Here is a 72089-nt window from a genome sequence, read left to right on the forward strand (position 1 = left end):
GTCTTTGTGTCTGTCTCTCTTTCTCTCTTTACCTGTCCGTCTGTCTTTCTACCTCTTTCTCCTCTCTTTGTCTCTCTGTCTCTATGTCTTACCTCTGTCTCTGTCTTTCTCTCTGTCTCTCTGTCTCCTATGACCATGTCTCTGTCTTCTCTCTCTCTCCTGTTGGTTCGTACTTCTTCCTATTGCATCCAGTGAGAGAAGATTCCAGGTTCCCCACAGCATGGATGCCATGAACTGAACCAGTGAGAGAGGAAGGCTTTTTTTGCCTATTCTGAGAAATGGGATGTTTATTTCCACTTCAGGTACCAGTGGGGATCCCTGCTGAGGAAGTTTTTCTGATTCCACCCAGTTTCAAGCACTCCGCTCTCCCAAAATGGACACTTGCCACTTTTATCGCCCTGTTTTTCAGATCACTTATTTGTGTCTCTATTTGATTTATTCTTGTCTGCCATTTGTGTCCTCAGTGGGCTGGAAGCCGCTTGTGGGCAGGAACCATTCCTTCCTTGCCTTTCCATTCCCAGTACCTGGTGCATAATTGCCACTTGATCAATGCTAGAATTGTCTTGCTTCCCGCCACAGAACTCTGTCCACCTTCTGAAGCTCGTGACTTACAGAGCCTTCTGTCCACCTTTGGTACCGTGTGCACCGTGAAAACGGAGCCTCTCGGCCCCAGAGCACCTCGGGACTCTCCCTACTAGAACTTCTAATGTGTTCGCTGCTTCAGCTTGTTCTCTGTGCAGTCGTTTTCAGTGCAACAGTAAGATCTGTATGCAGAGAACACTTTCCCCCTTTCTCTGAAATGCAATTAGAAATGATTATGTTTGTAAGGCTACTGGGATTCCAAGTTCTTCCAATTACCGAGGCTTTTCCCTAATTTGAGATTTGTCCCCCCTTGTGGACCCCAGAGAATCTTTACCAACCATCCCAGTGTTTAACTGAGAATTAGAACCCCAGAAATGTCCCAGAGCAGGGAGATACCAAGCAGGGATTTGAGGTGTAATATTAAGGCAATAAAAACATTTCAGGCCATATCAAAATAAATAAAAGGGAAAAAAGAGCCAGGAATGAGCAGCGTGCTAAACAGGCTGCTATTGTAGCTATCCAGGGAGAAGAGAGTATTTCTGAGGATTCTGCGAAGGGATTAGGAGGAAGTGGATAAAAGGTGTAGAAGGGGCTGTAGCGCCCCAAGTTATGGCCCAAGTCAAGGCCCAAGTCGGGCGTTTCTCCTGCTTCATTTGTTATCGCTCTCAGGAATGTTCCCACCAACTCTTCAATGGAAAGCCTTCTATTATTGTCCATATTCCATGGCTCATTGACCTTATCTGAAAAACTATCACAGGCCCAGAAGATGGGAAAGAAGTAGCTGGAAATGCCCTGCTTTGTCAGGCTTCTGGGTGGGACTGGACCAGACCACATAGTTCTTTGCCTTTGCTTATTCCTGGGCCATCCCAGTATGTAACCTTAAAAAAGTTTAACTGCTGCTTTTAGTTTGTCAACTAAATCGTTTCCTGATCGTCACTTAACTCTGTTGCAATAAATTAAAGACAACAAGCAAAGTGCCCGCAGGTGACAGCACAGGGAATATGTTATATCCTGTGGTCCCTGACTTCTGCCAAGAAAAGAGAGGTTTGTTTCAATTAACCAGAGCCTGGCTCCCCTTTTTGTATCGTTTTCATTGATACCGTTGAAGTCATTTTGTAAATTGTTTTCTTGGTTCTGCTTGTCTCATTCCTCCTCTATTCATTCAAATCTTCCCATTTTCTCTGGAATAATCATAGTTACCATTTCTTATGTTATAATAATTTCCCATTACATCTATATCCATAAATGACATTTTTGGTCCTTTATTTAACAACCATCTCTCTAGGGAGATGGACAAGGGAGACATCCATAACAAGTGCTGTTCTGAATTATATATATGAAGTTTTTCTTTTCGTCTCTGGCTTCTTTGGTGTATGATTATTCTTTTTTTTATGATATAAGTAGAAATAAAAAATTTAAAAACACTGAACAATAAAAACAATGTTCTACAAGAAATCTCAAGCAGGCTGAAATGTATTTGAAGAGAATATGATTATCAAAGCAGGTGCTTTGATTATCAAAAAGCTCAACATGCTCAAAAACAAAAACAGAAAAGCAAACACAAGCAGGCTCAACCTAATACATCAGCACTGAGGGAGTCTGCAATGTTGACTGCCTCTTTGGCATTTCCAGCAGTCTAGACTGGTTGCCAATTTGGGATTCCGGGAATGCAGGGCTCAAGAGTCTGGAAAAAACCTAAAAATCCCACCCTGGAGCCTTTCTTGGTTCAAACACAGGGAGAGACTTAGACTGAGGATGAGGTATTTTTGCCAGTTCTAGTCTGAGCCTGAGCAGCTTCTTGGATGCGACACATTATACCAAGAAGGAGGGCATTTTTAGCAGATTCTTACAGGGCATTTTGAATTGGACAGGAGGAGAAAACATCGTTTTAGCTGAAGGAATGCAGGACATTTTCAGCTCCACCCCTGCCTCTCCGTTCTTGCTGAGTGAACTTCCAAGGTAAAAATCTCTGTGGTTCCAAGGTAGTCTCTGGAACTAAATGTCACTGTCACAGGTCATGATGGGAATCGAAGGAATTCATACACCCAATCCCAAATAGAAGGTGGGCATAGGAAATTTGTGGCTAAAGTGAAAGGCGGGCAATTTAAAAGACAGATTGGACTTAAGGGCTTCTTGCCATGCTGGCTGGGTACTACTATAGGTCTGATTCATAAAAAAGCTAGAATATCTTTCAGGCCACAGGGCTATCTCACGAAAGAGTTCTGACGATTATCCAGCCAAGAATAATCTATACTGCAATTGTAATTGAAAAGAGAGACATCCCATGATAGTAATGGCTCATTAGAGAACCAACCAGTAGCAATGCATTTGGAGAAAATAGCCCACTAGTTGAATAGTAAGTAGCTTGTAGTCCAATAAAGAAAGCAGCCCTATAAATGGACTTAGCAACACTGAGGGAGAACAACAAACAGCAGCTTTGGAAGCAGGGAAGGGTTCAAGCTGGGATGCAGCCTGAGGTGGGTGAATTCTGCAGGCTTTGGTCTGCCCTATACATGTTCCCTCGCTCAGCTGATGGCAAGAGTAAATATGTCCCTTATGTATATGGTTTGGGGTGTGGTGTAGATCTTCATTACCATTCTATTCAATTAAATAATACTTCGTTTTAAAATTATGTGAATACTAGTTTCTTCTCATTAAAAAAAAATATTTCAGCGAGGACTTTGGAAAGATGTTAATCCAAGAAATGTCATTTACGTCAGTGCTATTTCCATACCTTTTATGAAAAAATAACTGACAGCTAATGTGTCTGATTTGAAAACTTTATTCTCATCTATTGCTTGTCTATTGTCCTCCTTCTTTTCTACTTTTTCCAGATCTTTTCTATTTTTTTTTCTATTGTACTACTTCCAGTTTCATTTTTAAATGGCCTCAGAACAAATAATGGAGCATGTTATCCACATCCTGATACAGAGATGGGGATTCAAGGTGCAGAATGAGAAATATATTTTCAGACAGAAAAGACACCAGATACCAGAAGAATTTATCTTTCTTATTTATGAGTACTTGCTTCAAAGGCTTTCTTTTTCTTCTTTTCCTTTTAGTTTGGAAGGAGAGGAAGATTAGAAATAAGATTATCCAAAAAAGAAAAAAGAAAAAGAAAGAGAAAGCTAGAAAAAGAAAAAAACTCATCAAAGTATTTTCAAGTGAACATAAAAAAGGTCAAAAGGAAATAGAGACAAGCAAGACTGCTCTTTAAAGCAGTCACCTTTAAGTGACATGTTAAATTTATGATGTCCTTAAAAGGAAAAGCGAATGGTACATAATAAAGATTTATTGTTTCTTGTACAAGTCTCTTACTCTCTTTTACTTTGTTTATGGAAATTCTCATTGTCTTTGGTGTTAAGTTCAGAAAAAAAATAAAATAACATTGAAACAATAAAGTGCCATTAGAATATCTTTGTTTATTTGGGTCTTTTGCCAAACAGAAATTTTTCTTTTCGCTGCTTCTTATCAGGCAATGTTGATAATATAATTGTCCACCCTCCTTCTCTGCTGTGTATTACCAGTGAGTATATTCTGAGCTGTTGTTGCCCTTCACTGTCGTATTTTGCTACTTGGATGGAAAGCCAAGTATTTGTTGATTAGGTTGTTGGCTAACTCTTCATCCTGATGATTGATTTATATCATTCAACTGCTGCATGTGATTTCAGTTTTTGTGTCAAAATATTCATTTCAATTTTTTTGCATTAATATCTTGGTTAAATAGGTTGAGTTAGAATGATTTTAATGACCCAGATGCCTTTTTCTTTCCTCATTTTAAAATTGTTTCTCTTAGATTTATATTCATTTAGATTTTTTGCTTTACAAATTTCTGGTTTGACTGTGGACAAAAAACTGGTCCAGTAATGACCTCTACATTGTTAATGAATTGTTTTCTGTCTGCTAATATATTACCAATTTTACATGTAATATGGTTCTTGCCATGTCTAGTGATTTCTAATTTTTTTCCACAGAAAGTATCTAATCTCTAAGTTATAGGTGAGAGGCTTCTTATAGTCCACAAGGTTTTAGTCATTCTGGTCCCTTACTCCTAAAGCATATTGTCCAATAGTCCAGTCTTCAAAGTGTTAAAGAGTCTACCCAACTGCATTTGTGATCTCACGGAGGTCGGGTCATCATTTGGGACCCTGTATTCATCACAATTCACCCAGGTAAACATGGATCTGCCTATCCTGCCCACCCGTGCAGGAGTCATGTCATGTCTTCCCAGAAGTTAAATATGGAAGCTCCAACTAAAACACCTTAGGTAGACCTTCCTCACTTTCCCTGACATGGTGAGGTTACCAAAGCACCTCAAAACAAATGAACCTGCATTGATTTATGGGATCTGAGACTCATAAATCTCTAGGACCAAGAGGTGCTCACATCCATCCTGTTTCAGCATCTCTTGGAGCCCAACGGCCTGTCCTCTCCAATCACAGAGCTTCTTCTTGCCCAGATTAGAATCGTGTCATCCTTCTTGTGGACTATTACATCAGCCTCCTGATCGGCTCCCCACCCCTTTTTTCCAGTCCCTCTTTCCCATGGCTCACAAACTGTTATTCCTAAAATGCAGACTTGACCTTGTTACTACAGTGATGTCAAAGGCAAATAGAAAGAGGCCATTAAACCCTAAATAAAGTTCCCTGTGGCAGCAGACTGTCTTAGAAAAGTACGTGGTTTTTAAAGGTCAGTCATGAATTTTATAAAATTAAGATTGATTAGATCTCTAGAAATTACTGAATGAGAAGAAAAAGGAATATATACATTTATTACTTGTACATTGTACCTTTGTGAAAATTGGCCATGTATTAAAGCATAAAAACATGAAAGAAAGAAAGAAAAAAACACATGGTAGTCTATCTGTGTTCTATTGTGTTTTTTATTTGTTTTATTAAATATTTCATAATTACCCTATGAACTGGTTCAGAGGTAGCCCTTAGTGGTCCAACATCTGCTCCAGCAGTCCCCCATTGCTTCTAGAATAAAACATAAACACCTATCACTGAACACCTTCTACAGTCTGACTCCAACTCCTTTCCCAATCTTATTTCATATTACTACTATTCATATTTTTTTTTTGTTTGGTCAGCAAGACTTGCTAGTTATTCCCTGTTTTCAGTCTCCCGTCTGCCACCTTTATGTATTTATACAAGTGGTCTTCCATTTCTGGAAGGTTCTTCTCTATTACCTTGAAGAATTTCTGGCATCTTTCCAAGCACAGTTTCTATGCCCTCTCCTCCAGGAAGCCCGTTTGGGTTGCCTCCTTGTCTCTTCTCTATTATTTTTGTCTTTACTCTGTACTTATTTTTGTGCATATTGAATTTCTCCAATAGAATGCAAGCTGCAAGATGGCAGGGTTTGATGCTTTCATCTTGATATTCCCAGTGCCTAGGGATTGGGACATTGTAGTTACTTCACAAATCCTTATTGAAACGAATCAGTTTTATAGGAATGGAAGTGAATTGAGGGAGAAGTTAATAAAGGAAGAATTAAGAAAGTTTTCCTGGAGGTGATGGCAATTCACTTTAACTTTAAAGTAGATATTTAACAAATTAAAAAGGGAGGGGAATACCTTGAGGCTACCTGGAAGATAAAATACTGTGAAGTCCAGAAGGTCCGATTTCTTAATTGCTAAATCAAATGATTTTTCTGTCCTCAATCTTCTTGACCTTCCCAACCCTTTTGGATCCTCTCTGCTCCATAAGATTTGGGACACTAGTCTCTCCTTGTTCTCTTATCTCTTTGACCAACTCATTCCTAGTTTCCTTTATTCAATCATCTGTCATCTTAAACTTCCCCTTGCTTAGTCTTTGCGTTATGTCCAGCTGTTAGTGCCCCTGTGGTCATTGGGAACAGCAGCACTGTTCCAGGTCCTAGTCCAGGTCAGGAGGAGCATGAGAAAAAGTGATGACCCTAGTCATAGTTCCAGGACAGAAAAAATTGCTTGTGATTACTCACAGACCAAGAAAGAATAACTACCTTTCTCTTGATCCTGGCCCCTTGGAAAAACTGAAATTAATCTCAGGCCCAAAAAGAATTCCTAGAAGAGCTCAAAAGGTATTTTAAAAATCAATTTGAAAGATAGAGGAAAAAGTGGGAAAAGAAATCAGTGTGGCAAGAAAATCCTTGAGGGGAAAAAGAGTCAACACAATTCCAATAGACTTGGGATGGAAAATACCAACTGCATCCACAGAAAGAAACTGAAAGTGAATTGAAACATTACATTTTTACCTTTTTGCTTATTTACTTGGTTTTTCTTTCTCACGTTTTTGACCTGATTTTTCTTGCACAACATGACAATTGTAGAAATATGTTTTATATGTATTTAGAAAAATAAAATTCTATTATTTTTTTTAAAAAGAATCAATAGCTCTGGAAAAGAGAGCTAAAGTAGAGTGAACTACCTTAAAAATAGAATAGGCCAAATGATAAAAAATGAGGCACAAAATTCTGCTGAAGAGAATTACTCCTTAACAAACAGAATTGGTCAAATGACTAGACAAACAAAATTTCTTTAAAAGAACTTCTTAAAAAGTAGAATTGGCCAAATAGAGAAAAGAGGTACAAAAAACTCACTGAAGAAAACAATTCTTTAAAAACCAGAATTGGACAAGTTGAAGATAATGATTCCATGAGATGTCAAAAAAAATCAAAAGAATGAAAAAATAGAAGAAAACATGAAGCATCTCATTGGAAAAACAACTGATCTGTTGATCCAGGAGAGATAATTTAAGAATTATTGAACTACCTGAAAGCCATGATCACAAACAAAAGAAGTCTAGAAATCATCTTCCAAGAAATTATCATGAAAAACTGGTCTGATAGTCTAGAACCAGGGGATGAAATAGAAATTGAAAGGATTCACAGATCACCTCCTGAATGAGACCCAAAAATGAAAACTCCCTGGAATATTATAGCCAAATTCCAGATCTCTAAGGTCAATGAGAAAAATATTGCAAGTTGCCATAAAGAACCAATTTAAATATCACGGTGTTACAGTTAGAATAACACAAGATTTAGCCATTTCTACATTAAAGGATAGAAGGGCTTGGAATATAATATTCTGGGAGGACAAAGAAGTTTAGGAATATAATGAAGAATCATTTACCCAGCTAAAATGGGAAAATGGATATTTAATTAGAGGATTTGCAAGTATTCCTGATAAAAATATTTTGAAGGTATTTCTTTGAAGCAGTTTTACTTGTCCATTTTGTGAGACACAGTTTCATTACTTTAGTTTATTTACCTGGGCATGCGGTTACTGTGGTTTGTTGAAATATACTGAAAAGGAACCTGTGAAAATGAGAAACCAATGATAATCACGCAGTATTCACAATTTTGTCTCAAGACACACTTCATGATTGTCTGGCACGTGGACCATGTGAAGGTGACAATGTTGGTCAGAACGTTAAATATTAATAATGCTTAATTATTTCCTTATCATCTTTAGATAAAAGTAAACAGAGCAATTTTTGTATTTTCTTTCTATCGATTACAGGACCATTTTGAGAATTCTCTGGGGTATGCACACTCCACTTTGGGGGCCACTGCTCTAGTCCAATTCCCTTCTTTTGCAACTGAAGAAACTCACCATAGCTGACCCTCTGGTTCTGTTCCGGACCCTTTTCTCTTTGCCCTCCAGACTACTTCACCTGTTGATTTCATCAGCTGCTATGGATTTAATTGCCATCTCTATGTTTCTGATTCTTAGGTCTACCTATCCTGCCTCCATTTTATTTTTTCCTGTTGACCTCTACTCTTGACTCTCCAGTGCCTTTCAGAGATATTGAATGGGATGTTCAACAGACAGATTCTAGATCTGGTTTAAAAAAGGCAAAACAAGTTTCTGTGCAAAACTCAAAACTAGGGCCCTTGAGATCTTTGAGCAAAGGGATACGCAGTGATCTGGGAATCATCCAGATGGTAGGCACCATGTGCTCCATGAGACAGGAAAAAACTACTTTTCCATGGATTTTATAGCTGTTCTCTCGATGTCTTTCTTTGCAAGCTGCTTGTATCATGTGACAGTCGTTCTCAAACTCTTGCTTCCAAAGGAGCCTTTTACATTTTGAAAGATGATTGAGGACCCCAAACACTTTGAATTATAAGAGCTATATCTATCAATATTACTATATTAGAAATTAAAATAATGATTATTGATACTGATAATGAAATTAAAATATAGTAAATGTTTATTAATTTGCTTTAAAATAACTATAAACACATTACATGCTAACTGAAATTATATATTTTGAAATGAAAATAAAGTGAAAAATAACTATTTTACAAAATTTTTAAACTGTTTAGTGATGAGGGGCGTTGCTTTACATTTTTGTAAATTGATTTAATTATTTAAAGGTGTAATAAAAGACAGCCAGAGTCCCCAATCTGCATTTTTTCTGCTGTGATGTGTCAGTCAGGACTGCTCATGGACATGAAAGCCTTCAGCTGTCTGTTACTGTTTCTTTCTAAATGGGTGCAGGTCATGGGTCCAGTAACGAGCACTCTGGGAATACAAATACCGGCAGAAAGCCAGTCCCTGTCCTTGAGGGGGTTCCAGGTCCAGGGAAGAAGGCACTATCTGCAGCTAGGGGAAAACTGATAGATGTGTAGGATAATTTAATGTACGTGTGTGTGCAAATAGGCATATACAGATGTGTACAACTATTCATCTAGACGTATTAGTATTTAATAGCGTCCATCTTACTGGGCGGGGTGGAAGAAAAAAGGGAAAGAAATGGACATGATGGTTGTGTGGTATATTTGAAAAGAACAGCCGGTTGTTCCTGGTGGATTTGCAGTTTCACGTACAATCATCTTTTTTCCTGTACTGTGTTATGGAGATGCTTGCTCTGTTCCATAAATATGCATTCGTGTAAGAAAAAGAGGGGAAATGGAATTTTAAAAGACGCCCTAGAACGGGGAGCTGAGGCACGAGTCTGGGTACAGATCCTAGGCAGAGAAGGTCTGGTGGGGATGAGTCAGCCATGGGAGGGGAGGGTGACCGGAGATCCACCAGTGTAGGAGCTCCTCATTCAGCCTCGGTCTGAGCCCCCACACCCAGAAGCCCCCTTGGGTGCTGTGGACTTTGCCCGCACTGGCACAGAGACTTAAACATGCCCACACAGACACACACACACATACACACACACACACACACACACACACACACACATACACACACACACACACACACACACACACACACACACACACACACGCTGACCACTCTCTCCTGGTTAAATGCCCGTGTTTTGTGGAGGGCCTCTCATACCAGGTCTTCCCAGCCTACAGCAGGGTGTGAGACCAAAGATGGTGGCCAGACCCCCCGGGCATCTAACCCTACCTCCCTGCCCTTTATAACCCGCCAAGCTTCCCTTCCCGGGAAGGAAGCCCCTGTCATCAGTTGGGGAATGGCTGAATAAGTTAGGATATAGGAAAGTAATGGAATATTATTGTTCTATAAAAATGATGAACAGGCTGATTTCAGAAAGGCCTGGAAAGATTTACACAAAGCAATGCTGAGTAAAATAAGCAGAATCAGGAATACATTGTATACAGTAACAGCAAGAATGTGACATGATCAATTATGAAAGACTTGGTTTGTCCAGCGGCTCAGTGATTCAAGAAAGTCTCGATAAACTTTGGATAGAAAACACCATCTGCATGCAGAAAGAGAATTAGGAAGATCAATCAGTGCACGCTATGCTATATTCTCTTTTTTTCCTGTTTTTTTCCCCTTCTCTTGTGGTTTTTCCCTTTTGTTCTGATTTTTCTCTCCCAACATGATTCACAAAGAAATGTGTAATGAAAAAATCAATATGCACACACACAAAATAAAATACATATGTAGCAAAACTAAAAAAAAAATGGATGCTATTATTAACCCCATTTCACAGATCAGAAAACAGGCTCAGACCCAGTTTAATTGAGTTGCTCAGGATCACACAGGGCCTGTGGAGTCTCCTTGCACTGTTGAAATCACAGGTTTGGACCACACACAAAGTGTCCAGCAGACTCCTGTTTCTTCCCTACTTTTGTTAACCCTAGGAACAAATCCTGGAGAATTTTCTTATTTCTGCATCCTCTTAGAAGAAACTGCTCCCCTTAAATGAAAGTCTCTTTCACCAGGTGAGGGATACTTGCTGAATGTTGTGCCCTGATGATGACTGCGCAGACGATCTGGAAGAAGTGGAATCTGAATCTCTTTGAAAACCTGGCCTTCGATTTTTTTCCATTGGATTCCTAATTTTTTTGTGATCTTGCCTTATGTGATTATCAAGACTAAAAAATCCCCTGTTGTTGAAGAAGAACTGCACAGCTCTAGGAAATGCAGATGATCGCATAATGACTCACAAGTACAGGACACAGGAAATATTTCAGGGATGAGATGAGAATGGCCAAGATGGGATTTACACTTAAAAAAAAATATATTCACTTGCTTTACACTGGCTTCCTCCCCCATAATGAGCTGGTAGTTGCTTACTGCCTCGAAGCTTTTATAGACTAATAAATAATGGAATGAGAAATTAGTCACAAGAATAAAAATATGAAGATGCTGATAGATTGATTTGGTCATATTTTGTCCACTGTGTAAATGGAAGGAGTGCTTGCCTGTAAATGAAAGCACCTCTGGTTTCCCCCTTTGCCTCGAGATCGTGTCCTCTCTGTTCTCCCATGACCCTTTGGTTCCCCAAGCCACAGAGGGAGGCAAAATTTGCAACGTGTGGATACCACTTAAAGACTCAATCGTATACATGCATTGTGTTATTGGAATAATATTAGATCAACACCCGGCCAAGTGCGGTGTCACAACAAGCAGATGTGCAATTATGAGGGCAAAAATACCCCAAGGAAATCACCGCAAGTCTTATTAATATCCAGCCCTGCTGAAGACAACTGTCAGACAATTGGTCAACAAGCTACCTTGTACCGGCTCGATACGGACTAACCCATTATGATCTTTATGAAGTGTCCTTGTGGGGGGTCTAGATCCTCAAATACGAGTTGGAAGACCCTTTCCTTTTATTAGTTGCTAAGCTCTTTATACTTTTACCATATTGCGGCAGGTTAGAAGTCTAAGCTTTATTGTCTTATGTTATTGAAAATCCAGATTCCTGCAGCCTTCTCCCTCAGGTCAAGATTTGTCTGCGAATACATTCTCATTTTTCCTTGTACAAAGGCTGTCTGGAGAGAGGCAGAAAAAGATTATGACTGTAATATACTTAAATCCAATTTATTTGCCTGACCAGAAACTTCCACACTTCACAATTGCTTCCTACCAAAGATTTTGCATTTAATTCTTTTATAACAATAAGAAGTAAGAATTAGCCTCGTTAACCAACAGGTGACATAGACACATACATGTACATACACACACATGTATATAGAAAATTATATGTGTTTATATATAGAAAATTATCTGAAAGCAAAAGAGACCTTGGTAGAAACATCCCTATTGGAGCTATTTCTTAACCATTAACTTTTTCCCTCATTTCTAAGTGACTAATTTGTTGTTTAGAAATAAGTGCTCAAGTCCCAGGCTAAATGTGAGTATTTGTATATCACTGGAGAATATAAGCTTGTTCAGCAGTCATTTTGAGCCGGCTCTCTTCACTTTGGTGTGATTCTGTTTCCAAGTGTCTTTGTCATGGCCCCCATCAGCGATGACAAGCTTTGGGGGTTGGTTCCCTCCTAGCTTCAGCTAAGGACTTTATTAGTCTGAGTTAATATTTCCCTTCTGGCTTTAACTCAGTATACAAGATTTCAGCTGGGAGAGAAATGATTTGGGAGGGGGAAGAATTATTTTCTTAATTAGTGTTACTCATTTTAAGTGACTAGAATGCAGATAGAAATCCAATAGTCCAGACTGGATCCTTCTGAAGGGACTGTCCTTTACAAATGAAGTAGGCAATCTGTCAACCCAGAGGGGGTCCGTGTTGAGCTTTGGCCTTCCCGATCTTGAAAGTGGCCACGATGGCTTCAGATGGGTTCGTGGCTTGACCAACGTCTGTCACTAGAACTGTCAAAACTCTCAGCTCCCATTTTTCTTATTCCCAATACCAGTGTTGCCTTTTTAATGCAAGATACTGGTACGGATTGTGCTGAAGCAATTCAGCCTTAGTATTAGAAAGCAGGTGATAAAAAATACTTCCTTCTTCTTGGCAAAGAATTGGGGGAGGGGAGATTTCCACTACATCAATCAGCTTCAAGGATTTTTTTTTTTCTTTTTTAAAGAATTAGATTCTTTGGAGGAAGGTGGACCAGAGTCAATATCAGGAATAATCATAATGCCTCTTCCCCCCCCCCAAAAAAAAACCCAATATTTTTTAGGAAGTTAGGTTGATTTTTTTTTTTAACTGCTTTTTAATATCCTTTAATCACAGAGAAATGGGCCATTGGTCTTATAAATTTGGGGCAATTTCATATGTATCCTGGATATCAATGTTTGATGAAAAAAATCTCATGAGGATTTTAGTCTATCTGCCTTAATTTTGTCCATGCAAAACTTTTAAAAATTAATTTAATAAAAAAAAATGTCTGTTTGTATCATGATCAATTGTAACATTTATTTGGTCAGGAATTCTATTCTTAGGGGCAGCTAGGTGGCGCAGTAGATAGAGCACTAGCCCTGAAGTCAGGAGAACCTGAGTTCAAATTTTATCTCAGTCACTTAATACTTCCTAGCTATGTGACCCTGGGCAAGTCACTTAACCCCAAGTGCTTCGGGGGAAAAAAAAAGGAAACTATGCCCCAAAGACCCCCAAACTGTAACTTTGGATCCAGCAATACCACTAGTAGGTCTGTATATCAAGAGATTTTTCTTTTAAAGGAAAAGGATCCATATTTACAAAAATAAAAACAAACTTTTTTGGTCCAGCAAAACATTGGAAATTGGGGGACACACCTATCAATTAGGGAATGGCTGAGCTAATTGAGGCATGTGATTGTGACGGAATACCATGTACTTTAAGAAATGACAAGCAGGATGCTTTCAGAAAAGCCTAGAAAGACTTAAATGAACTGATACAAAGTGAAGTAAACAGAATGAGGAAAACATTATACACAATAACAGCAATATTGTATAATGATCATCTATGAATGACTTAACTATCCTCAACAATTCGATAATACATATTCTGACAATTCTGAAGTGTAGCGAGCTGTCGTCTCCAGAAGCTGCTGGATCGCTCTCTGGGAAGAGATCTGCTGTGTCTACTCAAATCCTTTCCTACAGATTCTTCTTCCTGTAACGAACCGTTGTCTCCAGGCAGTTGCTGTTAACTCTTGTCCAAAGAAGTGACTTCCCTTCCTGCAGAGAGCCCCGTCAAGCCTGATGCAATTCAGAGTGTCTTCCTCTTGAATCCTGGCTCTGAATCTCCTCCAGCTCTTATTCTTCTCCAGGCCGATCTCCTCTCTGCGCCCAGCGCTGTCTCTTTTTATCCTCCCAGAGAATGGGCGTGGGATAATGCAAGGGCTTCTGGGAAGAACCACCCCAGCCAATGAGCTTGCCCCCTCTATCAAGTCAACCTGAGTTCTCACCTTGTAATTGTCCAGAAAACCTCAGTTCTCACTTAGTAATCCTAACATCTCCCTCTTTCTTTTGATTTAGAACATAGGACAGTCATGACCTTGAAACATAAATCCATCAATATGGGAAGTATTACAGATAATTACATAAATGACCTTGAAACATAAATCCATCAATATGGGAAGTATTACAGATAATTACATAAATTACATAAGCATATAGTAACATAGTAACATAACGCATGCTAGAAGTATATAACATAATCAAATAATCATAAATTGAAAATTTATAAATGTCCATAAGTCCATTGTCCATTATTCTCATCTTGTGTGAGGAAGTCCAATGATTCCTGCTGGTTTTTAAAGTTCTTTAACAGTCTTCTTATTATCCATGCTCTTTCAGTGTCAGATGTTTCTTAGATCTTCTCCTTTATTTTGAGGCCTTTCTCTTTTTCTGTCTCTCTCTGATGGACAAGGCGAATATGACTTGTTGGCACCCATCTGATTCCTTCTCCTGCTGAAGAAATACAAGCAAACCCTCTCTCCCAGGCAGCCAACCTATCTAATTACCTTCTATTTACCACTTTCTAAATCTCTTCTTATCATCTGACAATTACATTGGAGTTGTTTGCACTGGGCACAGCCCTGTTGGTTTAAAAGGCCTGTATTCTCCCCTAGTGTAATCCATTTTGCAATCAGATTGCCTTTTGACTGACTTATCAGGTAATCCCTTTCTGCCATGTGATTGCTTCTCTGCTGATTGATTAAATCAGAGTCCTGGCCTTCTAAAGGCTCTTTAGGTGTAACATCAGCTGCCATCATGCCCCAAGTCTTTTTTGCCTGGGGCCCTGGACCTGGGCCCCTCATCCCATTTCCCTGAATTAGTCTACACTCTGATGCCCAATGGAGTCCTCTGTTGCATTTTGGACATGGGGTTTTAGGTCTTCTCTCACCCTGTCTTCTCACTGTATCTCCATACCTACACTGAGCTCTTAGATGTCCAATTTTTCCACATTGAAAACATCGCCGAGTTTCTCTAGAAGTCCCTTGCCAGGAGGGACCCTGTTTTTCCACGTTCATCATTGTCCGAGTATAAAAAGCATTTGTTCCCACTGTAGCACAGCGTCTTATGATCTCCTCTAAAGGAGCATCTTTGTCTAATCCCCATATAATTCTTTTGCAAATCTCGTTGGCATTTTCCTTAGCCAGATGTCTGGTCATTATTTCTGTAGCTGAATTTTCTCCAATAGATGTTAGGATTACTAAGTGAGAACTGAGGTTTTCTGGACAATTACAAGGTGAGAACTCAGGTTGACTTGATAGAGGGGGCAAGCTCATTGGCTGGGGTGGTTCTTCCCAGAAGCCCTTGCATTATCCCACGCCCATTCTCTGGGAGGATAAAAAGAGACAGCGCTGGGCGCAGAGAGGAGATCGGCCTGGAGAAGAATAAGAGCTGGAGGAGATTCAGAGCCAGGATTCAAGAGGAAGACACTCTGAATTGCATCAGGCTTGACGGGGCTCTCTGCAGGAAGGGAAGTCACTTCTTTGGACAAGAGTTAACAGCAACTGCCTGGAGACAACGGTTCGTTACAGGAAGAAGAATCTGTAGGAAAGGATTTGAGTAGACACAGCAGATCTCTTCCCAGAGAGCGATCCAGCAGCTTCTGGAGACGACAGCTCGCTACAATTGGCGCCCAACGTGGGGCAAGGACTTTTGCTTATCCTGACAAGAGGAGCTAGACCAGACCTTCGCAATTTGGCGCCCGAACAGGGACAGACACAGTCCTGATTCCAGTGGAAAAGCTTCCGATCTAGATCTCAGTCTCTCTGACCCAGAACCGTGAGTAACGAGGAAAACTTTGTTAAAGATTAAGTAAGTGTGCTAATAGATAAATAAGGAACTTGTTAAGGGCTAAACCAGCAATCTCTTATAGTGAAATGGGGCAAACACCTTCTGTTCAAGGAAAATGTTTAGAGAGCATCATCAAGGTTATGAAAAGCCAAGGATTGATTATAATTTTAGAGGAGATTACTGAACTTTTAAGAACTGTGAAGGTCATATATCCTTGTTTTTCTCTGGAAAAAGAATTGGATCCAGATGAGTGGAAATTAGTAGGAGAGCAATTAGGTGAGCACTACAATTGCCTTTGTGACATTTTACCCTTTGGTTCCAGACCAAACTCAGTTTCCAAAGATACAATTCATACCTACAATTTAATCCAAATGGCTTTAAAAAATGTTATTCTAAAGGAAGAGATGAAGGAGCAAAATGGGGAGGTGTCAACTAAACTAGGTGAAAAGGATGAATCAGATAACAATGAAGTTAAGTACAATTCTGAGCAACAGCAACAGGAGCACCTCCCATCTCCTCCCTCAATTAACCCTTCAGGGGTGGAGCAAGAAGGAGGAGAAGAAGAGGACTCTGAATTGCATCAGGCTTGATGGGGCTCTCTGCAGGAAGGGAAGTCACTTCTTTGGACAAGAGTTAACAGCAACTGCCTGGAGACAACGGTTCACTACAGGAAGAAGAATCTGTCTGAGAGATTTGAGTAGACACAGCAGATCTCTTCCCAGAGAGCGATCCAGCAGCTTCTGGAGACGACAGCTCGCTACACTGAAGGCTTTATGATAAAAGATGCCGTTCCCCTCCAGAAGAAGAACTGATAGAATCTGAATGCAGATTGAATTATTTCTTTATTATTTCTTTTTTAAAGGGTTTTTTTGTGCTTTCTTTCACAACAAAAATGCATGATTGTGATTTTCTATATTTAGATTCCATATTCATTTGGAATTATTGTGGTATATGGTGTAAGAACCCAATATATGCCAAACTACTTTCCAGTTTTCCCACAATTCTCATAAAAAGAAGCTGAGTTAATTTATGTTCACGTACTGTATGGTAATTTTTGATTACTCCTGAATCTTGCTTAGCTTGTCTGTTCCATTGACTTGTTTTTCTATTTTTTAATGAATATCAAAAAGTTGTAATGACTTACAGTTTAAATTATTATGGTATGAAGCGTGGTAATATAATGCCTCTTTCATTACAACTTTCCTACCATTATATTCCTTGAGATTCTGTAACTTTTTCCCCCTCCAAATGAATTTTTAAAATTTATTTTGTCTTATTCTACTGTATAAACTCATTTGGCAACTTATTGGTATAGAAACAAATGTGTATATTAATGTAGGTAGTTTCATCATTTTGGCTCAGCCCAACCAAGAGCATTGAATATATTTCCAATCATTTGTCTCTATTTCTACCAAAAATATCTTTTTATTTATGTTTGCATATATCTTGGGAATGTTTGTGGTTAACATTCACTTATTTTATAACTTTCATAGTAATTTTGAATGGAATTTCTCTTATTATGAGTCCTCCCTGGGTTTTATTTGTATTATATAGAAATACCGATTTTATTATGGATTTACTTTATATTCTGCTATTTTATTGAAGCTACTAATTATCTCAATTAACTTCTCTGAAAATTCTCTGAAGAGATCATGAAAGGGAAGCCCAACTCTGAGTAAATGAAAAACCAATAATGAACATTCTTGGAAAAGAAATAATGAAAAATATCTCGCCCTCTCAGCAGAGAAATGGGACAACTCTGGCAGAATGCAGGATAAGGTTCTGGGCAGGCTGAGAGTCACAGTTGGAGGATTGGCACTCAGTCATTATTTGGAGAAGTTTGCCTAACTGTTTTGCTTTGCTATGAGGCAGGGGAAGGCAGGAGGGTAATTTTCAGAAATTTTTGTTCTTGTTCTGCTTTTTTAGATGGGTCTCACTCTCCATGACCCATTCCGGATTTTCTTGGCAAAGATACCGAGGTTGTTGACCATTGCCTTCTCCAGCTCATTTTACAGATGAGGAAGCTGAGGTAACCAGACTAAGGTGACCTGCCCAGGATCACACAGATGGAAGTGTCTGCGGCTGGATTTGAATCCAGGCCCAGTGCTTCATCCATTGTTCCCCTTGATTTCTTTATTGGAATTTCTTTAATGGAATAGCCAGGGCATGACAAAACATAGTTTTTTGTTGTTGTTGTTGTTGTTGTTTTGTTTTGTTTTTAAAGCACACTACATAAAGAGGTCATCCTTGAGTATTTTTAAGGGCTTCATGGGTACCAAGCACTGTGTTAGGAGCTGGGAGCACAAGTTAAGGCCTCGAGCTCTCAAGGATCTCACAGTCTAACGGGGATCACAACCTGCAAACAGGAAAAAGGGGAGCCCCCTGTCAGAAAGAAGGCCCCAGCATTAATGGGGGTGAGAAAGGCTTCCTGAAGAGACTGGATCAGAGCTGGCACTCGAAGGAAGCCCAGGAAGCCGGGCAGACTTTTCCCTCGTTGTATCCCCCTGAACTGGATCCCTTCTCTGAGTTCCTAGGAGCTCTGTTATCAGGAACCTCCCCTTGGGCCACGTCCCATCAGCGTCAGCACTTGACCCCCTTGGTACCCTGAGCCGCTTCTGTTTCTATGATTGAAGAGAACTCCTCTCAAGCTTCCATTGAAGAGAGGGTTTCCAGGCTCACCAGCTCTTCTTTTCTTTATACTGGGCTCCATTGGGTTCGCTTCCAGGACCTTCCCTTCTTCCCATCCCCTTTTCAACTTCTTTGCCTGTTTTCTCAGTTAGAGATTTGTTTGTTTTTCATATGTTTCAGCACAGTACTTGGCATACTGTGGGAGCTTAATAAATGCTTATTGGCCAACTGAATAAGGAGGGAGGTAATTTCCAGGCATGGGAGAGACAGGGAAAATGCCCAGAGTTTGCAGATGAATTGTCTTGTGTGGAGCCCAAACACATGAGATGGAGGGTAGGGATGATGTGAAAGCAGAAAGAAAAGCGAGGAAGGGGCCAGCAGCAGATCCTGGATTAAAAACAGCATTTCTGAGCAACCAAGATCTCTGAGTTAAGACAGAGCTTCGGAAACCTTCCCCACTCATGACCCCAAGAAATGTTTATACGAGCTCGCATCCACCACAAAAAGTGTCTCATACAGGTACATAAAACACAACCAGACACACCGATAATAAAGCGTGACTTCGTGCCCCCCATATTCAGTTATGGAACCCCATATGGGGTGGCAACCCAAGGTTTAAAAAGCTGCTTCGCCGACCCCATCTTCCTTGTCCAGACGTTCTCTCAGAAACGATTTTTCCTCATTTGTCACCCGTGGTTTTCTCCAGGCTCGCCTATCTAGTTTCTTGTATTATTCCCATAATCGTTCATTGTACTGCAATAGGAGACCTCAGTGGGCATCCAGTCCTGAGGCGGTCCGTCAGCGGGGCATCCGTGAGCTTATTCTCCCGTGCTCGGAGCCGAGGGGGCACAGAAAGGCAAAAGGCAGTTCCTGCTCAGGACTGGAGGGGAGACAACATGCAAACCAGATAGACGGACGGACGGACAGATGATCTTGCCAACACATGCGTTTTGCATGTTGCGGTATACACGCATGAACACAAACATACCGCAAAGAGTCAGAGCTCTTGGGCTTCCACTGGAATATTGAGGAAGAGCCTGATTAAGTGGAAATGGCTTTGACGTCGAGGCAGCAGCTCAGGGCAGGAATTTCCCGTGGCCCTCTCCGTGGTAGCGGAAGGGAGAGGGCTTTCTGGGGAGCTGGACGGTGTAGGAGAGAATCGCCGTCATGTACGGATACTAGAGGTGTGTACTACGGGGACAGCTCGTTGTGACTTACTGGGCTATTCTGTCTTCATTAAACGCCCTCTACTTTGGAATCCAATGGGAAGGAGAAGAATATCTGTACTTACTCCCTCACAGAGGGAGAGAGAGGGAGGGAGGGAAGGAAAGAGAAGGGAAAGGAAAAAAAGAGTCATTGAGGGGACTTTTGTAAAAATGCACAGAGAAGAAAAAGGAGCTCAAAACAGGGCTAGCCAGGCAGGGCAGCATAACCCGTTTCCAAGCATCCTTAAAGCATTGAGCGACATGGTTTAAAACCCTTGTGCCTGGAGTGGAGGCGGCTCCGTCACGTGGGGAGGGAGACCCAATGGACAGTCTGGATGCTCTGCAGTCATCCGTGGGACACAGAGAGCAGCTGAGGTGCCCGGATGTGGAGCAGATGCCGGGGAGCGTGGAGGGCCGAGGGTGGCCCCATCGGGGAGATGGCGGGCACCCCCAAAGAGCTGCCGACTAAGCCCGCCCAAATCTCCCTCTGGGTATTTTCCCAAAGTGGGGCTGGCTTCCTTTGTCCACTGGGCCTTATCAGGACCAGCAGCTGATAGGGGACAAAGGGCTCCTCTTCTAAGAAAGTCTAAAAGAACTCAAGGGCAGGGGGATTTTTTAAAGAAACTGAGGGAGATTTGGGGTGTGCCTTCTGCAGAGTGCAGCCATTCTAGAAGGACCAATACTTGTCAGGGTGGAATGGAGCAAGCATTTTAAATGCCCCCCTTCCCCCCTCCTCCAAACAGACATACACACAGTCTGGCTGTGCCAGCTTCTATTTCCCAGATCTTTCCCCTCCCAGATTTATTGATTTATTTGGATTTTTTGAAAAACTAAATGAAAAAGGCCATTCTTTGTCCCTGTTCCTGTCTAGCCTTTATCTTTGAATGGGTATTGCCTCAGTCAAACTGAAACCTGTCAAACTTAGCTTAAAAAGGCCAACATCTCTCACAGCATCTGGGGCCATCCCCTATATCTGGCCACCCGACCCAAATGGCTCTGGAGGGGAAAGTGAGGCAGGCGACTTTGCCTGTCTCTTCATCACTTAAATTTAATTCACTTGCATGTCAGGGGCATCAGTTCCCTGAGGTCATGGTCCTCTTGGAGAGCCAAGGACAACAAACCAGTTAACCCAAACCACACAGCAAGAGGGTGAAGTGGCCAGAATGCATCATGGGTATCCCCAGGTGCTAGGGCTGGGTTTAATGCCTGCCATAAGCACATCCCATGAAACATCATACCTCCTTTTATTCCCTCTCTCCCTCCCTTCCTCCCTCCTTTCCTTCCTTCCTTCTTTCCTTCCTCCCTTCTTTCTTTCCCTCCTTCCTTCCCTCCTTCCCTCCTTCCTTCCTTCTTTCCCTTCTTCCTTCCCTTCTTCCTTCTTTCCCTCCTTCCTTCCTTCCTTCCTTCCCTTCTTCCTTCTTTCCCTCCTTCCTTCCTTCCCTTCTTCCTTCTTTCCCTCCTTCCTTCCTTCCCTTCTTCCTTCTTTCCCTCCTTCCTTCCTTCCTTCCTTTCCTCCTTCCTTCCTTTCCTCCTTCCTTCCCTCCTTCCTTCCTTCCTTCCCTCCTTCCTTCCTTCCTTCCTTCCTTCCTTCCCTTTTCCTGAGGCTGGGGTTAAGTGACTTGCCCAGAGTCTCACAGCTAGGAAGTGTTAAGTATCTGAGGTCAGATTTGAACTCAGCTCCTCCTGATCTCAGGGCTGGTGCTCTAACCACTGTACCACCTAATCGCCTCCGCCTCCTTTCCTTTCCTGACATTTAGCTCAGTGACACCAGCCTCCTGATGGGAGCCAAGTCACAGTGACCGTGACTTTCATCCTTCACTTCATCTGTACCACTGAAATCAGGAGCTCTTCTCCCATGAAGGAGCCCAAATAGCAGCTTCCGGTCATCCCCGATGTTGATTGGAAAAGCCTCGGAGCAGCAAAGATTTGTGCCTGGATGTCTGACCTGTGCCTCTGGGCTTCCCAGGATGGCCCATGGGAGCTAGTACTTAGCATGCAGGGGGGCTACCGTCCTATGTCCCCTAATGGATACGGCAAGGGGGAAGTTCCCATCCACATCCGGAAGCCAGGCTGACAGCTCGTCCTTCAGATTTGGGAAAGGGGGAATGCTAATCCCACCGAGCTCCTCTCTGATCCCGACTCCCAGCTAATGCGATCAAAGGCTCCTTCCCCTCTTCGGAGGCAGGCTGATAAAGTAGTTTGATACAAATAAGTTGTATATTAGATTGTAGAAAGCACATTTCCCTAGTAAATCCAATTTTGCCAAAGATTGTTTCTGCCACAATATTAGTCACTCGGTAATGTTACAGCAAATGCACTTAGCCTGCTTGGGCTGGAGGAGCCAGAGAGCTACTTTATCCTAAGATGGGGAATAATGAGGCCGGGGGTCTGGCTGAGGGGGCAAGGAGCCTCCCTCACACGCGTCCCTCCGGATCCTTGGCTGGCCCGCCGCCCGGGTCAGCGACGACGAGAAGCCCCTCGCCGCGGCCGCAGCTGCCCTGTCCGCAGGCAGCTTCCCGTCCGTCAGCTTCCCAATCTGGGCCCGCGTCAGGTGCGGACACCAGACGGTAAATCTGTGTGCCCAAGTAAAGGCCTCCAACAGCAATTTATCTTAATTACGTGGCACATAAAAAGACCACCTACAGATGAGACAATACAGCTGCAAGACTCAAGGTTACAGTGGGGAATACTTCATAACTGAAGTATGTTTTCCCCAAGGATTTATACTACCATTTGATTTAATTTTTAATTTTTACATTTTAATCAAAAATAGATCAAATGGTATGGCTGTCTCCTGGGGAACATACTTCAGACACGAAGCAGTCCGTGTTCTTTTTAAATATGGAAAGCTGCCATTTCAGTGTAACTCGCAAGTGACGCCCCGTGTCGCCACAAGCGCCGCATGGGCTTTCTGGGACGGTATTGTGTTAACAGTCACATGGTAATCACGCCCAGAGAGCTCCACACCCACTCACACTCACACATGCTCACACACACACACTTACACACAGACACACACACAGACACACACACACATACGTTCACACACACACACACACACACTCACACACACATACTCACCCTTGCCCATGTGGTCTGGTCAGGTTCTAGAAACAGAGTATATCTGGAAAATGAGAGACAGAGACAAGACAGAGAATGAGGCAGAAGCAGAAGGAGACTGAGCTAGAGAAAGAAGGAAGGAGAAAAGGAGGGAGGGAGAGGGACAACATACCTGGGACTGGGGTTGGTGCTACATATGTAGCACATGGAGATGTATCTCCTAGACCACGTGATCTTTTTCTAACTAAATACCCCCAAAGGTGGATTTCATTCTCTTTGTTCTATAGTCACCCCCCTCCCCAAGCTTATGTAGAAATTCAGTGAGTCCTTGGCTGAGGGGACATTTCCATTAAAGGGCAAGGGGACCCATATCAACTAAGGAACAACTCTGTGCTCCTCCCCATTGAAGTTTTGTTTTTAAGAAGCTTATTTTTTAAAGTACAAATAGAGTGACATTTCACCTGGATGTTCAACCCGAATTTAAAAAAAAACAGACACTTCTGGTTTCAGCTCCCCGCTGTAAAGCTCCATTTGGACAAGCACTTCCCTCCGCTCAGCTCTTGTTGTGCCACGGGTTCTCTTTTATTGTCCTCAGTTTCCCTAATCGGTTTTACCTCCGCTTCCCTAAATTGTTCTGCCTCAGTTTCCTTAACTGTTCTGCCTCAATCCCTTTAGTTGCAAACCCCCCCTCTGGTTCATTAAGACTGAGGGCCACCTGCTCTAGGGTTATAAATTGTTAGTGTAAGACTAAGATAAGGGGGACTTCACACTTCCTGGTTCCTAACTCCTTCTGTCCGCAAGAATTTATGGCACTACCCCCCTTTAAATATTCCAAAAGATAAGACTATCTGGGACACCTCATTGACATCTTTACTTCTGTTTATCCAGAGACTCTGGCTTCCTAGTTTTCCCCCCTGTCAGAAGCAGATTGATAGTCCGTTCCCACCCTCAATGTTCTGACTCCGCCCCTGTAGCTGAGCCACTTGGGTACACATGTCCTTGAGAACTCACATTCACCACCGGATACTTTGAGACCACAGTCCTGTCCAGTCAATTAAACTCTCCAATTAAAAAATAGTAAAAACTCTCTAACCTCTATCTTGCCTCAGTTTCTCCGGCATTACACTCTCAGCACAGCTCCGCGCCCACTCTCCTGCCAGGGCCAGCGATGTGGCTCCATTTCCCCTTGGTGGGGGGGCTAGTTGTTAAGCGCTGATAATCTTGAGGTACCCAACATCTGTGAAATGGCTCCACTCTGGAAAGCCTGGGGCATGTGCTGCAAGTACAAGGACAAAAGATAAAGTAGTCTTTCCCCTGGAGGGGATGGGTCCAAGTGGCTACGCTTACTTCCCCCCAAGGTGCCATCCCTTTCTTTGGTTCTCCTCCACCTGAGGCACAGATCGCACAGGCCCTCGAATGTTAGGGCACCGAGAGACCTTCCAGACCTGATCCTCGTCTCCCGCCATCATAACCCCTGAAGCGCTGAATGGAGAGGGACCCAAGCGTTTCCCCTTGCCTCTTATCCTCCCCGCTGCTAGAACTGTTTCCAGCATGCCAGCCCACTTCTGAGGCAGTAAAACTCTGGGTACAAAAAAACAGAATTGAGGGAAGGTTTGTAAACTCCAAAACTCTCCAGATCTCTAGAGCACAGATCACTTTTGTTTCCTATGTGATATAAGTGAAATAAAATTGAGGGTTAGAGTGTGAGGCAATCCCAGAGAGAGCCCAGGCTCTCAGGCAGGAGTGGAACAGGAAGAAAGCAACCAAAAAAAAAAAAAAAAAATTAAAAAATGAATAAAAAAAGAAAGAAAGAAAGCACATTCTCCAGTCTGAAGCCAGGTCCATCACAGAGTGCAGCAGGACAGAGGGATCGCTGTGGGAGGATAATAACAGCTCCCAGCCCATGTGCTTTTCCCATCAGCATCTCGCTCCCCTGGGGTTGCGGCTTTGGAACATTGCTGTAGCAATAAGATAGGAAAACCCGACGTCCTCAGAGCCAACATCTCCACTGCTTTAGAAATCCCTAGATGTTTTATATAAAGTCCCTAATTTGATTTTCAGAACAACACTCTAAGGGAAGGACTATCCCATATTAGCATCCTATATTAGCCCATATTAGCATTCCATATTAAAGAGAAGGAATCTAAAGTTCTGCTCCAAGAGATTCAATGACTTGCTCAGGGTCATAAAACCATTAAATTTTTTGTGGGAAAGGATTGAACTCTGGTCCTTCTAGAATAGCTAGATGGGAGAGTAGATAGATTGCCCCACATAGAGCCAAGAAGATTCATCTTCCTGAGTCCAAATCTGACCTCGGACACTTACTAGCTGTCTGACCCTTTAGTCTTATTTGCCTCAGTTTCCTTATCTGAAAAAGTGAGATGGAGAAGGAAATAGCCAACTGATCTAGTATCTCCCCCAAGAAAACCTAAATTGGGTCTTGAGGAGTCGAGTCTGACTCAACAATAACAAAAATAATTTCTTTTGTAGGTCTTTTTTCAGACAACTATATAAATATCGTTTGTGAAATTGATTTTTTGAACCCAAGGATCAGACTTCATCTTAATTTAGTCCAATGCTGGGGCAGCTAGGTGGTGCAGTGGATAGAGCACCAGCCCTGAAGTCAGGAGGACCGGAGTTCAAATCTGGTCTCAGACACTTAACACTTCCTAGTTGTGTGACCCTGGGCAAGTCACTTAACCCCAGCCTCAGGGGAAAAAAAAAAAAGAAAGAAAAAGAAAAAAAGGAAAAAAATTTAGTCCAATGCTCTAGCCCAGTTATGTCCACTGAACTGTACATAAGGATTCCTGGGGATTGCACAATGACTTAGAAAACTACGTTAACACTATCTACGTCCTATTATGCTTTTATGTATTTTGTTAAATATTCCCCTACATCAAACAAATCTGTGTCTGGCTGCACCCAGGACTTTGGGCACCAGGAAGTAGGTTTAACACCGTGCGGTAGGCCCTTAAGATTTTGTGGGATCCTGATGCCATCATTGACTGTGTAAGCTCTCCCTCTCCCTCCATGTTTTGGGCCATCCACAAATTTAATGAGTCCGTGTCTTTCGCCAAGTCGCTGACAACAATATGAAAAAGCACAGGTTTCTATCATGGGACCTTTTCCCTGAAGATTTCCTCTTAAATTAAGACTCAACCATCTACACTCTGAGCCTGGCCATTCCATGAGTTTTGAATCCCACTGAATTATATTATCATTTGTATCCTTAACCCTTACCATTAGGCCTGCTACTGGCACATGGTACTTCATAAATGTTTGAGAATTAATTGATCATCTATCTATCTATCTATCTATCTATCTATCTATCTATCCATCTATCTATTACCAAGATGTTGGTAATGTCTGAAGCATTCTCCTTATTTACCAGTTTAGAAACAAGGAAACAAGGGTTAATCTGGTATGGCTCTTTTTAAAGATTGCCCTGGCAGTCGCTGCTTTCCTTTCTGGGGATTCTCGAACCCCTTGTTTAATAATATGTTCTAGAATTTCCCCAAGAATCCAAGTCACACCTCCTGGTCTAAAGTTTTTGTCTCCTTTTTTTTTGGGGGGAGGGATTTCCCTCTTGGATTCTCCCCCCCCCCCAGGTTCCATGAACTCTGAGATATTCCTGCTAGGGGCTCAGTAAGCAATTGGAGTTCTTTCAGTGTCAAAGAATATAATGCATCTGAGTCAGCTGACTTGGAATTCATTCATCAATCAACAAGTATTTATTAGATGCTTACTATATACCAGGCACTACCTTAAGAACCAATGTTACATTGGAAAAAAAGCAAGAAGAGTCCCTGCTTACAAGAAACTTATATTCTAATGGACAGTAGGAAAACGAGTATTTAAATTGGACTAAGTGCCCGGTATCGGGCTGAAGCCTTTAGAAATACTATCTAGCATGAACCTGGCAACCCCTGGAGAGGGAGGTGATATAATTATCCCGTTCCGCCTTCTTTTGACCTTCACTTAATTTCTCGACACTCTCCAGTCCCCCTCTTTATTTCCTTGCAGGTGTATACTTTTTCTCAATGGACAAGCTTATCCCGCAGCCCCCTTTATTTAGCTCATTCTTTTGAATAGGGTTGATCCAACTAGAGCCATCATCGATCATGAAGTTTTCATTTACTTCCTGCCTTAGTTCCTCCTTCCTGGTCTCAAGTTCCTCTTATTTGTCCCCTGAACTTTGAGCACTTGTGGGCGGACATGTCGGCCCGGGCTCTCTTCCTTGCCAATTGGCTCCTTTCCAAGTTTGTCTTCTAGGAACTCCTGGATGTTCCTTCTTCTTCATTGTAGCTGCCACTGTGTGCCGAGCTTGTTGGCTCTCTAGAGTCTTTCTCCCCTCCTTTCCTTTATGCTTTCTCCTTTAAAAAAGATCTAGCCCTGGTTTAAAATCAGAACCTCTTCTTTGAACTGTGCCCCCCCCCCCCCCCCCACACACATACATACTGGCTTCCTGATTCTGATCGAGGAGCTTCGTTTCATTGTGCTTCATTTCCCTCATCTGTAAAATGGGAAGAATAATAATATCTGTATTTACTTCCTCACAGAGTTATTGCAAGGATCAAGTGAATCAAGGTCTATATGGAAAATTCTTAGTAAATCACAAAGTGCTGTTAATGCAAGAGCTCTTATTATGCAACATTTCAGGAGATCCCTGATTTCTCAGATGTGGGAGCTTTCTCAAATCAATCAACAAGCATTTATTAAGTGCCTGCTGTGTTCCAGGCACTGTGTTAAGTACTTTGTAAATATTATTTTCCTTCTCAAACTCTGTGAGGTGGGTGCTGCTATTCCACTTTTACAGATAGGGAAATTGAGGTAGCAGTTGAGACTGCCTGGATACTGCATCACGATTTACAAAGGCCTTTACAAATAAGGTCTCACTTGATCTTCATGATTACCTGGCAGGCAGCCACTATTATTATCTCCCTTTTATATTTATTATACATTGAGCAATATAAAGATAATAAATAGACTGATAACGATAGCTACCATATATAGTGCTTACTAAGTGTCAGGGCCTATGCTTTACAATCTGATCCTCACAATAACCCTGAGGTGGGTGCTATTATTATCCCCATTTTACAGATGAGGAAACTGAGGCAAAGAGGTTAAATGACTTGCCAATGGTACACAGAAGGCAAGTATCTCCAATCATATTTGAACTCAACCCTGGTGCTCTAGCCACTAGGCAACCCAGGGTAGGGACTCATCACCAAGGAAATTCCAGTCAAAGAAACCATCTGCAGCCAAGCAGGACAGTGGCTCAGGAATTTCATTGTCCAGAGCAATAAGGGGTTAAATAATGTCTGTAAGTGTAAGGTCTCATGCCCTCGCCATAACTTTCTTTTTAGGGTCTTTAGTAGCTGTGGCTACTACCTGCAAAGGAGTGTCCATTTTGATTCCTAACAAGTTCTCTTGGGGTTTGCCAGCTGACTTCCTTCTTAAGGACCATGCCTTAAACCCAATTCACTTGGGCTCTCTTTGGCCAATAAGAGGTCCCAGATCAGGCCCCACTTTGGACCGGATTGGCTGAGAATTGAAATTAAATAGCAATTGTTTCTGTTTTGGCCAACTTTGAGGGTCTCCCCCTCCCCTGACTGATTTTTTTTTTTTTTGGCCCATTTTCTATCTCACTTTTTGTCCAGCCTGAATCACCGGTTGGGCGTTGCCTCAATCAAACCTGTTAAAGACCTTAGCTTAAAAAGCCCTGATCTCCCACTATATCCAAGGTCATCTCCAATTGTCCGGCCACTGGCCTCAGTTCCAAAGTGAGGCTGCTGACCTTACACAGCCCTCACTCAGCTCCAATTCATTTGAGGGAATTTTCCTAGCCTCCCCTCCCCAATGTCACGGTCCTCTTCCCGAATAAATGACAAACAATAAGACTTGTTAGGTTGGGTCAAAGGCAAGACCTGCAGGTCTTCTGGATTTCCACCCATTATACAACAGGATTTTTCTCAAGGAAATTCACTTGGAAATGGGGACTAAATAGGGGAGAGTTCAGGATAAATAAGGAAAATTTCATTTCCCTTCTTGCAATTTGGCCACTGTGAATAAATGCCATCCATCCTCCTGCCTAAAAAGCTACCATTACACTGCCCCAAATGCTTCCACGGTTCCTTATTAGCGCTAGGACCGAGTCAGAATCATCTATTTTGCTTTCAAAGCTTTTCGTAGTCTGGTTCAAACCTTTCTTTCAATCGGGAATCCCCTCCATGCTCCCTCTTTGCCAAATTGGCCCGCTTGCTATCCCCCTTGTAGAATGTTCTGACTCCTGACAGCTTCCCTGGAAGCTTATGCTTTATTCAGAAGGATCCAAGAGGGAAAGGTTTGCAGGGTTACTGCAGGGGGAACATTAACAGGGAGGGGGCCATAAAAGGTAAGCCCATAATCAGCTTGATGAGCATACAGGCTGGCCAGCCTTCATTCAGAATCTTGAAAGCACTGCCCTCTGGGAACTGCGGCCTTGCCCACCGGCACCTTTTCTGAGGATAAAAGCTCTTTCCTGATCAGGTCTCAGAAGGATCGAATGGGAGAAACTCCCCAGGAGGTAGAAGGGCAAATGCTGCCCTGATCGTTACAGAAAGTAAGAGAGCAAAGACTGCGAACCTCAGATCGTTGAATTTGACTCTGGCTGGACAAAACTGAAGAACACGACTGAGGTCAGGGTTAGGGGACGTCTGAAAAACAAATGCTGACTCCGGAGAGCCCGGCAGAGTGTGGGCGAGAAGTTAAAGTGGGTTCGTCCGGCAGATACTGAAAACACCATTTGGCCAGATTTTGCCCAGCAAGTTTTGAGGAATTTTAACAACCCGTTCAAAATCCTGGATGTTGTTCTTGTGGAAAAGGTGGGGAGGTGGCCAAAAGCAGGGAGTCACCTTCAACTAGATCCACTTTGTGCCTTCGTCACCACAAATCACCATTACTTGTATTGTATTTTCATTTACATTGCTAAATGCTTCCCAATTATATTTTCGCCTGATGTAGGCAGTATTCTTATTATAATTGCAATACCAATTATCGCGGGCTAAGTTCCAAAAGGGAGTTAGCAAAGAACCAGGAGCAAGAGGAGAAATTTATAGGAAAAAATTAGAGACCAGGTGCTTTATGTCAGGCTCATTTTATGGCCTGAGGAATGGTTTGGTGGGCAGAAGACCTTGCTACATCTCCCCTAGAAGCTGCACCCCAGCAGTCTCAGGCGTGACATGGGACAGGATACTTAAGGAGGTTCCCCATCAACTAGCCAGGGCCTCAGCATGGGTGCAGTGGGAGAACAGTGAATCTGGAGGAACTCGCTTCCAAACCAACTCTGGATCCTTGAAAGAAATCATTGACTCTCTTGGAACTTGTGTTTCAAAATGGAAACGGAAAAGCTGGTTGGCCAAATGATCTCCAATGTCCCGTTCATCTAGAAGTCTGGATCTGACAGTTGGCTTCAGCTTCAGATGCTGAGCCACTTGACAGAGCCAAGGACTCTAAAGAACTTTCTTTTCAGGGTCTTTAGTAGCTGTGGCTACAGCCCCCACGGGAGCCATTGCCGAGCTGCGTCTCCCAAAGATCATCCCGGAAGGCCTATTCTTGGGTATAACACCCTGGGGGATTTCCAACAGAATTAAGGGGCGATAGGGGGCAGTGGTTTGACCTGTCTGGCACACCCTGCCTTCCCCCATTTTTCCCTTAGGTGCTCCATGGCCCCAGCCACATGGACCTTCCTGCCCTGTGAGTAGCGGAGATGGCTGGGAACGTTTAGCCTGGAGAAGCCTTTGCAAAGACTCTTCCAGTTTTGCAGAGTTCTCACAGGGGGCAAAAAAGAGCCTTTTCTTTTTTCCTTTTCTGTTGAGCTCCAGAGGCCACAAGTGGGAGCATTTAAGTGGGAATTTCAGAGGATTTCTTGGCTTGACAAAAGGAAAAAAATTCTTCACAATTAAGTTACCTCAAATGGGAATGAAGTAAAAGGTAGTGAAGGTGGGGAGGGCTTCAGGCAAAGGTAAGATGACCACTTGTTGGAAGGGAAAACATTTGGAACATGAGGTTTTGCAAGGGCGAATAAAAAAGCTTTAATAAAAATGCTCTGAAAAAAAAAAAAAGAATTGGTGCTGTAAAAAAGTGACTCTTGGTGAAATACATTTATGAGGGCAGGCAATGAACACCACGGAATAAATGGCTACACATATTGTGTGTGTGTGGATGGTTACATATGTTATATGTGTGGCTACATGTGTTGTATCCTATGGATGGTTACATGTTATATGTGTGGCTATGTGTTGTATGTGTGTGGATGGTTACATGTTATATGTGTGGCTATATATGTTGTATCCTGTGGATGGTTACATATGTTATGTGTGGCTACACGTGTTGTATCCTGTGGATGGTTACATATTATATGTGTGGCTATATGTGTTGTATCCTGTGGATGGTTACATATGTTATACGTGTGGCTACATGTGTTGTATCCTATGGATGGTTACATATGTTATACGTGTGGCTACATGTGTTGTATCCTATGGATGGTTACATGTTATATGTGTGGCTATGTGTTGTATGTGTGTGGATGGTTACATGTTATATGTGTGGCTATATATGTTGTATCCTGTGGATGGTTACATATGTTATACGTGTGGCTACATGTGTTGTATGTGTGTGGATGGTTACATGTTATATGTGTGGCTATGTGTTGTATGTGTGTGGATGGTTACATGTTATATGTGTGGCTATATATGTTGTATCCTGTGGATGGTTACATATGTTATGTGTGGCTACACGTGTTGTATCCTGTGGATGGTTACATATTATATGTGTGGCTATATGTGTTGTATCCTGTGGATGGTTACATATGTTATATGTGTGGCTATATGTGTTGTATCCTGTGGATGGTTACATATGTTATACGTGTGGCTACATGTGTTGTATCCTATGGATGGTTACATGTTATATGTGTGGCTATGTGTTGTATGTGTGTGGATGGTTACATGTTATATGTGTGGCTATATATGTTGTATCCTGTGGGTGGTTACATATGTTATGTGTAGCTACATGTGTTGTATCCTGTGGATGGTTACATGTTATATGTGTGGCTATATGTGTTGTATGTTTGTGGGTGGTTACATGTGTTATGTATGTGACTACATGTGTTGTATCCTGTGGATGGTTACACATGTCCTATGTGTGTGGATGGCTACGTGTTATATTATGTGGATGGCTATATATGTCCTCTGTGTGTGGCTACATATGTCCTATATGTGTGAATGGCTACATATGTTGTATGTTTGTGGCTACATCTGTTGTGTGTGTGGGAACATGTGTACCACCTGGATACACATGGATAATTAGTGGAATGGAAACAGAGTTTCTCGATAACAGAACTTTGGTTACAATGAATCACCAACACCACTGTGAGACACTGAGGCAGCAATATGAAGCTCTGTCTATACTATGACAAGTGGTGAGTGCTCCTCTGCCTGTCTCCCCCTGCGTTAATGGGGTACAAGAAAATGAGCGTGGAACCCTGCTTCGCTTTGTTCATGGGGGATGGGGATGGGGAGCACATCACAATGGCTTTGAGAACCATGTTCCTCCACTCCAAGGAATCTGTGATTCCCCTCGGGGCAGGCCTCCTGTTATGTGGACCTCAGCCCATCCACATCTATTCACCTTCTTGCCTCTTTCCAAATCCTTCCCGAGACTTCCCACAAGGAGGGCTTTCCTCGAATCCCTTTGACATGGGAAGGCTCCTCCTGGACCATGTGGGCTGTCCTGAAGTTAGTTATCCCTTTCTCTCTCCACAGGCCTGCTCAGCTTTTTGGTCCTACATCATCAAAAATATTACTAAAATTTAAAAAATCTCCCAAACTCAAATCCATCCAATGACCCAGAACTCCGGCACCAAAACTCGTCTTTTCCTTGATGATTGTAACGCGCTTTGTAACGGTAGCGAATCCTGATCACAAACAATGGCAGATTCCCTTCTGCCCATCGGATTGCCTTCGACTTCTCCCCCTTTCCTAACATGAAAGGGTCATCAGTGATGACCTGTGGGCTGGACTTTGAAAACTACAAAACCATAGCCCCATGGGAATGCCACCCTGACAGCCCAGTGAGTACGAGCGCCTCCTTCCCTCTTCTGACACAGAAACATTCAGGGATTTGAGACTGATGGAATCACTTCCCACTGCTTACAGCCGAGCAGGGAGCTGCCTGAGGCAGCTCACACCGAGGCCTTCCCCAACCAGTCCCTACGGTGGGAACATCGGACATGGGAGCAGGGAAGCCCTGGCACGTTTCCACATGACCATAAACATGGTCTTCTGCCTTCAGCCAAAAAAAGGATCACAAGCAGGAGGAATTTCTCCATTTGGTAAAATTCAGTTTTATGTCACAGAATAGAATCTCACATTTGTAATATGAAAATAACATTGTCTCCTCTTAAAAATGGACACAAGCGGTCTCGAACACACACAAGTCAGTGCTCTTGACAAAATAATCTAACAGGAGCCAAGCGGGCTTACTCCGGGGCGCAGCCTGGGAGCCGCCATATTTCTACGAAATTCCTTCTTGTGGAGGAACTGTCCTCCTGACCACCTTTTCTTCTTTAAAAAAGTAAGAAATTGATCATGATTTAAGGAATCCACACTCTTCTGTAAAAAGACGTATTTTAAGAGTGCGGAGTGACAATGTGGAGGTTATTCTGAAGTGGCGTTGATCTTCTGGGCCCAGAACGGAGAACTGGGGGATTAGCTGAATGAGAGAGCAAACAGTTTCCCAGGAAATAACATGGAGGCTGTTCTTTGAACAGGTGGGTCTTAAATCCACCCGTAAGATATTTACATTCATCATCGTGTGGAGGATTCAAGCCCGAGATTGGATTCGACCGTCTCTGCCAACTTGCGGCTTCTAACAGTTCCCGGTGTGGTTAAAATGCCCCTGCAACGATGAAAGAAAAGACCAACGTCACTAAAAATGATTTCACATGGACAATAATTCTATGACGGCTGCGGCTAAGTGTGCATGGAAAGAGGCATGATTGGGCCTTCGTGGGGATCTCTCACCTAAACCTCCATTTGTCATCATTTAATCTGAAAGGTCACATCATTATTCATCAGGACAAGAGTGAAAGCGTTGATTAGCCCCCAGTACAGAGCAGCCACTAAAAGCGCCGTTCTCCATAGAACAAATCCAGAATTTACAGGGATATACGGTAGAAGCCACCCCAGTGTTCGAGTGACCTGAAGCACAGAAAACCTGGTGGACTGGCCAGCCCCTGTTCATGCTTCAGGCTGGAGCCAGTGGTGCATCATAATTGCACAGCTCCAGAGGCGCCAGGGCCCAAGGCCACACAACATTACTTTCTCCCTACAGTCCTGTGGAGGGGGAGAATTAGGCTCATTTTACAGATGAGAAAATTCAGGCTCTGAGCAGTGACTTGCACAGGGTCACACATCTAACATGACCGCAGCAGCAAGCCAGGACCAGGGGCTTACTTGCCAGGCCCTCCTGCTCCTCACAGTATGGAAAATATCAATAATTGATGTGTCCACGAGACCACAAGGGGTGAAAATAGCACTGGCACAAAGCTCCCTGGCACCCAAGAAATGGAGGAGTTTAAAATCAGCATCTGAGGATTCCTTCTTCCCCTGCACGAGCCATGATGCTGTCAGGAGGCCCGACTTCCAAACACTGTTCCAGGGGTCAGGTCCCGCGGCCCGCTGAGGCTCACGCTCAGTCTCCTCCTCTGTGGAACGGGCGGGAGGACCTCTGCTTTGCCAAACCCCGCCACCACTGTGAGGAGTAAATGACAATGAATGTGAAAAGCCATGTGAACGCCCACGGGCCGTGTGCAAGCGGGAGCCACGGCTACGCTCTTTCTGGAGGCTCCATTCCTTGGCTGAAAACCATGGGTCCCAAGGGGGGGGCAGGGCTGCAGAAAAACGCACACCTGCTAATGCTCTTGGCAGAATGGGGGCAGACAGGCCAGGCCCTGCCTGGAGCTCCTTCCTCATCCTCTACCGAGGGGAAAAGAACTATGCCTTCGGAAAGGCTTTGCCTCCAGCAGCAAAGTCCGGGTGGGCCTGAAGAATAAGGAGTCTCTCAGGCACCGGGGCAGGATCCGCTTGTGGGATCATGGGATCCATGACCAAGAAATGTGAGAGAGAAGGGCGCCCAGAAAGGGCACCTGCCCCAGGGCAGTCCCAGCCTGACTTTACAACTAAAACTAGCAATAGCAATCCTGTGATCTGCTTCTCTTTTAAAAAAAAAAAAAATTTCCTATGGTGAGACCACTGGGGTTACGTGTCTTACACACCTAGTACGTGCTAAGTATCTGAGGCCAAACTTGAATTCAGGGCCTCCTGACTCGAGGGGTAATGCTCTACCCATTGGGCCACCTGGGCGCCTCTCTTACCATTTTTAAAACGGTGACTTCAAGAATTATCCACAAACTTGCCAGATCTCCAAGAAGAAAGGAGTGGGTAAGAAGTCACCGTGTGCACCTATTAAATCACCCCCATACCCACCATCCTTTGAGACTTGGTCGTCGCTCTCTCAACTCCCCAATCCAGGGAGCTTTCAGGCTCAGCTGATTGCAGACTTCCACCATCTCTCTCCTGCTCCAGATGGGTTTGTTCCCATCTCCCCCACCCCAGCTCCTCCAGGGCAGGGACCATAGGCTTGCCTTTCTTTGTATGCCCAGAGGCTAGCACACAGTAGGTCGACACGACTACTTGCCATGCCCAACCCGTTTCGGTTCATCTCTAAGAAAGCTCAGATGAGGGGCCCAGCACCGCTCCGGGACAACTCTCCAAAGCTCTTTATGTTACAGAGAGGATGGCTACAGGCACTGGTGGAGGGACTTCCCTCGTGCAGGATCTCTGCAGAGCAATGAACTCCCACGTCCGCCTCAGGTCCATCTCAGCGCCCTCAGCTCCAAGCTCCACTCCTTGTGCCTCCTCGGTCCCCCCAGCCAATCAATCTTCAAGGACCGCTCATTCTCTTTCCATAAAATCTCCCGTCCATGTTGGTTCCCCATCTGTGACCTATTGATCTTCCATGTTGGAACAGTCTGTTCCCCAAGCCCGGAACGCACCCGCTCCCCCCCGGCTCCCCCCGGTCAGACTGGGTTTCCTTAACAACATCCGTGCCATTTCTCCTGAGAGAACCCTTGCAGACAGACCATCGTTTCCTTTGTCTTGAGGAAAAAATATGAGGGACAACATAAGCACCTCGGCCGCAGGAGGTGATCACTCTCACTCCGACTCCGGCACCCTCGATGATCTCGCGCTTCCAAAACCAGCCTGTCTCTGTTGTCCAATGGTCACAGCCGATCGATGCCCGTCTCCCAGCACGACCGTTCCCAGCGGACATGCTCTTTGGGGACATCCCCGGAACGGTTCCAGCCGTCCTTCCCGAGCCTGGGAAACCAGGTGTCTGCCACTTTGCTGAAAAGCTCCCATACCAATACCCAGAACTACCCTCTGCCTGGCTCTGCTTTCTGCACTAGGTTTTCACCTTCTGTGGGGCTGATGGTAGTTTGCCCTGACAGATCTTCGCCAACTTGCGCCCGCCTCCCCCGTTACAGCTGGTCCACCCTCGCACAGGCTCCCACGGCCACAAAGCAAAAGTGCCTTTCTCTGTGGAGACCCCCGGGAAAGCTGACACGGAACTGTGACCCTGTCCCACTTCGGAGAGAGAGAAGAGAGGGAGCTAGAGGAAACCTTGGAGGCAAGTTCACCCAGACCCCATCTCATAGAGGGGGAAACTAAAGCTGAGCGAGGGGCCGAGAGCTGCCCGCACCTCACCGCCGGCCTGCACCTGGCGTAGGGTGAATGGGGCAGGGCCGGGGTTCTCCACTTCCAGTCTGAGCGCTTTTGATTGCTCGCCTGCTTTTTTGTCTCCCCAAACGCCCTAAGTTTTCATTTGAAGTCCATTATTCCTTCTCCTCAGAACATTTAATTTTCAGCCCCTTGTGATTTCTCTGGAAGCACAAGTTGGGCTTTCTGCTTTGAGTCTTCTGCAGGCCCCCAGTCTCCCAGACTTCCTCCCTCTGGCTGCGAATTAAGTGCTTTTACACTTCAAAAGATTTCGAGCTCAGGTAGAACCCAGGCCTCTACGTGGGGGTCGGACTCCACCACCATCTTCCCCAGCCTCTCCCCCACTCCTCTGTGTCCAGACTTCAGAAAATGGCACCTAGTAATGAAACAAATCCTGGACTTAACTAATACTTGTAGACTGTGACCCTAAGGTTCATCACCTGGTGGGTGACTGCTGGGAAGCCAGACTCGGTCACTGAGCTGCACCGGACGTGTGGGGAGACCCCCAAGGCGATCTGGTGGTGGGAGGAGTCATCCCTGCCCTGCCCCTGGCTCCTTCACCAGCGAGGCCTTCCACGGGACACAGACGAAGAGCCATGGTCTGTTAGGATTACCAGGTGAGAACTCAGGTTCAGCACACTACAATGGTCGGCAATCTTGTTTCTCGTGAGATGACGACCCCTAACTGTCCACCCTGCTGCTGGGGCTCAGGGACCTCCTGACCTCACAGGGGCAAGGCGTCTGTGCCCTGCCCATCTGTCCTGCTGACCCTAAGAAGTCTCGGGCTCCCGCGCAGCATCTGTGGCTGAGCTTTCTCCCATGAATCATCTCCCCTGTGAGGACGGGAGCTCCGGGAGTGCAGCCTGAGCAGCTTCTCCAAGCTCTCCCCGTGGCTTGGCGGAGGGCCGCCCTATCCCAAGTGCTCGACCATCGCTCCTTCAGTTTCCTCCTTCTTGCCTCTCCTCCCTTTCTCTCTCAGCAGGGAGGTGGTGCCGTGTAGAGAGCCCTGGGTTGGGGTCCGAAGCCTGATCCCGGGCAAGCTCACTCTGCTTACATGGAAGTTAAGGCCATCCCGGCACTGGCCTTTCAAAGTGGCTGCAAGGGTTAGCCACAACAGCCCAGGGCAAGCGCTTTGTGAAATGCTGCGCTGCTTTCCTCCATCAACCACCCGCTCACTCTCCGCCCCGCGCCCTGTGGGTGCCGCCACATCCCCACTAAGGACCGCACTAAGTGAGCCACAAACAACCGCTGCCGCTCCCTGGGCCGCAGGGCGAGCCGAGAGGCTGCGACGCCATATGACCAGGATGGGACCTTTGGCAGATCCCTCGTCTGCCACCGACTTGCATTAAAAAAAAATCACTATTAACTGAGGCTGATTCTGCTCCCAGCCTCACCTCAGAAACCTCCCTGGCTTTTCCCAATGCACACACAATCACACACCTACACGCACTCATATGCACACACACACACACAGTGCACACACTCACATGCACACGCACAGACACACACATGCACACACTCACACGCACACAGAAGAGTAGATGACTTGATCCAATCCCATCATGGGGGGACCATGTCCCCAGAACATCACCCTGCCTCTAAGCACTGGTGCTCTGGTCACGTCTGTCTCTTGGCGAGCCCCTTTAGGGGTCTCTTGGCAAAGCTACTGGAATGATTTGCCATTTCCTTCCCTACCTCATTTTATAGATGAGGAAACTGAGGCAAACAGGGTAAAGTGACTTGGCCAGGATCACATGACTAGTGTATGACGCCAGATTTGAACTCAAGTTTCTGGATTCTGGTGCTTTGGGCACCATATTCGTGAGCTGACTTTTGGGCATAAAACATCCATTTCTAAGGTCGCCCTTTGAGTTGAGGGGATACTTCCGGCTGGAAGCCCAGGTAATCCAGCACCCCTGGAGTGGCTGCTCGATGCTCCAAACATTAAAGCATGTTAGGCCGGGAAACCTGAAGCTAAAGAGGAGAAACATCGAGTGACTCCCGGCCCCAACTTTTCAGAGGAAGGAAGCTTATACAGTGTGGTACAGGAGGCAGGGTGCCCAACACAGAGGCAGGAGGACCTGGCTTTACAGAAACGTGTCACTTCCCCCTGCTGAGCCTCAGTCTCCCCTTCTGTAAAACGGAAAGGATAATTGACTGGGTGTCACGACCCCTAGAGGCCCCAAGCGGGACACAGCATGTAACTCTTCTGGTAAATCTACCTCCCCCAAATCCACGTCCACCGTCTGCTCTACAAGACCCCCTGAGCTGTCTGGATCAAACTACCCCTTCTTTAGGAGGACTCTGACAACGCTTTTCTAGTCTCCAATAATGGCCGATGGTGGAGGGGTAGGACGAGTCTCTCCCTCCCCTCTCCAAAGTGAGCCCCAGCCAGAAATGGGCCGTCTTCTTGGCCTGGACCCCCTCCCGCCAAGTGCTCTTTCTCAAGCCTTTGCCTGTTGATTTTGGGGCCTTTCTGTGGGCCTAATTAAGCCTCCCTAATTGGCATCGGCCGGAGCTCCCCTAGATGAAGGAGGGGAGCAATGCCTTTGTTACAGCTGGCCGCTCAGCCGGCTCCTCACCGACCCCAAGGCTGGGAGTCAAGGCTGCTTTGATATCAACTGCTCAGGAGGCCGCTCTTGGCTATTTCGGTCTGCCAGGCCCACTGGGGAGCCTTCCCAAGGAGATCGGGGATGTTTGTGGAAGGAAAGGGAAGTCTCCCGGTTAAGGCAGGAGCCCGGCTGGCTCGACTTTGCTCCCGGGCTCTCCCAGCTCACCCGGCCTCATGTGGGTAGGAGCCCACCTAGGCTACGCTAGGGCTGGGGGGTGGAGGATGCTTTGTGAGAACTTCCCAGGAGCCGCCCTGCTAAGTGACTCATCTCCGGCCAAGCCCACAATGCCATGGGGAGAGAAAGTTCCAAAGGGCCCCAAATAAGGGCTGGGGGGCGGGGGGGGGCAGGGCTGCGAAGGGCAGGGGGTTTGCTTTCCATTTTTCCAAGAAGAATTCCTTTGAATTAAAAAAAAGTTAACAAACCCAAGCCCCATTGATTATTATTGTTCTTCATAATAGCTACCATGTGTTTACAGCTGAACATGTTTTACATCCATCCTTATGATTTAGGGGATGTTATTATCCCTTTTTACTACGGAGGAAAGGAGACCCAGAGAGGCAAAAAGCCCAGAACTAACAAACACAAAACTTGCCCAAGTCCTCAAAGTGAGCCCCTGTCCACAGAGGGCCTCGCTCCAGCCTGTCATTCTCTCCCCTGGGCCTCCAAGCTGCCTCTCACGGAGCCCGCCACGGAAAGCGGCCACGGTCCGAGCAGAAGAGGATAAAAGGCGATCTCTTCTGCTTTCCAAATTCAAACTTCCAGCTTGATTTACATAAGACTTAGAACAAGTGGATGCAAGCACTGAGACACCCCTGCCTGGTCAGATTGTGCTGAAAATAGCTACAGACAGAAAACATTGATACGAGGCTCCCAGCACCCCACACATCTCGAGCATCGATTTCGGAAATGGAAACGGGAAAGCAACTGGGAAGTTAACCACAAAGACCGCCTCTTCCCATCCTGACTAGCTCTGAATAAGGGAGATTGAGGATTGATGGAGGAGGGAATCCTCGACCACCCTACCCCTCAGCAGCAGCGGAGGATGCGTCCCCAGGGGCCCGCAGTCCCTGTCCTCAGAACACGAGGGGAGTGCTCTGCACATTCACAAGCCATCATGAGGGGAGTGGGCTGCACAAAACAAAACATGCCTTTTGTTTTTGTTCAAAAGCCAGTCCAAGGGTGGAGGGGGAGATGGGAAGGGGAGCGTCTGCCCTTGGCCCCCAGCAGGTGCTTAAGAAGATTTGCTGGATTGGGCGGAATGTGACTCGGTCACAGACCACTCGAGGAGGTTCTCCGGGGTGTCCCCTCCCTCCCCTTCCCAGCACGGGGCACAGCCGAGACTAGCCAAGCCCACTCTGGGGGACTCGGCTTGGCCCTGGCCTCCCCTCCAGCTTCCCCAGCTGGACAAGCCCTTTTGGGAAGCCCCGGCTTTTGCCAGAGGGAGTTCAGCCTGAGCTCATTTCTTCTTGCAGAGGGGCAGAAAGCCCTTTCTCCGCCCGGGGGCCGGAGAGGTGGCTGGGTGACAGCTGTCAGTCAGCTCTCCCCAGCCTCTTCCTCAGGCCATTCCTAGCACTGATCTTTCTGAGGAAGACAGAGGACACAGAACCTGGTAAGGGAGAGCGTCCGGAACCCGGCGACTACCGCTCTGTCGAGCCAAACAGAAAAACGCCTCTTCTCTGCGGACGGGGATTGTTAGGGAAAATCTTTCAAAGAAAACCCCAAACCTTGTCTTCTGGGGAGAAGAGCATCTGACTCAGAGGCCTGGAGGTCCAACTCAGTATTTAGATTGTGGAGGGCAGATGACTTCCTTGGGCCTCAGTTTTCTCATCTCTACAATGGAGCAGCTGGACTTGAGACCCCAAAGTCCATTCCAGCACTAGATCCCCTAAGGCCCTTTGATCTTCGGCAGGTTGAGGCTCAATAACCGATATTGAGGCCTCTGACCTAACAATCGAGGGGAAAGGGTAGAAACCTGTTGAGGGCAGAGATACTTGTGATTTCTCCTGTAGCCCAGGACTAGGCCCAGCATTAATAAAGGGCTGCAGAATGGACCATTCTGGCCTACTGCAGAAACACGGACTGGCGGAGGCAGCGAGCCCCTAAAGGGAAAGCACTGCTCTCACAAGAAGGGAGTCCTGGTTTCAAATCCTGCCCTGTCCCCGAGCAAGGCTTGGAGTCTCTGCGCAGCCCAGGGAATTCCCTGGCTCTAGTTGTACATAAGGGCAGATATCTGTTAAATAGGAAAGTTCCTCGCAGGGAGTTCCCATTAATAATAAAATCAGGTATCAAAGACACTGACATAATGTGCATACAAACAGGAACATACAACATACACAGCATGTATGTTTTATACGTGTATATAAGCATGAATGCACAGCATACATATGCCTGTATATTTTTATACCCACACACATTAATTCGCTCTTCTGGCCACTTTAATGGTTACAATAAGGGCCCTACCCACAGTGGCGCTGCAGCCCCCATCCTTAGTGTGAGGCACGGGGGCAAGATGGGAGGGGTCCAACGCCCCAGTGTGAGACACAAGGAATCAGCAGAGTGGACAAACACAAGTCCCTTCATCTCCCAAACCTCAGTTCCTTCCTTAATCCAAGGGCTTGTAGTCCCCCACCAGGTTCCTGGCAGAGGCTATCTGGCTCCTCAGAGTGCTCGAGAGATGCGAACCGTTCTTCTGGACCTTTTATCGTATGGGGGTGCAAAACGGGGGGACTGAGGTCTCACACTGGAGCCCCGGAATGAGCAGAAGGCTCAGTGTCTTCTTCCTTGCCGAACCTGGGGTTTATCTGCTTTCTTTGGGGGAGGGGGGTGAGAGGGAAGGAGTTTGGAGAGGCTCCTCTGAACCTACATGTGTGTATCCGAACCTACCCATCCATAGATGTAAATATGTATGTCATAAACAGTTATAGATTTCTAGATTTCACTAACATACTCTCAGGGAAGCAGCCTAGGTCCTTTCCTCGGGGACACTCTTCCAAGCCACCGGTTTTTAGCCAGTCCTCAGGCCGCTGGGCAGGGCTCTTGTGTCTCCCAAACCGGCCGCCTACTTTCCCAACTGTGCTTTTTAGGAAACTGTAAGAGGCTTCTGGGCCTTCTTTTTCCAAGCCGTAGCCAGACACCCAGGAGTAGGCTCCCGGCTCCAGAAAGGCTCTATCAATTCTCCTGCTCTTATTGATGTTCCTCATTCCAGGGAAACATAATTGTGGTTTTTATTAACTTTGCTTTATGGATCTAATATTTAGGAACAAGCCTATCTTTGATGTCACAGTACGGAGGTGAAGGCACTTACAGACTCGCCGGCGAGACAGCGTGAGCAAGGCTGGGTGGGCCCCCTTCCATTGTTGGCAGAAATCTATTTAACAAATCACACGGGGATGAATCAGAACCATGATTATTGATGCTTTTCGTGAAAATATTTAAAATCACATTGGGGAGAACGGGTACCTACCACCGAGCTCTGTCCGCCTCGCACATTTCCAGGCAGGACTTCCTGGGCAAAGAAGCCCTTTGATTCGGAGACCCCGTTTAAGTTAGTCCAGCCCGCCTGGGCCAGTCCATTTTGTCCCTGGTCGGCGTCCTCCCCAGCACCGCCTTCGATGCTCCTACATGCCCGTTTCTGAAACAAACAAGCAAACCAGCTCATAAAGCGTGAGCCTTTCTAACTTAATTTGCTTCCTGAAAACTCCAACAATAACCCCAGACCCCTGCGGAGCCAGAAAACTTGGCGATGCATGGGAGGAGCTCGCTTTAAACTTTATCTTTTTCAGAAACAACAACTATCAATTATACATAATGTTATTATTTCCAGCACTGCCGGGATATCTGGTTTTATAGGACCAAAGAAGGCGCTTCCAAGTACCTTCTCCGCAGCTCCGACAACAAACCACTGTCATTAGATTATTGATATTGAAAATGGGCCAGAGCCATTCGTTTTGTTCAAGATGTCCCGTGAGCAGCTCGCACCATTTTACTTAAATGTCAGTTCAGAAAGGATTGGACAGAGAGCAAACAGGAAGACTCCCCCTCCTTGGCTTCCTGCAAGTCGGGGAACAAGTGAATTACTCACTGGGTATGCTCAGTTAATCTTTGGGAAAGCCAGCATTCCAGTTTTCTTTTCAGAAATCAGTTTAAGAAGATAAATGGGAGGAATTCTCTAACATTATGGGAGGGTGGGGGAACCATTTAACCATGAAATATCCTGTGAGCATTGGCCGCGGGTCCTCACAGCTAATCCCAGCCACGATTATTGTTAATAATCATAATAACAACAAGAGTTAATACGTAGTGCTGTATGGGTTGCAAAGTGTTTAACAGGCAGCACCTCATAGGTGGAGGACCAGAGAATTTTAGATGGGCAAGAGATAGAACACGAAGACTAAGGTGGGGAGGGGGAGAGTAGAGGGGTAAGAGATGGGGGGTGGGGAAGAGATAAGCTCCTTGATGCTCCCAGGATAAAATTGCAGATAAAACTGGATCTCTCTCCAGCCCTCAATGTTTTTTCCAGAAGTGATGGGGATAAAGCTGGATCTCTCCGGCCCTCAATCTTTTTTCCAGAAGTGATGGGGATAAGGGCCTATGGATATGGAATAGTGCCCACACTGCCAGGAACAGCTGGTGTGTTAGCTTCTCTGAGCTTTTCTCCGCTCTTTAAATCTTTGTTATGAAAGGTCTTGCTAGATAGGGAAAGGAAATTGGAAGAGGAGATAGATGAATAGATATAAAATTTGGAAATGAAGCTACTGCAAAAAATATATCAACCAAGATAAGACGCTGAGAAAGATTTTACCTGGAAAGAGCTTGTGTGACACTGTGCCAATCACACGGCTCTTAAAGTAGGCCTCAGTTTCCATCTTTGCCGACTGAAGGCTGAGTAAATGATGTGTTCTCCTGCTTCATCTTAGTTCTCCAGATTAAATATTCTATTTCAATTCAAATGACATTTTTAAAAGCATGTGATCTTGCAGTGGATGGCTGCGCCAGGCAGCAAAGATCAAAGATGAAACAAGGCTGAAGTTCCAGACCCCAAGGAGCTTCCAATCCCCAATCCAGAAAGCAGGGGCTGAACAGGCCCACCCATAACGAGGCTCCATAGTCAGTGGATACATCTATACATGGGCATGAATATATGTGAAGGTGTAGAATATAAATATACATGGAAGGACAGGCCCAAAGACTCAAGAAGGAAGATACTCCCCATAGTAGAGAGTAGAAGAAATAAGGAAAAGTGTTTATGTAGGACCTTGCAGCTGAACCAGACTCTGAAGATTTCATTGCAAGAGGTGTGTGCGTGTGTGTGTGTGTGTGTGTGTGTGTGTGTGTGTGTGTTCCAGACAAAGGAGACAACAGTGTGAAAGAACAGGGCAAAATCTGGAAGGGATGAACAGCAGCTGGGTATAGCTTGATGGCTCCAAGAATATCAATTAAGCCACAAGATCCCAAAGTCAGGGCTCTAAGGGACCTCAGGGGGGCATCTAGCTCAATCCACTTGTTTTTGGAGGAGAAAGCCAAGGCTCAGAGATATTAAGTGCCTTCCTCCAAGTCCGACCCAATCGGGAGCAGCAGATTTGGGGTTGGAGTCCAGCTCCCAACTCAAGTCAGTGCTTGTTCCCATACACGCCACCTGTATTTGATTAGGATGGGGCAATCTCAAGCAGTCTATTCCCAGTCAGAAGAAAAGCCAGGAAGGAGTCAACCCTATTGCTAGGCATACAAGACAAAATGGCAATGGAATATAAAAATAAAAAAAAAAAAGGCGCAAAATCAGAGGGTTATTATAATTGTTTTCAAAGAGAACAAACTTCAGAGAGCAAAGGGTCATTCCAATTTGGCTTTGAGGGAACAAAGGGGGACTTGTTGATGCGTCACCTACTGTGGGTGTCTAAGTCTCCTAGTCCAGAGCATTATATCACCGGGTTCTGATAGAGCTTGCAAACATATTTGTTGCATTGTTATTGGTAATCTGTGAGGGATGCTGGGAAATGAAAGCCTGAAGCCTGACTAGCTAATATAACAGTTTCTGAAGGGAAGAAGTTGTAGATCGTGAAAACTACAGGACGGAGGGCTTGACGTCAACCCTGGCAAAGCTGCCCGGAGATGGACTGAGAGCAGGCACTCCGGTGCGTCCCAGGAGCCAGCAAGGGCTCATCACTAAGTACCAATGTCAAGCTAGCTTCCTTTTATTTCAGTCACTAGCCTGAGTCTATTAAGATACTATGTGCCTTGATTTCAGGGAAAAATGAGAGAATCATGAGACAAGTAAGTTATATTTGCAATTGGCTCTGTGACTGTATTCAACATGTGCTAATTAATGAATCAACATCAATGTCCCAGGAGGGAAGTTTCTAGTGGCAGACTGGAGGACGCTGTCCTTGGTCCTGATATACTCAACATTTGCATTAATAACTCAGATGAAGACACAAAAGGCAAACAAACTTATCAAATTTGTCAATGATACGAAGCAAAGAGGGGGAGTTAATATGGTGGATAACAGAATCAGGACCCAAAAGGGCCCTGACAGGCTGGGCTGATGGAGCAAACTGAACAGGCTTAAACAAAGAATTCTATGCTTAGATTTCAAAAACAGACCTCATTTCTCTGTCTGAAAAAGACAGAAAGCTCACTGTGAACCAGCAGTGTGTTAGCTATTAAAAATCCAAAGCAATCTAAGCCTGCAGTAAAAGTATAGGGTGAAGAATAAGAATGCAGGAAAAAAAGATGAGGCTTGTACAAGCTCAGTCACTCCTGGGACCTTCTGTTCGGCGGTCACGGCCGTGATTTCTGTGGATATAGCTGTGAACTGGAACATGCCCAGAGAAGGGCTACCAAGTCGAGCAGGGAACAGAAAAAGACATCAGGAAGAGCTTAAGGGCCCGGAAGGGCAAAGAAACTTGTATGACCCATATCTTCAGATGATCTGACAGGAGAAAGTCAGAGAGCTGAAGTGTGGGGTTCAGGGAGATAGAGGAGAATCTTATAGCAATGAGGGGTCCTCCAAAAAGCAGAATGACCAGCCTGGTGAGTCACCTAAACTCTTCATAGTGGGAAGAGGTCGTCCTGGTAAGAATCAGATGACAACATTTTAGGAGGATCGAGAGGAAACATGGCCAGATTTCCATCGTCACTACCTTGGGTTGCCCCATGGAATCAATATCTTTGCAGGGGACAAGATTAATGGTTCTCCCAACCTTTAACCTCTCCACCCTCCAAACAGCTCCCCAAGCCACTTAATCACAGCCTTTGCCAGTTCACATACTCTTACTCCGCCACCTTCAATGATTTTTAGGAACAAAATCCTACTGCCTCAGGATTCCTTGGCTAAACATCCAGAGCCCTCGCCGAGCCAGCTCTAGCTCCTCTTCCAGCCCAGGCTGCCCTTCGTTCCCTTCGTACACTCAACATTCTAGCCCAGAAATGTCAAATACCCACCACAAGACTCCCCAGGGTGGCCAGAACCAAACTAAATACAAGAAATGAAAACACGATCCAGATGTTAATGTTAATGTGGTTTAATAGCCTCTGTTTCTATTTGTGCTTGACACCAGTGCTCGATTCCAATGGCACATTTGCTCCACCCCACCCCCTGCTCCTGCACACCCCCACAACTGCCCTGTTCCCTGAATGCTGCCCACACCTGGAACCCATGCCCTCCTCAGCTCCATCCCCATCTTCCACAAACCTTCACTTGGCTGCCACTTTTGTAACTGTTGCCCTGTATGTCTCTGATGCCATGTATGGACCTATTCTGGATACACACATACACACACACACACACACACACACACACACACACACACACATCTGGGTTTATATAAGCACACACTTTTACCCACTCCAGTTGACAAGGTCTCTTTTATCTCAAATAACCTGGGACGATTTTGCCTGTTTGCCCTTTGGTCTTCATGATGCTTTATATTCTGTCTACTTCTCTTCCCCTCTCCCCCAGCAGAACTTAAGCTTCCAGCAGGCAGGGACTGTTGCACCTTTTATTTTTGTAGCTCAGGTCCTTTGCATGTAGTGGGTACATGGATCTGCTGAATAAATTTAACATTAACAGCTAACATTTAGATGGTGCTTTTATAAGGTCTTTTCATATCTCTTCTTTGAGATCATGTCCTTTGTAATTGTGCATGTTCCTCTCTCCTCTTTCCTCCCTCCCCTGTTTGTTTGTTCCCTTCTTTTTTCTTTCCTTCTTCCTTCCTTCCTTTCTTTATTATTATCTCATTTAACCCAAACAACCTATCTCAGTAGGTGGTGTTTTTATCCCCACTTTTATGGATGAGGAAACTCAGACACTCAGAGGTAAGGTGACTTGCCCAGGATCACACTGCAGTAAGAACCTGAGGTCACATTTGAACTCGTCTTCTCGACTCCACGCCCTGTGCCCCTTAGCTGCCCCTTGTGGCTTGCTGGGGGTCGAATTCTCAAATTCTACGCTTCGAGCGGCAGAAACCGTGACCCGGCCTGACTTAACATTAATGGATCCTGCATAAACATTTAACTCGAGGACTGTGGGTGGTAAATAGATTATTGAGTCCCAATCACTTCTACTGGAGATCTGCCAGACTTCATAACGGCGGATGAAGATTTAGCACCAACCTGAGGAGACACTTGCAGTCTATAAAGCAAATGAAAATCCTGCATCTACACAAAGATCCCATTACTTCAAAATAATTGAAGAAGATCAATAGAACAGCGACCTTGCAGACCAACGGTGGGTGGGAGCCAAGGAACAGAAGACATCCGATAAGATGCTGACATTAAGATGTAAAATTTGTATCATGGCACCCGAGGGATGGGGCCAAAAAGAAAACAAAGAGGCCCGGAGAAGGTCCCGGTAAGGTGAGCCACCGGTCAGTGGGAAAACGCCACCGGCCTTTTGTTAGGTGACATGTCGTTATTGAAAGTGTACATGAATGAACTTAATGAGTGAAATACAGGTAAGAGAAGGAGAGGTTTACAAGTGGCTTAAGACTATATTGGAAGTTCAATTCAAGGCAATCCTGCCTTACATTTTAACGAGAGCATCAACACTAAAATTCAGACAGGGAGAGCCCAAAGCAAATCCCAGTGAGCCATGAGGGAGATCGTGGGCTCTGGCGGCGGCTCAGGGCACTAAGGTCTAATGAGGGCCCCTCCACCAGTGGGGAGCCACTGAGAAGCCAAACTCCTTTTCTGTATCAGTGTGCCCATCTCTCTGGTAGCATGTAAGTTACAGAGGGGCTACAAAATGGGTAAGGCTTTGAACTCACTGCAGGCAGGCATGGTAGGAATCCTCAGTTTTCCAACAGTACAGAAGTGCTCAATTAAGCACACTAGAAAATGGAGGGTTAACTTTTATCAACTGGACCTGCAATTCTCTAAGAAATAAACTCACAAAGATAGGGAAACAGTTGAATCCATCTGAATTTGAAGAAGCCTCGGGATTTCTCAGGGCCCCAGGCTTCTACCAAACACAATCCTGGTAAAAGTGCCAGCCTGGAAGCTGACAACAAACTCCTTTCGTCGTTGTTGAATCACTTCCATCACTATCACTTCAGACCGAATCTCAGGACCGAGTGCTTTTAAGGGATGCCATTTTCTGCTGGCCCTGAACTCTGAGTGGGTGGGAAGGCAAATGCCTGCCGCTTTCCAGGGTGGATGGACAGCTGTCGGCCCCTGCTAATAAGAGACTGCAGGAAAGTTGACAGTACAGTTCAAATGGGGTCGGAATGGCTGACATCGCTCTCAAAATGTGGTATTAGCTGTTAGGAGTTACTGAAATAGCAGAGATGCTGTGAGCACTGATGCTTACTTTTAGCTACAATCCTATAGTTAAAAAATTCCCACTCTGTTTAAGCAAGGAGATGAAAATTAGAATACTTACTTCATTGGCAGGATTCAGGCTTTCACCATTCTCCCCAAAGGAACTGGTCTGAAAGCCCATGAGAGTCTGGTTCCTGATTCTGTGGGATGCAGGCCAAGTCTCGGAACCTTCCTGAAACTCACTTTGGACATCTAGAAAGCGTGGGTGGTTAATCTTCGCACTACCTTTCAAAGGTTATTACTGGGGGGAGTGCTCTGCAAACCTTAGGGAGCCAGAGAAAGGTGGATTATTCAAGAGCTATTCCCCTAGGGACACTAGCCCTGAAATCAGGAGGACCTGAGTTCAAATTTGGTCTCAAGACACTTAATACTTCCTAGCCTTGTGACCCTAGGCAAGTCACTTAACCCCAATTGCCTCAGGAAAAAACAAAAACTATTCCCCAGAAGATAAATGGTTAAAGGACATCAAGACATTGACATTGTTAGGTGTGATATTGTTTCTCTAGATTGTAATCATTCTCTGGGAGCACTGGAGGCAGCCTTGGCTTTCTTTTCAGTTCAATAATCCCCAAATCAGCCAGGAGTTAAAGTCCTTTACTGTCTCTTTCCAAATCTTCTCTCCAGATCCTTTATTTTCTCTTTCAAGTCTTGTCTCCTTCACTTGGGGCTCGGCTAGCTTCCTGGAGGCCTTCCTCTCTCTTTGGCTCCTTAGAGCTCTCTCTTGTCCAAGTGTCTCCAGCAAGGACCACAGTAGAATTTTGAATGAATCTTGACTCATTTGAATGAATCTCCTAGAGTATGAGAATTAGACTCCACCTCCAAGAGTGTGGGATTGTAGGTTTCCCAGAATTCAATCCTAGATATGAATCTCTCGAAGTCCATGAGCAGGCTTTTCCTTTAGACTTGTGAATCTGCTGGACTTACACACTTGAAATCCCATCTCCACATTTTTGCCTCACACTGATAGCGCCTCACACTAGAATGCCCTCCCTCCTCGAAACTGCCTCTGAATCTCTGGCATCCTCCAAGATTCGGCTGAAGTGCCTAGCTTCTCCCAGAACTCTTCCCCAGCCCCGCAAACTGCTAGTGTTTCCTCAAGTCTGAACGAGGCCCTGTTTAGGCCTAAATACCACCTAAGTGGTATTCAAACTTGGGCTGTTCCAAGTTAGTGATAGACAAAATGTGATCCTTGGCTCCAGCTCCATGGCACTCTGCAGGACAGATTCCAATGAGCCCACCTCACAGATCTCATTATCCGGACAAATCAAGATCTAGTTTAGCCTCCAGCTACTCAGTGTCTTGTATTTGACTCTCTCTTTAGAAAAGCAGGACATGTTAGCATTGTTTTTAAAGAGTAGAATGGGGTACCTAGGGGGTGCAGTGGACAGGGCACTGGCTCTGAAGTCATGAGGCCCCGAATTCAAATTTTGCCTCAGACATTTGACACATGCTAGGTGTGTGACCCTAGTTAAGTCACTTAACCCTGCTATATAAAGTCCGGGCTAACTCTCTGGAGGACCTCAGGATCAGTCAGAGTCCGGATCAATCAAAGTCCTTGCCTCTGATTACCTCAGCATCACACATTCAGCAAGCACCAGTGGCGAAGAGAGCCATCATCACATTCCCAGCTCAACTAAGTATATGTTTATAGAGCCATTCTCTCTCTCTCTCTCTCTCTCTCTCTCTCTCTCTCTCTCTCTCTCTCTCTCTCTCTCTCTCTCTCTCTCTCTCACTCACACACATACACACACACACACACACTCTCTCTCTCTCTCTCTTTCTCAGGTAATTAGCCTTAAGTGCTCCACAGTCTCAGATTTGAGTATACCTTTCCAGAGTTCCAGCCCCTTACACCCGCTGCCTCAAAAAAAGAATAGAATAATCAGAACCTTGGATCCAGGAACTGGTCCTACTTTTTCTCTGTCCCCATCTCTCCCGGCCACCTCGCACTTAATTCAGGACCTGGCACATACTCTGATCCTACAAGTAACTCCAATGTAGACATTCTGCCCAACAGCTTCTCCTCCCATTGGATCACAACAGGCACATGAGGGCAGGAACTGGGGATTTACCCCCCAGTGTCTGGACTCTGCCGCTCACAATCCTAGATACAATTTTTGATACTTTCTTACAAAGGGGCTCTAGATCTGGTTTAGGAAACTTATAACAAGAAAATAGGCACTTTGTTGCTATTCTAGACCTATAGAGACCTGGAAACCAAGGGCATTATCTAACGATATGGCTCAATTCTACAAGGACTTGTAGTTGGTCAAAGGAAGTCAGTGGGGATGGCCCAGCCCCTCTGTCTTGGAAGACATAACCTAAGGATAGCCCAGCCTCTTTTTCTTGGAAGACATAGCCTAAGTTTCACCTTTTAAAAATTTTGGCTCTTGCCTGTGGGAACTGAATGTGGTGCACAACACAACATTTTCACTCTATTTGATGTTGTTTGCTTCATTTTGTTTTCTTACTCATTTTCTTTTCTTTTTGAGTTGATTTTTCTTGTGCAGCTAGAGAACTGTTTAAATATGTTTGTATAGATTGGATTTAACATCTATTTTAACATGTGTAGCACATATTAGATTTCTTGTCATCTGGAGAGGGGATGGGGGAAAGAATGGGAAAATCTGAAACACAAGGCTACGCAAGGGTCAATGTTGAAAAATTATCCAGGCATAGGTTTTGAACATAAAAAGCTTTACATTTTTGTTTCTCTTCGTGGTACTGTTATTTTGATTGTTTTAGACATACAGCGTAAAAATTGGTGACATTCAAAAAATTATAATTCACCAAATTCTATCATTAATTGGACTAACACCTTTATTATAGATTATAATTAAATCTAAATTATATATATATATATATATATATATATATATATATATATATATATATATATGTACGTATGTATATATTTCACATCTGGTGCATGCATAGTTCTGAATATCACCTTGTAAACTTGTACCATGAGCTGATTCTTTCTGACTCCATACCTGTCTGATTGAATGCAGCTGGATTTTCTCAACAATGATTGTTTTCAAAATGCAGTTATTATTAATCAAGTTGCAATCTGGTGTTTTGGGATATAATTTTGTTATGATAAAGACTGTATCTTAAAATTCCTGTCTTTTTTAATTACAAAAGGTTAAATGCCTTAACATAAAAAATCCCCCAATCCTTTATTTTAAAAATATTTCTAAATTATATTTTCATTTTCAAATAAACAAGATCTCATGTCAAAGTTATAAGAATTTAGAATTTGAACAGTCTAGAAAAAACAAAAGTTAGTTATATTTTGTGAGTAATTAAGTTTACTTATGTAGCATGATAAAAATGTTGTCACTTGGGAAAAGTGGAAATTTGCCAGTTGCCAGTATTTACTGCAATATGAATTATCAGGTGATTTTTTGGGGGATATTCCCTGGGGCGGCTAGGTGGTGAAGCAAATAGAGAACCAACCCAGAAGTCTGGAGGACCTGAGTTCAATCTGGTCTCAGACACTTAACACTTCCTGGCTGTGTGACCCTGGGCAAGTCACTTAACCCCAACTGCCTCAGTAAAAAATAAATAAATGAAATGGCTCCCTTTCCTATTGCAGGTTTCATGTTCATTCCAGGAAGGGCATATTTGTGAAGGATTTTACGCATCAAATTAGATTCCCTAGTGAGATGTTTTAGCTGGTCTGGAGCTGTCCTCAGCACTCCTTCTGGTCACTTGGGTTCACAATGTGGTGTCATCCTTGATGTCCCTCATTTCATAGAACCAAGAAGCTGCCAATCTGGTCTTTTTTCTCTCCACAATCACTTTCATAAATATCACCTTCCTTCCACTCAAATACCCACTGAACTAGTTCAGTATCTCTCAACTTCTTATCTAGACCATTGGGATGAACTCCCCGCCTCAAGCCTCTCTCCATTGCAATCTATCCTTCCCACAGCCACTCAGTTATTTTACTAAACTGCAGCTCATCCCCATTTCCGACGCATCAATTCCATCTGTAACATGCTGTTGTCTCCAGAAGCTGCCCATCGCTCTCTGGGAGGAGATCTGCTGTGTCAACTCAAATCTCTCGGACAGATTCTTCTTCCGGTAGAGAGCCGTTGTCTCCAGACAGTTGCTGCCAACTCTGGTCCAGAGAAGTGATTTCCCTTCCTGCAGAGAGCCAACTCAAGTCTGGTCTAGAGCAGAGACTCCCTTTTCCTCCAGAGCTGCCCTCTTTTATCCTCCCAGAGAATGGGTGTGGGATAATGCAAGGGCTTCTGAGAAGAATTACTTCAACCAATGAACTTGCTCCTCCTAAGCATGCAAGCTCTTCCCCAGAAATTCACAAGTAAAACTCTCAGTCATGGCCTGAACTAGAGAATTGTTAAATAACGACTTAGCACTTAGTAAGAACCTAATATCTCATTACCTCATTAGCACTTAGTAAGAACATCCATAACCCCCTATTATTACCTCCAGGTTTAACTATAAGTCCCTACTGGCTTCAAAGCCCTTCTCACCTTGGTTCTTCCTACCTTTCCAACCTCACAGCACAACTCCCCTTTCAATTCCCTCCCCAGTCCCAACTCCTACCCTTATCACCCCCTCCACTCCCCGAGCCTCCATGTCCTACCAAACATCTGCTTGGGCTTCTCACTTTCACAGGAAGACATAATTAGAATAATGAAACATCAACTGATTTGCATGGAAAACTTTCTGCCAAGTTGAAACCAGAGACAATATCACTTTTTCTTGGTTTTGCCTTGGATCTACCCACAAAGCTATCCCGTTCAAGGACTGCTGCAACCTCTTACTATTGCGATTGTGTATCTTTCAATAAAACAGCCCTAAAAAGAGAGAAAGAAAATATACCTGCTTGGCTCGCTCCGTTGATTAAATTAATTGAACAAAAAAATAATTCACAAACAATTGTTGCTTACAAAGTCTTCCCTATCCCTCAGAACCAACCCTGGCTTTTTTTTTTTTTTTTTTTTTAATTACGAAGTATATTTGACCAAATTGCTCTAAGGAGTATAATTATCAATTATATTTTACTGAAAACATTTTTTAATTGAAAATGCTACTGAAAAATTGTAAATCCTGTTCATTACAACTTTATGCCAGCTTTTTAAATGTCCAGTTTTACATTTGTATAATGTACAGAACACATTAATACAAGAGTGTGTTATTTATTCTATCAATGGGACTGCACAGGAACTCGTATTTTGACCCCTTTCTGAGGAAGATATCCCCATTTTACAGATGAGCAAAGTGAGGCTCAGAGAGCTCCCTCCGTATCACACAGCTACCGATCAGTGTCGGAGGCAGGTAACTCCAAGTCTCTATCCACAGCAAGTCAAGGCCGCAAGTGAAGCAATATTGAAGCAGTTTATCGGGGCTAAGTGCTGTCCAGCCCGCTGGCAGCTTAACTTTGCCTTTTTGGCTGCCTGGAGAATCTGGGCGAATCGACAAAGGAGTCTGAACTTGGCTCGGGAGCCAGAGGGCACAGGGGGACACTGAGGGGACTAGGGGCAGTAACACCTTAAAAGTGCCACTTTGTCCCGGCGGGCTAGAAGGTCCTGCTCTGCTGCCGAGTTTCAGCCCAGTCCATGGGGCTGTTTCCTGGCTCTGCCAAGCGTCGCCACCTCAGTTCTTTCACCTTTGATCAAGGGCAGGCCCCCCCTGAAGTGTAAAGGTGGGGGCAGGCCTTCGGGGCGTGGGGCCGGGTGTCCTCCCCCATCCCAAGGCTGCTCGGTAACCTCAAGCATCCTCCTCTGGTCTAGCAGAACCCCCCTCCTCCACGGGCTTTCCCTCAGTGGAGTCGGCCCGGCCCCAAGAGGTGGATCAGGGTCACGGGCGACTTCACGAGTGACAGGAAGTACTGGAAGCTTCCCCCCTTCCCCCCGCCCCGAGGCCGGCTCCCAGCCAGAGGCCAGCCAATCTGCGGACCCGCCGGCCAACCCCCACCCCCACCCCAGCCACAGCTCGGGCCAGGAGGGCCCGCGCCGGGGGAAAGGAGCCAAAGGGAGAGCCCGGATCCCTCGCCCCAAGCCCGCCAGCTCCGGCTCTCAAGTCAGCCCCGAGGGGACCTGCCAGAGGCGCCCGGACTCCAGGAGGGCGCGGGAGGGGGGGGCGGAGGGAGAGGAGGAAGAAAAAGAGGAGGAGAGGGAGGCAGGGGAGGGGAAGGAGACAAGAGGTGGGGGGAGGAGGAGGAGGAAGAGGGGGAGGAGGAGGAGAGAGGGAGGGAAAAAGGAAGGGGGGGCGCCCCCGGAGCTGCAGGCCCTCCACCCCCACCCCGAGGCCCCGCCGCGCCTCACCGCGTCCCCGGGGCCGCCCCGCTTCTCCTCTTCCGCAGGCCGCCGCCTCAGCCCGGCCAGCGCGCCCCGCTCCATGCGGTTCGAGGCCGGAGCCCGCCGAGCCTGGGGTCCGCCCCCGCGGCCCGCCCCGTCCTCGCCCTCCCGGGCATGCCTCCCCGCCGCCTTCGCCCCGCCCCGAGCCCCCGCTCCACTTTGGGCCACGCCCCCGGGGCGCCTCCTTCCCGTTTGCGCGAGTTCCCTTTAGGCCCACCCTTCTCATGCTGGAGGCGGGACCCAATGGCAGAGGACCAGGCTCAGCCCCGTCCCTCCCTCCCCTTCCTGGCACGAGCATCCTAGGGGCTTGGTGGAAGCGGGCTGGGGCTGGCACGTGTTGCCCGGGTCAGCTGGGACGAGTCCCTCTCCTCCTAGGCCTGCCCTTCCCTCCCAGCCCCGCTAGGCAGCCCGGGGAAGCCGGGACACCCTCCCCTGAGCAGGGAAGTCCGCTTCTGGGGCGGGTCCCCTGGGGGAAGACCCTCCTCCCCTGGAAAAAGCGGGAGTGGGCCCTATTCTTGTCCGCCGGCATTTCGGATTTCCTTCGCAGGTTAATTGTGCAGTTTCAAAGTCCGATTCTTCTTGTGCAGCAAAACAACATGTGTGACATGTACACAGATATTGCACTGAACTTCTACTTTCACATATTGAACGCGTATTGGTCAACCTGCCATCTGGGGGGGAGGGGGGGAAATTGGAACAAAAGGTTTGGCAATTGTCAAGATTGTAAAATTACCCATGCTTATATCTGGTAAATAAAGAGCTATAATAAAAAAAAGAAGAAAAAAAGAAAAAGCCAGAGTTGGGACATGACCTTGAGGAGCCCTCCCTCCCAACACACGGGCACACACACACTCACACACACACACTCACACACACTCACACTCACACACACATTCACACACACACTCACACACACACACACACTCACTCACACACACTCTTCACACACTCACACTCACTCACACACACACTCACTCACACACTCACACTCACACACTCACTCACACACACTCTCACACATTCACACACACTCACATTCACACACACACTCACACTCACACACTCACACACACACACTCACACACACACTCTTCCCAAACACTTTTTTCTTGTCTTCAATGACCCTTCCTTGGCTTAGAAAAAAAAGTTTGCTTATTTATCTAAGTTTTCCAGCTTGAACTCTCAGGACTTGGACCGGTCCAAGAAGCCCCACCCCCTTCTCTCAGCCAAATGTACATAAAGTGCCAACTCCAGCTGCTCTTTCTCTGACTCTTTTCCTGCTTCCTTCCGAATTTCTCAAGTATCCAAACCCCCACAGCTCCGGGCCGGGGGCTCCCAGTTGCTGAAGACAGTGTCCCAGAGAGAGAGGGGAGAGAGCTTGCCCAAAGTCACAGCTGGTTTGTGGCGGAGCAGAGACTAGAACCCAGGTCCTGAATTTCTGGTGCTGCTGTCCTTTGGTCCTTTTCCTAATCAGGTTTTCCCCCTGCTCCTTCGCCCTGGAGCTTGGGGGAGCATTTTTGATAGGCTGCCTGGGCGGGGCTGTTCACATATGGAGCCTGAATCAAGCCTGGCTTCAGTCCATCTGACAAGAACAGGCGGCCCTTCTTGTGGGAGCTCTGTGGGGAAATGGACAAAACCCGGGAGCTGAGTTTGGGGAAGGCACCCCCACCGCCCTCTCCGATGGGCCCAAAGTAGCCTTAGAACTCAAAGAAATGGAGCCTGTGGCGGCTGTTTGTCCTTCTGGAAGAGGACTCCATCAGGAAGTGCTTCCAGGAAGAGAGTTCAGTTTGAGGGAGAGCAGGCTATGCAAGGGAACCAGCCTCTCCTCCCCAAGCATGGAGACCAGCAGCAATGTATGGATGGGACCAATATAGACTAGATCCTCCATCAGAATTCTACTCAGATTCACCCCTTAGGCCTCGGGTCCCATCTTGTCATCAGAGAGCGTTATGCCATAGTTCTCTTTGACTGTCCTGACTCAGTTTCCCTAATTATCCTGGCCCAGTCCTGCCTCAGTTTCTCTAAGTGTTCTGCTTCAGTTTAAAATTGTCCTGCAAAACCTCCCCTCCCTCTTTATCAGAATACTTGATAAGGATAAAAGATCTTATGTTTTAGAAAATCAGAATGCCCATCCCAAGCTATCAGAATATCAGATACAGTCTTATCAAGATGCCTTCCCCTATTATATCATCTCCGGTCAGAGTCCCCTCCCACTCTCAGCACCCTGACTCCGCCCCTGCCTCACACTACCCCCATGTGCCTGAGTATATATGTCATTGAGAACTCACATTGTTGCTGGATTCTCAGAGAGGATAGTCTCATTCAGCCCTGGGACCAAACCATGGATCCATTTGGTCCCAGTAAATCTCTCCCTTTTAAATATATTATTAAATCCTCTCTAATCTCTATCTTAGCTCAGTTTCTCTGGCATTACAAGAGATATCTACCCCATGAAGAAATTAACTTCTGGGAACCCTCCCCATCTAGAAGACCAAGTTTATTCCAAAATTAGGACATTTCCTCTGTCCCCCATTCCCAATCACCTGTCATCCTGTCCCTATTACTATTCTCTCTATGCAAATTTCACTTTATGTTAAAAAAAATTCAGAAAGAAATCTTCACATCCCTCAAAAATGTCCCAACACACTTATGTTGATTTTACTGTATGGTGGTGATGGGAATGTGACAAGGGAAACTGAGGCTGGAAACCCCAAAAAGAGTCATTTCCCGAGTTATCCTGACCTAGAAGCCAGCCTAACCCCACCTCTGTTAAGTACCACTAATTTACCTTTCTATAGAGTTCAGCAGACACCACCCAAGTTTTCTATAGAGCTGAACTAAAGCTAAGTACCCCTACTTAACTTTCAATAGAACTGAATTCACATTAAGTACCTCCACTTAAGCTCTGTACAATTTGAACTATCACTAATCAAACTTTCTATAGCCTTATTGAAGCCTATTCAAACCCAATAGCTCTGTATTGTCTCAAATCCTATATAAGAGGGTGGGAAGAATGGGCAGATGAGCAGAAAGGACAGAACTCTAATTCCATCAAAGAGTTCTGCTCCATTTGAGATCTCTTGATGATTTATAATAAACTTAAACTTCTAATTTTACTTATGATTTAGTAAATTCTTTTACTTCACCTGCGCCTTGTCTCATCAAAAGCCTGCACATCCCCAACAGTCCCAGGGAGACTATTTCATGCTCTTCTAACTTGCTTTTGGTATCTATTATTCTATTTACCTCCTTAGTTTCTTTCTTGTTTATTTTTTGGTTGGATTTATCAAGTTCTGAGAGGGTCTGTTGAGGTTTCCCATTAGTATGTTGTTTATTTCTTCCTGTAACTCACTTAACTTCACCTATAAGAATTTGGTGCTAGGTAGATTCTGGGAATATGGCAAAGTAGGTTGGCAAATTTCAAGCTTTCCCAATTTCTCCCACAAATAGCATAAATTTGCATCTCAAGGCAAACACAGACTCATGAAAAATCAAGACTTGGTATAGAATGGGATCTCCTGATACAACCCAGAAGATTTGAAGAAAAAACTGGGGCCAGGATTAATCTCACATGAAACGCAAACACCTTCAGGCTAGCTCCACAGAAATGCCAAGTGGAGAGCTGGATGTGGCTAGAATCCACAGCCGCCCTCCCCCAAGGGCAAGGACATTGATTATGGGTACTTGCTGGAGGGTGGAGCTCCAGGTCCAAGAGAAGAAGTGAAATTCTTCAAAGACATCCCCCTACCCCAGGATTAGAGGTGCTTATGCTAATACCTCTTTTTTCAAAAAATGAACTGTCCAAGAAGAAAGAATTCCACAATAGAAACATACTATGGGAACAGGAAAGACCAGAGTTCATTTTCAGAGCAGGATACTGAAGTAAAAAAAAAAAAAAAAAAGCTTCTATTCCAAAGAGTAATATGAAGTGGTTCTCTGCTCAAAGAGAATTTATAGAAGAATTCAAAGTAAGAATTTAAAAGAATTATTTTCTAAAGCTAGCAGAAAAATAATAAAATTCATCTGGAAGGACAAGAGATCAAGAGTATCAAATATTCAATTAACAAGATCTCAAAACTATATTTATTACAAATCATCAAAACAATCTGGTACTGGTGGATCAATGCATTAAGTACATATGATTAATGAAGGAAAGGAAAGGGGGAACCCCATTTCTCGGCACATAGATAATCCCAGGAGGCACAGTGTCCCCTGTAAAATGAATTTACAGGCCTGAAAACCTAGATTGATAAATAAAAGGTTTATTGTAGAAATTTGGAAGTAAAGTTCAGTTAGAAAGACGAGAGGGCCAAAGGTGGCCGCTGGGCGGGCAGGGACCCTTACTTGGCTGGAAGGATACCATGTGTTAGCTGGGAGGGCTCCTGCAATGAGGGCGCTCCAGCTTGTTTCTTTTATACCTAGAAAATGATGGGCGGTACCCAGTTCTGGCAGGCTTTTCTGTTAGCCCAGATCAGGTGAGGGCTGGGGGAAGCTGAGCTTAGAGTGGGGGGCTGGGCCTGGATATTCTAAGGTTGCCTTTGACCAGGATTTGTGAATCAAGGTCAGTCATGGGTTGGGCAATTAGGAATTTCAAAGGGACCCCAACCCTCATCAAGATTAAGTACATAATTATACAAAGTAAATGACCATAGTATTCCAGTGTTTAATAAACCCCCAAATCCAAACCAGGACAAGAACTCACTATTGAATAAAAACTGCTGGAAAAAATAGAAAGCAATCTGGCAGAAACTTGGTATAGCCCAACATTTCTCACCGTATGCCAAGATAAAGTCAAAATGAATACATGATTTAGTATAAAGTGATGTCATAAATAAAGCAGAGGAATATAGAAAAAAATCACTATGAGATCTATGAATGGAAAGTTTATGACCAAATAAAGTGGTAGGAAGGACCACAACAAATAAAATGGATAATTTTGATTATATAAACTAAAAGCTTTGTATATAAAAACGTAGCCAGGATTAGAAGGAAAGTAGAAAAATGGGGGAAAAGATTTTACAGCAAATTTCTCTGATAAAGGTTTCATTTTTCAAATAAATAGGGAACTGAACCATATTTATAAAAATGACCTGTTCCAAATTGATAAATGGTCAAAGAATATGAACAGACAGTTTTCAGAAGAAGAAATCAAAGCTATCACTAGTTATGTGAAAAAAAAAATGCTCTACATCACCAATAATTGGATACATGAAAATTGAAACAACTCTGAGGTACTACCTAATAACTATCAGATTGGATAAAATGACAAAGAAGAAAAATGACAAATGCTGCAGGGAATGTGGAAAATAAGGCCATTTAATGCATTGTAAAGACAGCTAGGTAGCACAGTGGATAGAGTGCCAGGCCTAGAGTCAGAAGGACCTTGAGTTCAAATCTGGCCTTAGATGTTTTCTAGTTGTGTGACCTTGGACCAGTCTTTTAACCCTGTTTACCTTAGTTCCTTATCTTTAAAATGACCTGGAAAAGGAATTTGCAAACCACTTTAGTACCTTTGCCAAGAAAACCCCAGAGTCATGGAAAGTCAGACATGACAGAAATGACTTAACAATGCATGTACTATTGGTCAATTTGTGAATATATACATATATATATATCTCACCTTTTTGTGTAGGGGCAAAGAATTAGAAATGGAGAGGTTGTCTACAAATCAGGAAATGGCTGAATAAATTGTGGGATATTGATGAGGAGTAAATGATGAGGAGTAAACTGTGGTCTAAACAAAGATGGGTCAGTTCCTTTTCTCTCTCTCCTTCCTTCCCCAAAGTAACCAATGGCGGGTTCGGCAGCAAAGGAATTTGCTACTTAATGCTGTATGGAAACATAGTCTTTATTGATTAGAATGGAAACACTGGAGAGCCGGTGGGCAAAATGGCTGCATGGTACAAGGCCATTTTTGCAAAGAGCAGATCCCAGTTCTCTCTTTTATGCAGTGATGTAAGGAGGTTCCTGAGACTGATGTAAATTAAGATAAGGATTCTCTTGTTATCTTTTGAGTAGAGACAGAAGTCTCTTCCCAAAAAGGAATTTCCTGATGCCATTTGGTCTATCTGAGCAGATTAGAATGGGGGCTGTAAAACCCTGGCCAGCTCAGAGAGCCCAAACTAGTTTGACCACATCTTGTATCCAAGGTCCAAGTCCCAAAGGAAGTTGGAGATCAAACAAGGAATACCAAGGGGCTACCGTCCTCAACAACATGATTGTGATAAAATACTATGATGCTATAAGAAATGGCAAGGGACATGCTTTCAGAAAAACATGGGAAGACTTATATGAACTAATACAAAGTGAAATGAGCAGAACTAGGAGACCATTGTACACAGAAACAGCAATATTGTTATGATGATCAACTGTGAAAGACTTAGCTTGTCTGATGTATACAATGATCTAAGTAAGACAACTCCAAAATTCTCATAATGAAAAATGCTAATCACCTCTAGAGAAAAACTGATGAACTCAGAATACCGATTGAAGCATATTTTTTTAAACTTTCTTTGTCTTGTGTCTGTCTTTACAATATGGCTAATCTAGAAATGTTTCACATGACTTCATATGTATAATGGGTATCATATTGTCTGCCTTTTCAGTGGATGAAGGAGGGACCAGAAAGAGAGAATTTGTAACTCAGAATTAAAAATTTCTTTTAAAAAACACACTATTAGGGACAGCTAGGTGGCGCAGTGGTTAGAGAATCAGCCCTGAAATCAGAAGGACCTGAGTTCCAATTTAGCTTCAGACACGTAACACTTCCTGGCTGTGTGACCCTGGGCAAGTCACTTAACCCCAATTGCCTCAAAAAACCCCACAATAATCCATACTATTCTTTCACATCTTCCAGTTTTGGTTGATATTACCAACCCTCCTTTCGACCAATTTATTGTTATTCAGTGTTATTCTCAACTCCTCATTCTTGCTTATCTCACAAATCTAGTCATCAGTTCTATCACCTTAACATCTCCAATAATTGTCTCCTTCTCATTGCTCACACATTCACTGCCCTAATTTAGGTCCTCCCCTCCCCTTGCTTGAATGATTGTGAAGTTTCCTATTAGAATTCCTTACCTCAAGCATCTCCCCCTTCCAATCATTCTTCACACAGATGCCAAATAGACTTTTCTGTATCTGACTGGGTCATTCACCTGATCAACAAACCTTAATGGAGCCTCTAGGATACCATATCACTACTGCTCAGGGAACAATAGAATTTGGGAGTTGGAAGAGGCCTCTCTGTGGCTTAGTCTAACTTACATGTGAAAAGGATCCTCCTTATCTAGCATCTACTTGAAGAACTCCTAGGATGGAGAAGCCACTCTCTCCCAAGGCAGCCACACCACATGGAGACTTCTCTAGTTGCTGAGACAATAAGTCTAAAATGGCTCCTTGGCTACGTTTCTCCCTTTTGCTCCTGGTTCTGGACTTATGTAATTACGAATAGGATATGTAATTATGAAGAGATTTTCAAGATCACTTGGCAGAATAAGATACTAGACTCTGAGGTATTTTCTCAAACTAAACTGTCAAGCATTCCACCTCTACTGCAGAGAACACAACTCTGTTGGGTTGATCAACTTATTTGCATGCCAAATGTACATTTGTCAAAAAGATCATTTAATGGAGAACTCACAGGGAGCCAGAGCTCACAAGGTGGCCTGAAAAAGGATACAAGGACACTCTCAAGGTCTCTCTTAAGAACTTTAGAATTCCTTGGATGATACGGGAGACACAAACACCGCATCGCCCAGCAGGACGTTCCCTCATCTGAGCAGGCCCTGTGATCTAAGAGGGAAGCAGACTTGAAGTCGCCTAGAAGAAATGGGACATGTGCAAGGTTAGAGAATCCACCCCAAATGTTCACATGGACTATTTGTGTCCAGCCCGTGGCAGAGCATTCCCAGCCCGTATTGGTCTGATCAGCCACAGTCGGACCCACTGTAGCTCAACTCTTAACAGTGATGTTGACCAACCAACCATGAATGGAGTAGATGATTTTATCCCAAGGGAACTCAAAAGTTGAAGATTTGCCACTGGAGATGGCAAACCACGTGTGGCAAGAATCCCCAGCTTCTTGCTAAACAATTTATTTCAGATTGCGTGTTTTTTAATGACATAAACTAGTGTAGAATTTCCTGAAGATTAAGGTAAATCTTTTCAGCGGGGAGATGCCACTGAGAAATTCAAAGCAAGAAGCTTCCTGTCTTTGTCATTTCAAGCCAAGCTTCCTGGGTTACTCTGTTTCTTCCTGTTGTACTTAGGGAGCTCTTTAGGAATTAGCAAAGACACAGAGTTATTGAATTTTGGCAAGTTTTGGAATGCCCACTGGAGATTTTGACAAGACTGAACAAGGGATTATGCCTCCAAGCTGAACCAGCACCCCTGCACTGGTCTAAATTGCTAACTTCAACAGGAAAATGCTTCAGTGTTTAGAAAACCCAAGGATTGTGCAGTATGCTCTCTTTCATATACTTCCTAACAGTTATTGTTTAAAAAAAACCTAAAAACTAAAAACAAAACAATCAACTACCCAACCAAAAAACCAAGCTATGGCTCTAAAATGAACTCTCAGCTCCTATTTTCATTGCCATAGTCAAATATTAATTGCGACCACTTTGTCTCCATCTCTAATGTCCAGTGTCCACATCAAACTCTGCACTTTTAGCATGAGGTTTTATCTCTCATTTAAGCTGTTATTTCCAGGAGTCTGAAGCCAGGTTGGGCATGCTATTTTAATCCATTTTTTTTGCATGTATTTTCATATAAATTATAGTCGGAATCTCGAGCCTCTCAGCTCTCACCACAGAGTAAGGGGGAAATACCATGTGGAAATATGACTGATGCTGCATTAGTGTGGGGGTGGGAAATAAAAAGGATTATAAATGACACACTAGGTATAGAAAATAAGAAGACTTATCGAGGAGAAGTAAAAAAGCTCGCTCTCTTTATGCACAGCCTAAAGAAGGCATCATGAAAGATATATTGTTTGTCACCTGGTTTTTATTTCTAAGGTGTTTTTTATTAACCCCTTTTTATCAATCAAAATAAATTGATAGCCGGCAAGTACGACATTGAGGCTGTCTGAATTATAAAACAGACATACACACATGCTAACAACTTGTGAGCTTGGAGCAGTGGCAGATGAACAGTAACTTGAAGGTATAAAGAAAATGTTCATGACTGGTGATGTTTTTAATGAAAAAAAAAATTGATAAAGGAAAAAAATGGTAGTTCAGGGAAAACAAAGTTAGGGGTTAGCTTTGGTGTCTAGCTTGGGTCCAGCCCACTTGTTCCCAGACTGGGTTTGTGAGCAGCCGTTCCCGCAAGGTGTCATTGAATGCCCATGACAGCATCACTGGGTAGTGTCAAAGTTGTTATGTCCACCAAGAGCTAAATTCTTGCCAAGGAGCCACAAAACACAGGGATGTGGAATCAGACTGGGGACAGTCTTCAGAGGCCTTTGAGTCCAATGGCCTCTTATTACAGAGAGAAAATTTAGACTCAAGCAGGGCAGAAGCAGGTTTGGATCCAGCTCCTTACAGTCCAGATCAGGGTCACTCTCCACTGTACCATAAGACATGGTGTTAGGGCACAATCAAGAAAAAAATAAATTGGAGTTTATAGGAATTCATCTATGGGAAACGAAAGGCTTCATGAGACAGGCAAGCATGTCAGTATTCTCCAGGGCGAGGAAGAAAGGAAAGGAGTTAAAAGGACCAACTAAAGTCGTCTTTTGCTCCTTCAAGGATCGCCAAGTATTCCTTCCTCTGGTTCTGGTCTCCACATCTTCATTCCTCAGTCTTCATAAGGGCCCAAAATCCCTAGATCTGTGGCCTATCAGTGCCATGATGATTAGCTGTCAGTTACCTGGAGATAAGCCTTGGAGGGGATGGCTAGGTTGTCCTTGAGTAGCATCCATCCTTTGCTGGGCTGGAAGAAGGTGGTGATTGACTGCTGTCCAAGGTACCCGAGAGACCAAGAGGATGAAGAAAAAGCCCTTAGCTTTGGGGAGTGGCTTTGGAGAGGCCAGTTTCAGTTGAATGGTGAGTTCAAAAGCTGGACTGCAGAGAATTTTAGAGTGGGAGGAAAGGAAGTGGAGGCGTCCGGACTCTATGGCTTTCTCGAGGCCTTTAGCCATAAAAGAATGAGGAAATGTAGTGTGAGAAGTGTCCAGAGAAGTGGCGTTGCTTCAGAAACTTGGTTTCTGGGGGGATGCTGTGGTTCAGTGCTGGGATCCCCACTGGGCACCTCAGACCCGGAGGAGACCAAAAGCTCAGACATGTTTCTCTCCAGAGGAATCCTAGGCTGCCCTGGGCCAAGGAGGTTCTGGGAAGTGGAAGCCCACTCTGGCTCCCACTCTGACTTTGCAGAGCACGAGGCTAAGACCTCCCTTCCCGAGGTCAGGACAACAGATGGGGGTGGGGGGGCACGTTATGCTTTAAGCACCCTTTTCTTTCCTTCACTACCAAGCTGTAACCAGGGGGAGGCAGTCACAGCAATGCCCCATGCTGCCCACATTGGGAGCTCTTCCTCGCACACTGACCGGCTGGCGTGTTGTTCCTAGAACACTGAACTAGAAAAGGGCCGGCTCCTCTCCTCGGCTGCTTCCCGTGGCTCCAAGGAGTTGTTTTCTAGCCCCCAACTTCCTACCCCTCCAGGCCACTTGTCCCAGGGGCGAAAACCTGCTGCTCCAGCTCCATGCCAGAACGCTTGGGGCTGGTATCCCAGGGCTCAGATCTGTGTCCTTTTGGGGAAGGTCGGCCCGGGAGCTAAACTGCAGCTGTGGGCAATCCTTCTGTTTAATTCTTCATCCCATCAGCAGATGGGATAATGTTGATGAAATTGATGTAAATCCTCAATGAGAACCCCTCCCCCATGAAACAGACAATCGGAAGGAAGCTTAGTGAGTCAGGATCAGGGCTCAGCGCTGTCCCGCTGGGCTTTTGCCCAGAAGCCTGGGCTCCAGAGACACAGAAGTGGGAGCCCCTGAAGAATGGGAACGTCGGGGCCCGGGCGAGTTGGAGGGCACGGAGCTCTCTTTAGAGGTTCGTTTGCCCCCAGAGAGATCCAGGGGAAACCACGTGACTGACTCGGCAGTCGGCCTGTCCAGTTTGGGAAATCCTTTCCGAGCTCAGTCCCTGCAGGGTTACTTTATTCTTCCAAAACTCCCCCAAAGTGCGCCCCTGGGAGCTGGGAGCCTGTGTACCTGGAAGGAGCGTGCCTGATGGGAAGCTATACAAGGGAGGGGGGAGAAGGAGGAGAGGGATGGGGGAGGGTGGCCAAAGAAGCTTAGGGGTGGCAGACATTGGCAGCCAGTGGTCAAATGCAGCGGCAAGGCAGGCCTGGAAGGGCTCCCCTAGGACAGGGATGCTGACCCGGAAGCCAGATAAAGCCCGGTCTTCATTTGAAAAATTAGGGAAAGGTTTACCATTCTTTGCTCTGTCTCAGGGTGACTCTTGTAAAAAGAAGCAAGTGACGACAGGGCCAAATGGTTACCGCCTGGCTCCCCCTCTGTGGGGACAAGAGTGCTGCGGGGAGGCTCGGCCTGTGCCAGGCACTGCACCGGGCACTGGGCACGCTGCGACAAAGACTGACTCATTCTCTGCCCTCAAGGAGTTTGGATTCTTGGGGAACCTGGGATTTAGGCCCTGCTTAGTCGCCTACTTCTCCTAGAGTTATGATCTTTAAGGTGTGTGGTGAGGATGCTGGGGGTGCCACGGTTCCTCCTTCCCTCTTTCAACATCAATTTTCCAGAGGATCCTTATCAACAACAATAAAAACAGCGGCTGCTTGACTGAGGCTTGAAGGTTTACAGAGCACTTTATTCACACAGGCTGCCTCACTGGAGCCTCACTGGAGGCTGCAAGGAAAGTGCTTGTAACCCCCATTTTAAAGAGGAGGTTAGGAAAGGGCTTCGGGCGGCGGGCTTAATGAAGGAAGGGTGGAATTGGAACTAGGAGAGACCTGGGGACCAGATGCCACTTCTGGCATTTACTACTTGTGATCTGTGACTCAGTTTCTTTATCTGTAGACTGGGTACAATAATGCCCTAGGCTGTTGTGAGGATTGTGTGCTCCTGTTTGTCCTTCATTCTTAAAGAGGTCTATGGCATGGGAGCTTGCCAGGGAATTAGATAGAAGTGGGGGAGGGTTGTGCCTCACTTTCCCCTCCAGAGCCGTCTGGGTCCTGCCCCGGTAGAGACCAGGACCACTGGAGGAGGCCCTGGGTGCGGGGGGAGACCTGGGCCTTTTCTGAGGATGACATGGGATAATGTATGAATGATGGGAAGGGAAGAGTCGCTCTCTAGTGCCTCCTATGGGCGGCGCTGAGGCTTTTGATAAATATGCTGTCATCTGATCCCCACCACAATCCTGGCTATGAATTTCCCCATGATTCATTTGGGGAAACTGAGCCAGGTCAGAGGTTAAGTTAGTACAAGCCTGAGACTACATTTGAGGGCAGAGCCTGCTGCCTCCAGGTCTCTGGCTGCTGCCAGTGCCAGTGACTCTTATTATTCCTGTGTGCAGAGTACACAGTCTTTGCCTTTCACGGAGCTTATGGGGAAGAGGAGCAGGGACAGATAACCAGTGCGTGGTTAATATTTTCTCTCCCTGGGCCTTCAGGGACTGCCTGCCGCTCAGGTAGAAGGCGCCATATTGGCTTCCGTAGAACAAGGCCATGACATCGCCCCCGTCTGGCTCCTCCACTCCTTTGGTAGTTTACAAACTGGAAGCTGGGACTAACCCTCCATGGCCGTAGGCCGGAGGCTGGGGCAGACCTGCAGCGCAGCTTTAAGTCTTTTTTTTTTTCCTTAACAGATGAAGAAACGGAGGTTCGCCTAGGGACTGTGACATGCCGAGATCACTGGGACTGTAGAGAGAGATTTGAACCCAAGGCCTCTCATGGCTGTCAGGAAGCCCTTTCCCTGGGGCAGAGGGAGGGCTGCAGATAGTGCAGGCGGTGACAAGATCAGCGCCCTGTGGATGGAACGAGAGGAGCTAGAAGAGCTTTCTCCGGATGGCAGGAATGTTCACTTTAAGAAGACAAATCCCAAAGCAAACAGAGACCATAGTCCACTGATACCCTGCTGGCTCAAACACCTTGTTCTTTGCCCTGAAAAGAGCGTTAGCTTTTTCGACAGGAAAAAAAAAAATCCAAGGTGGATGTTTTCCTGAGATTAGGAAAGGACTGGGTTTCTGTGAATTTGGAATTGCAGCTGCTCTTAGATGTAATAAAGAGGATTCAACAAAGGACGCTTTCCCCCTCCGCCTGAAGAAGCTGCGGACGCCATCTACAGACTAGAAGCTTTCTCTACAATCCCCACCGGCAGCCTTGGAGTAGGGGGCCGTATCACAGGAGCAGAGAATAGCAGACCTAGAGCTGGCCAACTTAAATACTAAAAATCCGTGCTCGAAAATGATCCTCGAGGATGAATTTTGCCCCCTAGAGTGTGGCAATTGAGTTACAAAGTGATAAATCAAAATCTTCCAGCCCCAGCCTCGCCGTCCTGTTCTGCACTATTCTGGGGAGTCTCTCATTTGCTCTATCTCATTATGCCCCAGACCATTTGAGAAAGCATCTATCTACCTGGAGAGGTTTCAGGAACAGCGTATGTGGGTCCCCATAAAGCCACCAGATACAATGCTCTTCTTCGGAAAGGAAATGGAATCTTTTTCATTGGCAAGAAGAATGCCAAGATGAAGTATGTCCTGAAATCTGTTTTACAAATAAACTTGCACATAAATTTTCCACTCACTGCTTTGAAATTTTTTTTCACTTTCTGAGGGGCTGTCAGACATCCCCAATAAACAGTAAGCCTTATTTAGTTTACTGGATATGTAATTCTTCTTTTCTTTGAAAATAATTATTTTTCAGGCAAGTGCAGCAAAAATACTACCAATAAAAATCTCGCTATGACAGCATAAACCACATTTATGGCAAACATATACATACAGGTCTTCTAATAAAAGCAATTCTTTGTCAGGGAGCCAACAGAGGAAATTGGAGTCCTTGTGTTTTTTTTTGATCTGAAGTTCAGGACTCATGGATGTTATGAGAAGAAGCCAAACAAAATATCTCCTTTTCTGGGTCACCAGCTGATTCTGGGGGCTAAGATAAGATTTCAGGAACTGTCTGAGGGTGATGATGGCCAAGCGTAAGTTGGAGGCCGTTTCCATTTTGTGGTAGACATTGCCGATGATGGAGTGATCTAAAGAGTTGGAGGAGATATATTTTCTGATTTTGTCCATTAAAAAAAATCAGGCAGTTCAGTCTCATCAGCTCCCGAGTCAAAGAAGCACATGTTTCCAGTGATTCGGGTCTGAGCAGGTTTTTCTCCCTACAGCCTGTCCATCTCATCTACACACCCTGCTGGTCTCCCCTTCATTTCTCTCCTTTTCCATTTTGCTTTTTGTCTATTTACCAGTGGATGTTTCCAGTGTTTTCCTGGTTCTGCCTCTCTTTGGTTGGCTTTTCTGCATAGATATCTTTTCAAGATCTTCCTATTCTATTTACTTCATGGCACGATAGGATTGCCTTCCACTTCTAAGGCAGAATTCATCCAGCTGTTCACCAACTGGTAGATTAGGTCCATTTTAGAGCAGAGAAAATTGACTAAAGAAAGGAAACGATCAATGATAGATCCTTGAGTCTGGCACTCCGACCTCACCCATCTGCCAAGGTGAATTTTTCCTGCCCCTTAAGTTTCATACTTTATTAACTTCTCTGTGGCCACCCTATCTATCATTAACCTCAGTCTTGTTCTTATGCTCCCAACTAGAAAGGGATAATTCTTGATTTGGAAATATTTTCCCCCTTTCCTGTCTTCCAAACCCATTGCCTTCGCTTCCTTCCTGTGTTCCTGGGTTTCCCGGGCAGTTTTGGGAGGCAGAACCTCTTGGGTCTGTCCTGAATGGCCCTCCCTCAGCCCCAGCTACTTCCAGGAAGACGCTCAGGGCTAACCGTGGTGGGGCATGTCGGGGGTTGGTCCCCAGGTGCTGCCTGTGTTCTCTTGGCCCTGGTGCTAATGGACTCTCTGTTGAGCGTGGTGTTAACAAGTTCCTTGTGGAGACACTCTTGCTCATTTATGCTTTTTATAGTCGCCGGAGAAGATGTTATCGCAGCTTGAGAACAGAAATTAAAATATGTTTCCTTCAGGTGCAAATCCGCTGCACTTACCGCTGGCCTGCTTCTCTGCAGGGGGCTCTGTTAATCTGGGAAGAGTAAAATTCCGAAGGAAATTAATTCCCTCCAGTTGAGATGATTCTCTACTGGTCTTTGGGGGAGGAGTAATTGGATTGGCCAAGTCTTCCTTAGAGAAAAGCCATGTTTGCTCAGAAGGGCCAGGATTTCACCCGTTCTTGGAGGCCTCCTTCTTGACCCTCTCACTCCTCCTGGATTTGTGAGAACTTCCTCCATGACTCTGTGCGTCTCCCTGGGATGACTGAGGCCTCGGGTTACCCACATCCTTTCTCCTACTTTACATTCCCCTAGAGGAATCTGGAAGACTATCCACCCATAGGAGAGGTGGACTTCTCTCCAAGGTCTACTAGCTGTAGGATCCTCACCTTTTTCAGCCTCTGTTTCATCATCTGTAAAATGGCAATCATAATCCTCTTCCTCTCCCAAGGTTGTTATAGAAAAAGTATTTCCTTGAGAACCTTAAAGTACTACACAAATGTGCTCTGTTACTTTAGCTATGTGACCTTGAGCAAGTCCTTTTCTGGGCCTGCGAATGTTCGGCTACCTGTAAAATCCAAAGCAGAAAGACTCAGCAAATATTCCAGTGTCTCTGCCAAGAAAACCCAAATGGGAGTCTTGGATTAAACAACAGCAACATGCAAGGGCCCAGGAAGTCTACTTCCACCCTTGCCCAGTGGGTCTCCTGTGGCCCTGCAGTTGTCCTCCTTCAGTTCCCACGGCCCCGGCCTCTGTACTCTCCATCCACTGTAAAGTCCCCAATTCTCCCAGCGCTTTATTGGCTTTGGCAATGGTGAGAGTTCCATGCTCAGAGAGAGATTCACCACAAAATCAGACCCTGTGGAGCAAAGATATTTGAACCTGCCCACGTAGGCACTTAATCCGGAAGTATCACTTAGTGTACTAGTGGGAGCAGGAGGTTGAGGGAATAAAAACAGGCAGACAGAAGCCGAAGGATGCTTATAAATGGGGTCAGCCTAATGACAGACGCAGAAAGTAACTAGCTCCCTTGAACACCAGCAATCCTGTTCCCTAATGTCGTGCTTTCAAGGTGTTTTGAGCTACTGAGCACTAATTGGGTGATCAGGGTGAGTTATGAAAGCATCATAGAAAAGTTAACACTTCAGCCAAACCCCTTTCACAGTAAGTCTTTTTTGGAAGACTGGGAACATGGCAAGAGGGATTACTATGACCTCCACAGTCTCCTCTCTCTGTCAGATCTGGCGTCATGCACAACTTGTGTCCTTACTTTCATCCGAGGTCATCAAGGCAGTGATATCGAACATAATGCCTAATATACAGTTAGGGTCTAATAAATGCTGCTTGTCTGATTGAATCTATGGCATCCATTAAAAGTAGCCATCTAGTTTTTTCTTGAAGCCCTACAATGAGAGGAGTCTCTGGGAGATCTATTCTTTTCTTCTTCTTTTTTTAATATATATATT

At 45.0% G+C, this 72089-nt stretch overlaps 1 protein-coding gene across 1 annotated transcript; it reads right to left on the reverse strand.

The window, feature by feature from the left end:
• Nucleotides 1–33217: 33217 nt before the first annotated feature.
• On the reverse strand, nt 33218–55557 carry C2H10orf143 (chromosome 2 C10orf143 homolog). Its single transcript, XM_074297192.1, has 4 exons — nt 55405–55557; nt 42753–42920; nt 42594–42656; nt 33218–33795 (listed from the first exon to the last, which is right to left on the reverse strand). Exons 1-4 carry the CDS (start codon nt 55477–55479, stop codon nt 33766–33768), a joined length of 336 nt encoding a protein of 111 aa, XP_074153293.1. The 5' UTR covers nt 55480–55557; the 3' UTR covers nt 33218–33765.
• Nucleotides 55558–72089: the final 16532 nt, after the last annotated feature.

The sequence above is a fragment of the Sminthopsis crassicaudata genome, chromosome 2 (assembly GCF_048593235.1).
Source record: "Sminthopsis crassicaudata isolate SCR6 chromosome 2, ASM4859323v1, whole genome shotgun sequence".
NCBI lineage: Eukaryota > Metazoa > Chordata > Mammalia > Dasyuromorphia > Dasyuridae > Sminthopsis > Sminthopsis crassicaudata.

Excerpts from the sequence above, each read along its gene's own strand:
- C2H10orf143 (XM_074297192.1), bottom strand. The coding sequence starts at position 55,479 with ATGGAGCGGGGCGCGCTGGCCGGGCTGAGGCGGCGGCCTGCGGAAGAG. Across the intron at positions 42,657-42,752 it reads GAGGCGGACAGAGCTCGGTG|ATTTCTGCCAACAATGGAAG; the intron begins GTAGGTACCCGT and ends TTTGTTAAATAG. Across the intron at positions 33,796-42,593 it reads GCTGTCTCGCCGGCGAGTCT|GGGCATTTTAACCACACCGG; the intron begins GTAAGTGCCTTC and ends TCATCGTTGCAG.